The sequence below is a fragment of the Geotrypetes seraphini genome, chromosome 1 (genome assembly GCF_902459505.1).
Source record: "Geotrypetes seraphini chromosome 1, aGeoSer1.1, whole genome shotgun sequence".
In the NCBI taxonomy this organism is placed as follows: domain Eukaryota; kingdom Metazoa; phylum Chordata; class Amphibia; order Gymnophiona; family Dermophiidae; genus Geotrypetes; species Geotrypetes seraphini.
The window spans coordinates 509009589-509081677 of NC_047084.1; the positions used below are offsets into that span (position 1 = coordinate 509009589).

General features: G+C 44.3%; 1 protein-coding gene across 1 annotated transcript; it reads right to left on the bottom strand.

The window, feature by feature from the left end:
- Window positions 1-22183: 22183 nt before the first annotated feature.
- On the bottom strand, window positions 22184-36469 carry LOC117366529 (cryptic protein-like). The gene is made up of 6 exons (XM_033958017.1): window positions 36148-36469; window positions 35843-35892; window positions 35530-35700; window positions 27586-27700; window positions 27401-27510; window positions 22184-22949 (listed from the first exon to the last, which is right to left on the bottom strand). Exons 1-6 carry the CDS (start codon window positions 36159-36161, stop codon window positions 22828-22830), a joined length of 582 nt encoding a protein of 193 aa, XP_033813908.1. The 5' UTR covers window positions 36162-36469; the 3' UTR covers window positions 22184-22827.
- Between the last annotated feature and the right edge of the window lie 35620 nt (window positions 36470-72089).

The window sequence follows — 72089 nt, forward strand, 5'->3', positions numbered from 1 at the left end:
CCGATCATGTACCGATCGGTTTGCGACCCCTTTACTATCAAGTTTTCATCCAGACTGATTCACTTTCCTCTCCTGCGATCTGCTTCGAATCCGTGCATGCAAATGAGGTAAAATGCATGCAAATTGGACAGCGACCAGATTCACTACACCAAATTTCTGATCCGACTAGGCTGGCCGATCACCTGAAGAAATGATTGCTGGGGACCAGTCGAAAACATCTTCCTGACTGGAAGCCCTGCTCTCTGCCCTGCAATCTCTCCTGCCTGCTCGCCCCAAATGCTGCCCTGCTTCTTATCTCCTGCTGCTCATCTTTCTGATGCTCTTCTCCTGCCTACCCAAACTGCTGCCTGCCCCGAACTGCCAGAATTTCCTGCCTGCCTGGACTCTCCTACCCTTCAACGGGCTCCATTTATCTTTTTATTATTAATGAGAGCGGCAGCTGGCAAGCGCGGGACCAGCTTTCTGGGAGCCACACAGGTTGGGGTCAGTGGAGGTGGTGGCATTTGGTTCAGTCTCCCCAAAGTCCTGCTGCCCAAAGTACAAAAAAGTAAAAGGTCTGCATATGTGTGATCAATGCAGGCAGATGGGGGCGTTCCTCCGATCGCCCCCATCTGCATATTTTTGTTTTCTGAATTGGTCGGACCTGCCAGGATCGGGCCCGATCTGGCAGGTTAGTGAATCCTGGCCAATATTATTGGAAACAGAATAAATCATTTAACCAAGTATTTTGAAAAAAAGGTAATTTTTCAACAATGTCCTAAAATGTTTATAGGAATAAGCAGTAAGTAATAACGATCGAAATTCTTTATCATGGGAAGCTACCTGAAATGCCAAAGTATGTTCAATAAATTTTTTGCTTTTACAACCCTGTACAGAGGGAAAATTAAACAAAGCATGAGATTTTCGACTTTGTTTGTGCGATGGAATAGAAAACCTATCAACCAGGTAGGGGTTACCAATTATCTAGCATTTAAGCAAAAAAGACAAAACAATGCACGTGGTTAAATACTGCCTTGTCTTTAGAGCCAAAAGGTTTCTGCTGAGATGGGGCTAGATTCTCTAACCTCATGGATCCGATCCGTTAGTGATCTGATCCGTGAGATTGCCGGTCGCCCGATTCATCACGCCCCCAACCGACCGCACAGATTGCTGAACAGCGATCCCGATGCATGTGCAGACCATCTTCTTTGGCTATAGAACAGTGGCCTCAAACTCAAACCCTTTGCGGGGCCACATTTTGGATTTGTAGGTACTTGGAGGGCTGCAGAAAAAATTATTAATGTCTTATTAAAGAAATGACAATTTTGCATGAGGTAAAACTCTTTATAGTTTATAAAACTTTCCTTTAACAGTTAAAAGGAAAGATATATAAACTATAAAGAGTTTTACCTCATGCAAAATTGTCATTTCTTTAATAAGACATTAACTATTTTTTCTGCGGCCCTCCAAGTACTCTATTTTTTCTGCAGCACTCACATTTAAAGTTCAATATCTTTTCTTTCTCAAAATTGGCACATTTCAATCACTAAATTGAAAATAAAATCATTTTCTTACCTTTGTTTGGTAATTTCATCAGTCTCTGGTTGCACTTTATTCTTCTGACTGTGCATCCAATATTTCTTCCCTTCTTTCAACCTCCCATGCTTCCTCTCCTCCAGACCTCATTCCCTCCCCCAACTTTTTCTTTCTTTCTCTATCTGTCTTTCTCTGATTCCGTGCCCCATTTTTTGCTTTGTTTCTGGTTCCCTGTCCCCCCTCCTTCTTTCTTACTTCCTCCGTGCCCCATTTTTTGCTTTTTTTCTGGCTCCCTGTCCCCACCCCACCTTCTTTCTTTCTTCCATCCTTCCCTCCCCCATGCCACCGCCGCCGCAGAATAGGCTGCTGCCGCTATCGGGAACAGGCAGAGATCTCCCTGCTTCCCTTCTGAACGGGGCCGACCAACTCTCGCCGCCCGACGTCAATTCTAACTTTGGAAAGGACGTTCCGGGCAGCCAGGCAGCGATTGGCTAGCCAGAACGTCCTCTCGACATCAGAATTGACGTCGGGCCACGAGAGTTGGTCGGCCCCGCAGGGAAGAGAAGCAGGGAGATCAAAGAACACGGTGCCGGCCTGATCCCTGATGGCAGCAGTGAGAAGGGAAGGGAAGCAGGTTCGGCACTCTAGGGAGAACAGTGGACTGCCCCCCCCTTGGTACGCCACTGGAGCAGCAGCGTGTCTGGCCGGCTCGTTCGTTCAAAGCCGCGGGTGGTGGCTCCTTGCGAGATCCGTGCCTGCGTCTGAAGCCTCTCTGATGTTGTGACATCAGAGAGGCTTCCGATGCAGGAGTGGATAGCGCAAGGAGCCGCCAACCCGCGGCTTTGAATGAACGAGCCAGCTGCTGCTCCAAAAGGAAGAGAATGATGCCTCCAGACCGCGGGCCGCAAATAAAACCTGGAGAGTCACATGCGGCCCGCGTGTTTGAGACCACTGCTATAGAAGGTCTGTGCATGCTTACAGAGCTTTTGAATTATTATTTTTAAAAACTTTTTTACTTCGCGAGCCCGTGGTTTTAACCCGCTTTAAACCCGTGGGTTAAAACCACGGATTCGCACTGAGGGGAAGGGCAGGAGGGTCGGGACAGAGAACAGAGCGGCGGATCAGGGTAGAGAGCAGGGCAGCAAGAGGCGAGTCGGGGCAGACAGCATGGCAGTCAGAAAGGACCTGAGCGACTGGTCCTCAGCAGTTGCTTATTTTTTGATCGGTCAGCCCAATCCGTATTCTTGAAATTTTTTAACGAATCGCTGCCTTCCTACATTTGCATGCTATTCCCCCTCATTTGCATGCACGGATCGGATCAGTAGTAAGGTTAGTGAACTGGGTGGGGGTCGTTAAATGATTGCAAAGTGGTCGGGACACGATCGGTGTGCATAGTGAATCTACCCCATGGACTGCTATCTTTCTACAAAGTTCACCCTAGAATAACTTCACTTGATTATATCAGATTTTTTTAAAAAAGTGATTTAAATACAATCTGTATTATTTTCTGAGATCTCAGTATAAGGAAGAAACATTGGCATTTTGTCATTAAGAAGAAATTATTTATTCTATTAAGTATGAGTTCAAGAAGGTCATATGAAGGGCAGTTCTGTAACATTGGTGCAGAAATGTATAGGATATCAGCATTTTTGGGGGTCAGTGTACACTTATAAATATGAGTGGCAGCTAAGTGGTTAAGAGGCTCTTATATCAAACTATGGTAAAAAGTGACCTTAGTGTTTGCTTATATGGGCCATTCCTTTGCACAAAGACCATTTCTATCACATGGGTATAATGGTCAAGTTTTCTGTTTTTGGAATTAATGGCCACATGGTAATTTTCCCGTTAGTGCATGGCCATCAGCACATGAGCACTTACCAACACCTATTTTGTAGGCAGTACGGGCTCACAAGTTATCCATGCGCTAATCAATGTGCAGTGATATAGCTGTTAATCGATTAATGCTGTAAACACCTACTCTCCTCCCCTATCTGTCCCCAGCACTAAATCAATTCTATTGTTTAGTAGAGTGTATGCAAACCTTTTCAAGGCTTTGCACACTAAACGTGGGCACGCACGGATGTTGATGTGATGATGTTACACGCATGTATAATGTCATCACATTGATGTCCGTGCATGTGTAGAAGCCCTCCAGATGGGGCCCTGAACTTGCTAACCCTGAAATTGGCACATCCTGTAGGTAGTCAGTTGGCGCCAGCGTCTCACGGCACAGTTAGAATCTTGCCTCGCCACACAGCTTGCGATACACCAGTTTAGTACATGGGAATCATATGCAGATGCCAAAATTACCACAGTAAGGCATTTTAAGCTGCAGTAAGCACATGTGATTGCTTACCGCAGCTTAGGAATAGAATCACCTGAGGAATAGGATCCCCTAAGTTAGTGTTCTTCAACCACCGGTCTATGGACCAGTGCCGGTCCACAGAAATTTCCTGCCGGTCCACATGGCCAGCACGTGCATCAGGCCCAATAAATACAGTGTTCTTTAACCGCCAATCCACGGTGCGATCGATGTGGCGTTATCTTCGAGCCAGCTCCCTCTTCCTAACTGATTCAGTGCACAAAGCCACGGGCAGTGGCTTCTACGGCCATCCTGCGCCTGAACCGGAAGCCTTCTCTCTGAAGTTGCAACGTCAGAGGGAAGGCTTCCAGATGAGGCACGGGACGTGCAAGGTGCAATTAGTACTATTATGGGGGCAGGGTCTGGGGTGGAGATTGGGTAGAGATGGGCGGGGTCTGGCCCACGACTTAGCCCAGTGTTCCTCAACCGCCGATCCACGGACCAATGCCGGTCCACAGAATAATTATTTTATTTCTGCTGGTCCATAGGTGTAAAAAGGTTGAAAAGCACTGCCCTAAGTTATTATTTGAGGGTATGAGTAAATGCAAGGGGGGGCATTCACATGGGTGTAGCATAGAAGGGGCATGGGCAATGCTGCCATTTATGCACACAACGTATAGAATACTGCTCTCGCGTACCAAGGATGGGACAGATGGAGTGGTCCACCACAGGTGCAGGGAGTGGAGGAGTGAGTGAAGCAATCACGGGTCCATAGTCCACATGCGCATGGCCATCAGCTCCGCTGGCCCCTGTTCCCTCTGACATCGGTTTTCTGTTCTGGAGCAGGGTACTGTTGGAGCTAATGACCATACACTTGCCGAATGCAGCCGCATGACTCCTCTGTGCACTTCCCCCCTCCCCCCCCCCACTGCTGGAGAAGGGGTGGTGCTGTGCTCTAGGGTCACCAAGCCATGTACTGTAAGTTATGCACACCCGTGATCTGTTTAGATGCATATCAATACTGGATTATGCTAATATTCTATAATGGAAACCTGGCACTCAGATACCATTACTGAATAGGTTCTCACTATGTAGAACTGAGGTGCCTAAAAAGGGACACCCTCTTAAAGAATTGCCCCTACAGCATGCGATAAATTTGGAAATCCTGTGACCAAAAAAAAAAAATGGACAATTAAAAATGAATAAAACTAACACCTGTAACCCGTTCTGAGCTTTTTTTTTTTTTTTTTGTGTGTGTATATGTGTGTGTGTTTATGTCTTTCTCTCACACACACATACACAAAAAAAATGAGGGCAATTTCCAGAAGTCATTTGGGGTTGAGGGGGGCCTCTGGTAGCCGGAGTGAGTGAGCATCCCTCCTGCCTTTTTTTCAGCGGGGAGGGGATGATTGGTAAAGGGGGGCAATTGGCATGGGGGGACCTTTGTGCCAGAAGGGAGTGGGTATCCCTCCTGCAGTTTTGCCCCTTGGCTGTCATTGGGATGACAGGAGGGAGTGGGCATCCCTCCTGCCATTTATTTTGGGTTGGGGAGAACAGTGGCTCGAGGGTGCCTGGCTCAGCGGGATGGGGGGGGCATGTTTGTCGGAGGTCATCGGGAAGGGCCGTCCTCGGTGGTGGAGGTCTTTTTTCATTTAAAAAAAAAATGGGACAGATATTTTGCATGTGTAACACATGCAAAATATCTGTGCCATTGAAAAAAAAACAAACAAACCAACCCAAAAATTGGCAGACCTGCCAGTAACACAGTTACCGACAGGTGTAGACAAATCGATTTTTACAATTGCTAAAACCCCATTTAGAATAGCCAAGTGATGTTAGTGCATCAATCACGTGGCTAATTTGCATGGGGTTTTAGCTAATGTGCATGGCTGGATCAGAAAATGGGCGATCAAGGGGAAAAACACACAGTGGGCTGTATTGTGCATCGGGTTGGTAGCTGTGATCGCTGATAAAGCTGTGAAAACAAGTTTAGCGGTGATCGCTGACTTTAATGCATCTAGTCCTAAGTGTCAAAAAGGTAGGCTTTGGAGCATGGGTTTATGATTTTTGGATTTGAGACTTAGGGCTAGATTCACTTAGCCCACCGATCATGTCCCGACCACTTAGCGACCCCGACCTGATTCACTAACCTCATGGCCGATCAACCTCCGATCCGATTCCGATCCGCGCATGCAAATGAGGGGAATGGCATGCAAAGTGGGAAGGACCTCGATTCACTAAACTTGTTCAGGAACACCAACTGGGCTGGCCGATCAAAAAAGAAGCGACTGCTGGGGACCAGTCGCTCACGTCCTTTCCTGCTCTCTGCCAACTTCTCCTGCTATGTCACTCCTACTTCTCCTGCTTTTGCCGTCCTGACTTCTCCTGCTCTTGCCGCCCTTCCCTGCAGTGCGAGCCTGTGGTGTTAACCTGCAGTGCAGTCCCGCTTTAAACTCGTGAGTTAAAACCACGGGCTTGCGAGTAAAAAAGACAAAAAATAAAAGTGAAGTCAAAAAATAAAAAAGCAAAGTTTCATTTACGGACAGCAAGCACATGCGCAGACCATCTACAGGCAAAGAAAGCATCCAGTCAGTGGAGGGTGTGTCTCCGATCGCCCTCGTTTGCATGAGGACACGTTGTGTATCAGTCAGCTTGCCATTGGTAAGGGGGGGCAATTGGTATGTGGGGGCCATCGTGCCAGAAGGGAGTGTGCATCCCTCCTGCAGATCGGATAAGATCGGGAAGGTTAGTGAATCTAGGACTAAGCAAACCGATCGTGTACCGATCGGTTTGCGACCTCTTAATGAGCAAATTTCCCTCCGACCTGATTCACTTACCTCACCTGTGATCCGCTTCGAATCCATGCATGCAAATGAGGAGAAATGCATGCAAATTGGACAGCGACCTGATTCACTACACAAAATTTCACATCGTACAGGGCTGGCCGATCAACAGAAGAAGCGACTGCTGGAGAGCAGTTGAAAAAAAATCCTTCCGACTCTCCTGTTCTATCGAAGCCCTGCTCTCTGACCTGTCAGCGCTGATCTCCTGCAGCCCTGATCTGCCTGCCCTGGCTCTCGTGGTCCTGCACCCCTGGGATTGCCTGCCCTTAATGCCTGCCTGACATGTCCTCTCTGCTCCCCCTGGCTCTGCCACCTTCCCTCCAGTGCGAGCCCGTGGGTTTAAAGTGGAGCTGTATGGTGCAGTGCAGCCCTGCTCTAAACCCACGGGCTCGCACTGAAGGGAAGAGGCTGCCGCTTCCACTGCCCCAGTAGCAGCACTGCCCCGACTGCCTGTGCAAGCCCGTGGGTTTAACCCGAAGCGGGTTAAACCTATCGGCTGCAAAAGTTTAAAGTAAAAAAAAAAAAAAGGTCACGGCTAGGATGGGTCTGCGCGGTCTGCACATACGCACCAATCGCGCATGCGTGAGCCGTGTAGGCAGATGGGGGCATTCCTCGGATTGCCCCCATCTGCATATTTTTGTTTTCTGAATTGGTTGGACCTGTCCGGATCGGGCCCGATCTGGCAGGTTAGTGAATCTTGGCCCTAGCCCTTAAATACTTGAATCCGTCAGACAGGAATATTATTCATACCTGAGGCAATGGACAATGAAATGAATTGTTAAAGATCACAAGAAGAATCAGTGGGTGTAGCTGGTATTTGAATCCTGGCTTCCCTGGTTCTTATCCTGTTGATCTAACCACAAAGCTACCCCTCCCTTTGAACACTGATCACCATTATAAAACACTCATGCTCCAATGCTCAGAACCTAACACCTGCACTAGAGCCAATTAGCACTGGAGTAGTGCCAGTGTTAATCTGGGTAGAAAACAACATGTGCCAAAGATCAGCACAAATTGTATTTACAGGTAGTCAAACAGATGTAAATGAGATCATTTGCTACTCCTTTCCAATTTTAAGATATCAGCGCACATCCTGCCCTTACTGTAGAGATCTGGAATGAACTTCCTGACTCCATTATTTATTTACTAGTGTTTAAACCCGTTACATTAACGGGTGATAGTAAAGCCTCCTTCCCTCACATGTCCCCTATTTTCAGCCCCAGCTCCAGCTCCAAACCCAGTTTTACCCCCCACAGCCCCCTTCTCCCATCTTTTCCCTTTCAGCCCCAGCCCCCTTTTCTCACCAGCAGCATTTCCCTCCCCACTCCACTTCCCAGTGCAGTAGCAGCAGAAGCATACCCTCATCCTCCATTTTCCTGTGCAGCAGCAGCATTTCCCTCCTCCTCCAACCCACTTCTCTGTGCAGCAGCACCTCTTCCGTGCTCCCCCTGTCCTGCAACACCTCTTCCGTACTCCCCCTGCCCCTCTTTCCTGCTCCCCTGGCCCAGCAGCACCTCTTCCCTGCTCCCCCAGCCCAGCAGCACCTCTTCCCTGCTCCCCCTCACTGCCTTCTAGACTTTGTCCCACCCCAGCCTCCGAAGCCAGCTTGCCTGCCTGCCTGCCATCCCCCTGTGCAGTAGAACTCTCCCCTCCCCATCAGCAGCACCTCTTCCCTACTCCCCCTATCCAGCAGCACCTCTTCCCTGCTCCCCTTGTCCCTTGTCCCTCTTCCCTGCTCCCCCGGTCCAGTAGCACCTCTTCACTGCTCCCCCTCACTGCCTTCCATACTTTGTCCCTCCTGCACCCTCCAAAGCCAACCTGCCTGCCAGCCATCCCCCTGTGCAGTAAAACCCTCCCTCCCGCCACTATCGCCGCCGTACAGCCAACCCCACTGACCCTCCCACCGCGAGACGACTGTCAAACCTCCCGGCTCCAGCAGTGGCTGCATCACAGTAAAGACGCTGCTTCGCGGCCTTTCCATGCTCTGATTTCTTGTGCCGCGTCTCTGATGATGTCATCAGAGACGCCGGCAGTGGAAATCAGAGCATGGGAAGGCTGCGAAGCAGCATTTTTAGTGTGATGCGGCTGCTTCTGGAGCTGGGAGGTTTGTGCATCTCGCAGTGGGAGGGTCAATGGGGGTTCGTGTGCACCGGGAAAGGGTGCACGGAGGGGAGGGGGGAGGGGGTGACAACGGCAGCGAACTTACAGTGAGGGAGGGAGGGAGGGAGGGAGGGAGGGAGTAGAAGCGTGCATGTGCACTCTTGCCGGCGGGGCCCTACAGCTCACAGAAAACGGAACCACGCAGGTAGCAGTGCGCATGCGCGTTTAGGGTTTTATTATATTAGATTCAATTTTCTATACCGTTCTCCCAGGGGAGCTCAGAATGGTTTACATGAATTTATTCAGGTACTCAAGCATTTTTCCCTGTCTGTCCTGGCAGGCTCACAATCTATCTAATGTACATGGGGCAATGAGAGGGATTAAGTGACTTGCCCAGGGTCACAAGGAGCAGCGTGGGTTTGAACCCACAACCTCAGGGTGCTGAGGCTGTAGCTTTAACCACTGTGCCACACTCTCCCCAGCTGCAATTATTTCATAAATTCCTGAAAACTTTGTTCTCGCAATTTTTAAATAGTTTATCTACAGTCTCAACAAAATGATAATATTATAGTTATTTTTCTTATGCTTTTCTTATGTACTTTAGTTTTTAAATAGTTCTTCATTCTCCTATGCACTCTAGTCTTAATTACATGTGAACCGAGTCGAGCTCTACTGGGAGATGACCTGGTATATGTACCAAAGATTACATTAGAAACCTAATGCCAGCTCAGAGTGGCATTGGTGTTTTTGAAGAGGGGATTTCTAATTTTCTTTGTTCAGCTTAAAATTTGCCAGTTTTATTTCTGAAGCAGAAGGAAGCCCGTGCAACCCTCCTAAGCACTGGGAGTGAAAATCAAATGTGTGAGAGTCTGAGCAAACCCAAGAGTGAGAGAAAACACTGGCGTCTGTTTTCTGCGCTTAAATATAAGCCTTTCTAAAGAAAACTCCCCCAAAACATTCGAAAAGCTTATATTTAAAGACACAAAATAGTGCCGATGTGTGCTTTACTTCAAGGTTTGCCTAGGAATGCGCTCAAGACCTGTGCTTACTGCAAAACTCTTCTGCGCAAGCACCAGGCATGCTCCTCCCCCTTACTTTCGGTCATACAGCATGTATACATTTTCATACCATTAGCACTGAGCACTGGGGAGCTAAGTTATGACGCTATTTCCCTCGGTTTGGCTCGGGCGCTATTCCCTACAGCACGGGAGTTCCGAGCATCGGCCTATCGGCATGCCCAATAGTGCTACATAATGATATTATTGCAGGTTGCAGGGAGGAAGACTCAGGAGCAATGTTAGGAAATTATTTTTCACGGAGGGGGTGGTAGATGCCTGGAATGCCCTCCCGAAAGAAATGGTGGAGAGGAAAACGGTGATGGAATTCAAAAAAGCGTGGGATAAACATAGAGGATCTCTAATTAGAAAATAAAGAATGTAAATTAAAGAGCTAAAGCCGGTACTGGACAGACTTGCACTGTGTCCTATATGTGATGATTTGGTATAGGATGGGCTGGGGAGGAACACAAGGATGTTACTGGCCAGACTTATGGTAGATAACCTGCAAGGATGGTTGGATAAGCTGGAGAGACCCTGGACGGCAATTTCAGCATTTGGAACCTAGGACAATACCAGGTGGACTTTACAGTCTATGTCTGAGAAATATCAAAGAAGAGACAAGTTAATTTAATCATGAATTTTTAATGGCGTATAACTAATGGGCAGACTGGATGGACCGTTCAGGTCTTTATCTGCTGTCATTTGCTATGTTACCATTATTATTGTTTCATATCAGTGTATTTCAAACTGTGTGCCTCCTGAGATCTGAGGTGTGCCACAAGACACTGGAGAGGAGGAGAGGAGCCAGCGCCAGCTGACTGCCTTTCGTAGCGAGAGGCACATCCTGTAGGCAATCAACTAGCACCTCTCCCCTCTGCATGTGTTCCCTGCCTGCACCCCCCCCCCCACTAGCAACTCAAGGCCCATCCTGAGGGCCTTTGCGCATGCGCCATCGACATGATGCCTCGAGCCGCGGCTACTACGTTTAGTGTTCTGCGGCTCGACAAACTTTGCGGGACACTGTTTTATATAATTGAATGGTTCCGACGATATTGCACATGAATAAGTTCAGAACAAGAATTCAATGTGCTGTTTTTGAAAGCTTGTTCCATAGAAGGATCACGGCAGAATCTGCAAGCCACTGCCAACATAAATTTATTTATGATAAATAAATATTCTAGAAATGTGCTCTTGAATTTAAACGGCCTAATAATGCTATAATTCAGGGGTGACATGAGTAGCATTTCTGTGCCAGATTGCTGTCGTGCATTTCCATATGTGGTATTTATTCTAGGTTTCAGGGATCAGGATTGTTTATTGTTATGAATGTTTATTTAACCATTTTTCAAGGTAAATTATTATACGGACATTTTAGAAGCCTGATGATGTGTTTGCATGTGTAATATATTTCATCTGCGTATGTGCAGTGACTTAACCTTATGTAACTTTCCTTGAACCCCCCCCCCCCCAAACAACTGTTTAAACAGCGATGGACAAGATCAGATGGCACTGGAGAAAGATTGTGCTACTTTTGAAAGTGTAATGCAGTATCGGAGACTGCATGATTTTATTAGAGGTAGGTCTTGGACAAATCTGATCAGTTTCTTTGACAGTGTGACCAGAGAGTTGGATTAGGGCAGAGTGCTGAAATCTTAAGAAGTTTTGATAGCTCAATGTAATTTTTATTTTATGGGACTTGTGTTATTTCCAGGATTGTGTTTTTATTTATATCCTTTTGTAATGTGCTCTAGTCTAGACCTGTATTGTATTGTACTTACAGTAGATTTCAGCTAAGCCCTTGACATGATTCTGCATAAGAGACAAACCCCATGCACCCTTGATTTGGGACCTACTGTGACTGAATTGGAAGCAACAAAGGGCTGTGGTAAGTATTCTGAAGATAAGGATGTTCCAGTGGTGTGGTTCTTTTCAACATTTGTATACACAATACTAAGAAGATGTTTTGTCGCTTTATGGAAGATGCCATAATCAGTAACAGGGCAGAAACCCCAATAAGACAGTGGAGGACATGAAGAGCATAACACCACCAACAATATAAGTTTGATGGGAGAAAAATGTAAAATGTACTATATTGCAACTCCATCTATGGACCGAGTTTAGACTGAGTTTTGGGTTCATAGTCAGTGGCGCGCGAGACACCAGGGTGCCGACAATCCAGTGCTGACAATTCAGCACAAGAAAGAAGAGCCCCGTGGGAAAACTTATTTTTAAAGAGCTCACCCCCCACTTTACTGCATAGTGTTCGTGCTGCTGTTGGGGGGGGTTGGGGGTTGGGGTTGGAACCCTCCATTATAGAGAAAACAGAATTTTCCAATTTTTTTTCGGGAAAAGTTCCGTTTTCTCTATAATGTGGGGGTTGCACCCCCCACTTCCCCCAACGGCAGCGCAAACACTATGCAGTAAAGTGAGGGTTTTTCCCCCCCCCACCCCGTCGGAGCTCTTTAAAAATAAATTTTCCCACAGCGTGCTTCTTTCTTGCGCCGAATTGTCAGCGCTGGATTGTCGGCGTGCTGGTGTCTGCGCGCGATTATCCCGTCACCAAGTTTTGATAAGAGTATAATTTGTGTGTTTTTAAGCAGCCTGGCAATTTGGTCTGTATTTGATGAAGTCATGTCAGTAAGTGTATCAATTTGTCTTCTGTGTGGCAGTGGCGTACCTAGGGTATGTGGCACCCGGAGCCCATCATTTTTTGACACCCCCCCATCTATATGAAAAATATGATTTTTAGTAACAATCCACATATCGCACAACAAGAGTGTACCTAGGAAAAGGCAGCATCTTAAACACTGCAGTGAACATTAGAACACCAACACATACATTGTAAAACTAAACAAGCCAGATCCCGCACAGTCAATTGATCCTGTAGTGAATGCCAACTGACTACAGGATCTTTTCATACACCCAGAACAGAGATACACCCTCGCCCAATATGGAATAATCACAAACTAAAAATAGAAATATGTAGACAAAAGTTAAACTGAACCGCCAAGAAACCAGACCCTGGATACAATGCAACACCACAAAAACAGTAACACATGTCCTCTAATACAGTGCAAAATATAAAGACAGTAGAAGTAAATTTGAAAAAACTGATACATAACAATCACCATTTTACAAATTAACAAATAAAAATAAAACAAATAATGAGAAATAAAAAAATACCATTTTATTGGACTAATCCCCGTAAGCTCGGTTCCCATCCCCGCAAACCACCTGATTCCATCCACACAAGCCTTGAATTGTTTATATTAAAGTATAAAAAGAAACAATATTCTGTACAATTGTCAATTTATAAATCAGCGTCTTTTCCCCACTCTCTCTTCCCCATTTCCCTCCAGGCGCAGGAGATAGAACACCCCATAGGCAAACATCGGTCATAATAGAAGGCTCCCTCAAACCTAAAACCCAATAATGGATACGAGGCCGGGTGAACTGGCAACAACCGAAACGCTGATTCAATGTCCACCTTTGCTAGCAAGGCCGCTGGGCCCACTCGACGAATGAGACAAAGTGCGCTGTCAAAGGACGCGTACCGTACCGAACAGAGGTCACGTGGAATGCCTTCGTTTACGGAACGCCCCGTCGGCCTGGATAAGTTGTGTATCAATCGATATTTGCCCGGCTCTTTCTTAGGTATGATCGCTAGGGGAGACACCACCATCACTGGAAACGGTCGATCATGAAAAGGCCCCGCTACCCGCCCCCGTTCAAGTTCTTCGGTCAACTTCCGTCGAACCTCCCCCCGCAGGTGAGAAACGGAGGAAGCGTTGGCCGTCTGCGCATTAGCTAATGGCAACGCATACGGTATCACAAAACCTTCGCTGAACCCCTTCAACAGAACATCCGCCGCCCGTATATCACGATACTGATCGAGCCACGGACGCATGGCACCCACCTCCACCGGGGTGGGCAGCCCGCGGGACCCCAGCTCACTTAGCCGGGGCTGGAGGCAACCCGGCTCCCTTCTTGGGGCACTTGAGAGCTGAGTGACCCTGTCCGCACAGGGAACATGCGTGTCGGAAACGACAATCGGTGAAGGAGCAGACTGATTTATTAAATTGTCAGCAAAGGCCCGGACCGCCCCCAGCACCTGAACCTCCGGGCGGACGAAAGGAACGCATTCCCCCTGTCGCCTGCGAGACCGGCTTGCCCAAAGGTCCCGTGCTCGAACCTCCCGGCTTCGCCATATGGGTGAGCCAGAGATTGATGTCCTGCGTGCCCCAGGACATGTGCCGATTCTCCTCCATCTTGTCTCGGAACGCCTCGTCATAATTCAGCCACGCCCAACCTCCGAACCGCTGACAAGAATCGAGGATAGTATCGGCATATGCCAGCAACAGCCCGTAATCCTGAGGACGCTCCTGTCCCCAGACGCTGGCAAGCTGTAGGAAGGCACGAGTCCAGTTAAGTACATTACGAGAAATCGCGCCTACTTTAGGTTTCCCTCCCTCTTTCTTGCTCTTCTTTTTGCGACCCCGCACCCTGCCCTCTAGTAGTTTAAAAATGTCCAGACACGAACGTCTCCGAATCTTACGACGCAGGGACCGAGGGACTTTCTCCCATAGCTCTGACAACGCTACGAGCGCAGGGGCACCCCGATCAGCACCCTCCCGTGCCTGATTCTCCCCATCTACCCGCCGGCGTGACCCCAAGGAGGAATACGAGGAAGAGGAAGAAGAGGTTGAAGAAGAGGAAGAGGACGAAGAAGAATCTCTGCCCCTCCGTCTCTTTTTATCCTTGCCCTTTTTCCTCCCCCGTTTTCCCCGCAGACTAACCCCAGCCCCTAGGGCCATGTTACCCGTGATCTGGTCATCTCCGTGTCCGCGTCCTCCTCCAGCCGCTCCCGAAGTGGCGCCTTCCGCAGCAACCACCATAGCTGGACGCTGCAGGTCCCGAGCATGCTCTCCGCCACCGATCCGTGGAGTTGCAGCCGTTCCTCCGCTAGACGGTCCTGTTGCAGGAGACCCAACCGTGTCGACAGGTCCAGCAGCGACGTCCTGTGGGAAAAAATCCAAACAGGGGCCAGCAACCGGCACAGTAGGAGGGTAAGTTAGCCCCATAGAACCGGCCCCAATTTGAGGTCCCCCGCTACCCCCTGACCCCCCAACCGCGCCCGGGCCCCAAGGGTAAGAAGGAAACGGAGGAGGGACGGACACCCAGGGATTACCACTCCATGGAGCGCACCAGGGACCTATAGACCAAGGAGACCACCAGCCCGCTGGGCCCGCGGGCGCATTACCACCCATCCCTGATGTCGAGGGAAAAATGGGAACCGCGGCAGACTCGGGTGCACTCCCACCCCTGCCCGATATCATGGGGAACCCGGGTACAGCAGCAGCCTCTCCCCCCGGCGCTCCACCCCCGCTGGGAGTAGGTGGCCGTACCTCAGTATGGGCCCGCTCGGGATGATCCGGAGTCACCACCCCCGGATCCCCGCCTCCCGGAACCCTCCCGGATGGCCAGGAACCCGTACTCTGCACCCCCACCACTGCAGCGACACTCCTTCCCCTTCCAGCAGCAGGAATCCAGTTCCTGCCCCTGCGAGACGACCCCGTACCGCGACCTGCTACCGGCACCACCCCCGCTACCTCCAGCACTATAGCCGCCCGTGCGGATGCACGGGAGCGCCTCGGAGGTAACTGCCTGCCCCCTTTATCCGCCGCACTCACCGAGAGATGATCTTCTTCGTCAAGGGAGTCGCCCGCTAAAAAAGAAATTTTAGCCGGGTCCGAAGCGGCATCCTGAGCCGAGTGCGCCATGGCGACCGACACGTGGCAGTAAAAAAGGTAGGCCGCGACCACGAACGCGCACCCGGCCGGCAAGCTGCTTCGGAGGACCAAGACTGTTCGGGTCCTCCAAGAGCCTTGCCTTTCCACCCTTCCCACCCACAATCCACTTCGGCTGCGACGCCTTCTAGCGGACCGCCCCCCCTCTGACACGCTGCCCCGAACCCCTCCTCTAGCCTGGCTAGTCCCACGGGCAACACAGCGGGCCACCCAGCCCTGCATTAATGTCGCCCATCGAGACTAGCTCTCGGGCTTTTTATTGAAGAGATCTACCCTATTTATCATATTATAACGCTATTATATCACTTCTCACACTTTTCTAAGCTGAAAAGCCCTAACTTTTTTACCTCCACCCCCCCCAAAAAAAAGAAAGCTTCATTTCTACCACCATCATTCTCTGAACGGTTCCAAATTCCACAATATGCCTGTTTGAGATAAAGTAACCAAAACTGTAGCCAGTAACGAAAATCTAGTCCATCAAGAATCTATCTATAGGAATAACGCTATTTGATTTTTTTTTTCTCCATTCATCCTCAAATAAACTCCAAATTTTACTTTACTTTTTGGCAGCCATAGCACCCTGGGTTGAAAATGTCAACATATGTCCTATTGCTCCAAAATGTTTTTCCTTATAGCAGCTGCAAATTTGTCACCTCATAAGAACATAAGAATTGCCATACTGGGACAGACTGAAAGTCCATCAAGTCCAGTACCCTGCTTCCAACAGTGGCCAACTCAGGTCACAAGTCGTAAAACAAATTTTATGCTGCTTAGTCCTAGGACTAAGCACTGGATTTCCCCAAGCCATCTCTTTTAGGAAATTATCCAAACACTTTTTAAACCCTTCTAAGCTAACTGCTTTCACCACATTATCTGGTAATGTTGAATGAAGAAATAATGTCTCCAGTTTGTTTTAAATCTGCTACTTAGTATCTTCATCACATATCCCCTAGTCCTACTAGTTTTGGAAAGATTAAATAAGTTCTTCACAGCTACCCCTTACACTCCACTCAGAGCTAGATGCACTAAAGTCTCCAATCGTTGCTACACCAATCAAACTTGCTGACCTGCTGCACAAAACTATGCAGTCGTACATTCTCCAATTTGGGCATGCAGATGAGGTTATTAATATTAAAAACAGCCATCTGATCACTGGCCTAACATTGCATACTAGAATCGGACTGGTACTACCGACCTGAAAAAAACATCGGGTCTGCCTGTTTTTTTTCCCCATTTTTTTCTGGGCACAGATGTTGTGTTTGTAACCCCTTCCCCATGCCATCCAAAATTGGTAGGACGGATGCCCACTCCCTCCTGTCGCCGTGAACTGCCCCACTTAACTGACACACATTTCCCCTCAGGAAGCTCCCGAACTAAATCCTCTCTTTCCCCACTCCCCTTCCAAAAAATAAAAAGACCTGGCAGGATAGATGCCCACTCCGAGTCTCCTGCCACCAGATGCCCTCCCCCTGAACCTCCCCCTTACCTGTTCATGAAGTAAACAGGAGGGATCTCCAGTCCTTCCTGCTCAGAGGCTCACCACTCCAAAACAGCAGGCCTTTCTCTTCCCGGTTGCACATGGAGGGGCCTAAGGCCCTGATTGGCTTATATGCCTAAGGCCCCACCCAAGCTACAGAGTGAGGAGCCTGAGCCAATCAGGGCCTTAGGCTCCTCCCTAGATGGCTGCAATCAACACAAAGATTGCTGTACAAGAAAAGAAAAGTCTGCAAATTTATCCTTCAGTTAGCGTTGGAACTTTGACAGAACATAACTCCAAGAAAGCATATGCCAGAGGCACCCGTCAACCAAAAATAGCCTGGAGGAAAGCCAAAAATGATGTAAGTACCAGCTTGAAATGTGCAACGGAAACAAAACTGTGGGAAGCTATGGAGACTTCAAGAAGCCTGCCTGTTTAGAAGTGTATCTTTTCTGTGGCAGGCATTCCAAAATTGCTGATTTTTTTTGTATGTCATTCTAGAAACACCTTTGATTTTTATTTCCCGTTGTATTTTTAATTTTTCCCTAATTCCCAAAAATGTATTTATTATGCTTATTGATAACTGTTTTTCATTTTTGAAATTGTGCAATTTTTTTTTTCAATAGCTGTACATTACATCACTTATTTTCAGTTACTTTGTAACTGGAAAAGCGGCATGGCCATTCCAAAAAGTTGTGCATGGTTTTATAGAATTGAGTGAAATACAAGGAGTTCCATGGCGGCATTTACACCAGGCTTCAATAAAGCTTGTTCATCTTGCAGTACCCTTAGAGAATAGCACCGATGTTTGAGCTCCATTTACCAAATCCAGTCCTTAGAGATTAAAGATTATATACCTTCAAAAAGGTATAAACTGAGGCACGAGTCCAAAACCTATTCTCGAGGAATATATTGTTAAAAACAAATTACAGTGGTGCCTCACACAACGAACTTAATTGGTTCCAGGAGCAAGTTTGTTATGCGAAAAGTTCGTTATGTGAAACGCGTTTTCCCATAACAATACATGTTAAAAAAAATAATTCGTTCTGCAGCATAAAATATGCTAAGATGACATAAAAAAAGATAAATTTGTCAAAATGGTGAAAATGGTGGTCTTGCTGAGGCCAAACTCTTTGACGAGGTCACACTGTTTTACCCCACATTCACTCCTTCTAATTATTTCCCGTTTCATTTCAACAGAAATCACCTTCCTGCTTTTTTTAGAAGCCATGATATATAAAAAATATTGAGTTCATCTTAAAAGGACGACTGTATACAGTGAGAGAGGGCAGTTAAGCGCAGTGACTAATGACTGCCTGCAGTGCCTGCGCGGAAGGATGCAATACATCGGCAGCTCGGGCGACTTCGTTGTGTGAAACGAAGTTCGTTGTGTGAAACGAAGTTCGTTGTGTGAATCAAGACATGAAGTTCGTTGTGTGCAGCGTTCGTTGTGCGAGGCATTCGTTATGCGAGGCACCACTGTATGATACAAGTCCCTATAGGGTTAAACATAAAAACTGTTGCTATACAATAAGGTAAAACCAGACGACTATTATAAGGCCAAGCGATACTAAAAGAGGTAATGAAGGGGAGAAATATTTTTACCCCTCCCCACTATTAAACCAGCGACATTTAGTGTTTTAAATGCCGACAGTTGAAGGCTAAATTAGTCCCCAGTATTCACTGCTGGGTCATGTCCAATCATCAGCACTATTGGGGGCTAAATTAGGGCGGGCACAGCATCAGAACTTATGCAGGTCTGGCTGATATTCAGCCAGTGTCTGCCTAAAAGAGTTATGCGGCCCAGATTGAATATAGGGTTGGCACCTGCATAATTATTTTGTTAAATAAGAGCCCCGGAGCTCCCTCATTCCTCCCCCCCCTCGCTGCAGCCAAGGCCCTAGAACAGGGCTGCCTAAGTCCGATCCTCGAGATCTACTGGCAGACCAGGTTTTCAGAATATCCACAATGAACATGCCAGAGAGAGATTTGCATACCAAGAGATTTGTGGATATCCTGAAAACCTGCCCTGCCAGTAGATCTCAAGGACCGGATTGGGGCAGCTCTGCCCTAGAACAAAACCTCCCCTCGCCCCTGCCACTCCAACTGTCCAGGTAGGTACTCCCAGGCCTACCTGTAGGCCAGGTAGTCCAGCAGTGGTTGTTAGGGGCAGCTCCTTTGCTCTTTGAAGCACCTTTCCAAAATGGCTGCTGTAATGTCTCACAGCTTCTTCCGCAAGTTGTTGCCAAAGACTAGGAGCGGGGGTAGTAGAAGAGGGTTAAAGAGATCTTATTTAACAAAAACAAAAAAAAGTTAAAGCCAATGTTGACGTACTGTTTAGCTCCAGGACCTGCATAGCTAAATGACCTAATTTATGACAGCTTTTGATCTGTTCTAAAATTTGGCCACTTAGCTAGGTGGGTGGCAGGAGGGATGGAGCAAGCTCCGTTGGGACAGCGAGGATGCACAAGTGCAAGTGAGGCAGGGACTCCAAACTTGTGTCCAGTGCAATTGCTTTCTCCTCTTGGTTGCGATGTTGTAGGCAGGACAAAAGCTCAAAGGGGTATGTGACAAAGGGCACGTTTTTGTCTGGGACAGTCCTGAGTGTCCACTCTGGCATGACTGTGGGCTCCTCCTTAGTGGCACCCCTAACTTGTCGACTAAACAAGGAAAATTAAGTAATATCCAATGAATAAATATCAAATGCAAAATCGCGAGAACAAAACTTGTATCAAGTGAATTTTTTGCTAAACCTCAAACACCCAAGGCACTACTTATTGTCTTTCTTCGTGCCCTTGCTGGGGTGGTGTTTTCATCATTGGTCTTAGCAAGGTGACATATGCAAAAATATTTTTTTTATATATTGATTGTAAACAGGCTCTATATAGACTTGATACAAGTTTTGTTCTCACAATTTTGCACCCCTAACTTGTCCACATTTTGGTTGGAGTCTCTAGGGAAATTTACTAGCATTCTCCATTTAAGAGCTGCTTCACATTGTTTATGTCAGGCTGGGAGACTTAAACAGTGGGGCCAAAACATAAGCTTTTCCATTGTCAGTATGTTTTTCTCTGAGAATTTCAGCTTATAAACTTTAATATTGTGATTCTATTGTAGCCAATTTAAAATAACCTTTTACAGACAGTTCCACAATTCACCTCTCTCATTTAACCCTATTTCTACCCTTACTCAACTGTTTCAGAGATCCATCCCCTTCCTTGCATACCCATTGCCTTCAATTCTGCTCTTCTAAAAAAAGAACAAAAAAAACATATAGAAGTAGAAAAGGTTCAAAGAACATAAGAATAGCCTTACTGGGTCAGACTAATGGTCCATCAAGCCCAGTAGCCCATTCTCACCGTGGCCAATCCAGGTCACTAGTACCTGGCCAAAACCCAAGGAGTAGCAATATTCCAAGCTACCGATACAGGGCAAGTAGTGGCTTCCCCCACGTGTCTCAATAACAGACTATGGACTTTTCCTCCAGGAACTTGTCCAAACCTTTCTTAAAACCAGCTACACTAGCCGATCTTACCACATCCTCTGGCAAAGCGCTCCAGAGCTTAACTATTCTCCGAGTGAAAAATAATTTCCTCCTATTGGTTTTAAAATTATTTCCCTGTAACTTCATCAAATGTCCCCTAGTCTTTGTAATTTTTCACAGATGGGGATGGAGCACCTCTCGTAGGTGGATTAACTAAAGAGGTTAGGACTCTTCGGTTTGGACAAAGAGACAGCTGAGGGGAGATATGATTGAAGTCTATAAAATCCTTGAGTAGTGTAGAATGGGTACAAGAGGATCAATTTTTTACTTCATGAAAAACTAAAGTCTGGGGTGGTGGAAATATTTTATGATTTCTTTTGTTTATGATTAATTGTTGGATATAAGGGACGGGGGATATTTGATGAAAGTTATAATTTGATGATATAATAAGTAATGTTAAAGTATAAAATGATTGTATTTGTGTTATACTTATTGTGAGTTTAAAAAATATGAATAAAGATTTATGAATAAAGACTAGGGGACACGAAGTTAGAGAGAGATAAGTTTTTTAAAAGTAATAGAAGGAAATATTTTCTCATTCGGAGAATAGTTAAGCTTTGGAACACATTGCCAGAGGATATGAGTAGTCAATGTAGCTGGTTTTAAAAAGTGATTGGACAAGTCCCTGGATGAAAAATTCCATATAGTCTATTATTAAGACAGACATGGCGGAAGCCACTGCTTGCCCTGGATCAGTAGCATGGAATGTTGCTAATTATTTGGGTTTTGTGTCAGGTACTGGTGACCTGGACTGGCCACTGTGAAGACAAGATGCTGAACAATTAGTCTGACCCAGTAAAGCTGTTCTTATGAACATATGCATGCTGGCTCTACAGGCTACCTTTTATCAGAGCCTGCTCGTTATTCAAAAAGGCCTAGTGAACCAATAAAAAATACAATGGGGAATTCAACCACCGAGAGGCAGCCTGAAAAATACCCATGGTCAGTGCCCTCTATGAATATTCAATTGTCATTCCCTGTGACCAGAATTTAATGTTTTGAGAATTCTTTGGCCAGCAATGACTTAGGAAGCCTATCTTTGGCTACTATTAACTTGACCAACTCTTTATGTGGTGCAATTTGGTCACTGAGCTTAGCTGGTTAATGATTATCACATAAAACTAGCTAACTTAACTGGATTATCTTTCACTGAATATTTATGGTTTGCTGGTTAAATGCTATTTTAGTGATCAGTGACTTTCTGGCTGGTTAAATAACTTTGAATAGCAGGGGAGGGGCAAAATTACTTGTCCTTAGACCTAATCTTAAGATTTTTACAGGCTCTAGCCCTCATCCAGTTCTTCGGAAATGACATACCTAGAGCTTTACAAAAGCAGCACAAAATGCTTTTTTTTCCTGTTTTAAATGGAACCCTGAACCAGTCTTAAAGTAAGAGGACTTATAAAATTTATCATTTATATGGGATGGGAGGGGTAGAAAGCCTGAACAGCTAGTTGAAGATACATAGCATAGATGCTACTAGTGCTTACCCAGAGAATACATAGATCAGAATCACATTAAAGTTACCACATGTAGGTAGTATTCCAGATTTTAATACTAAAGGCACATAAAATAAAAGCATGTTTATTTAAAATAAATATGACCATATTTATCATGAAATATGTGGGGGAAAAGACTAACCTGAAACCTGGTTCTTTGACAAACCTATATTTTCTGCTAGAACAAAGTCTCAGTATCAGCTGTATCTTTCTTCATTTCTGCAGTTGGACTGCAGATGATACAACAGTACCTAGACATCCAGAGAGGCTATTTTGTTCAAATTATATACATCTAGTAACATAACAGCGCAGTCTGGTTTTGTTTTTCAGATGGCAGTGCCTGTAAATGCCTGGATTTAATGATGAAAGCCACAGGAACCCATGCTGGCCTGAACCAATTTTCAAGGGTGAGGTCACGTCCATCTGCTTTCGTAAGAATCCCCTACCAAATACTGTCTTTATCTTTCCACTATCCCAACAAGGGACTATCAAAATATACATGCAAATTAGAAAGCTAAAATTTAAGTTTTTTGGAAGTTACAGACTAGACTTCAACCCTTAGAAGGCTCCCTGAAGCCCTTATTGCACCGATAAAACTTCTGCTCCCAGTATGCCATTCCATAAACGAACAAGTTCTAACATGGGTACAGATGTCCTGCACATGTGAGCCATTTGACTGTGTTCAGTTTACTGTAAGCCAGCAGTAAACAAGCAGCAGCAATGCCAGGATCCAGTAGCCTCTCACCGGCTGTAGTTTAGAGCTTGACTCTGCTGTGAAGGTCATCGCGTCGGTTGCTTTATGATCTGAAAAATTAAAAAAAAAAAAAAAGCCAAAAACATTTTAAGTTATTTTCTGAACTAAGCTTTCCTTGGTTCTCTAGTAGTAAAACGCCTGGCTCAGGTAATCTTGGAAGACAGGAAAGGGGGATTAATCCAGACTGGCAAAGAAGTAAATGAGTACAGAGCTCAGCCCAGCCCTCAGGAAGCAAGTGATTATGTTCTGAAAGAGCAGGATAACAGCCGTTTGCAATTTTACCTAGCAGTCTGAAGCCAGAGCAGCAGAGGTAGGTGACAGATTCTTTAAAAATGTAAATTGAGCAAATAGACTGTATGCAGCATTTCCTGAATCAAGAAATTCAAGAACGCACGCACAAAATTGCAGTGGTGGATTGTTCCTTTCAGAAACATCATTACACTTATTTCAGGAGCAACAGATTTTTCACCTGCAAATCATGTAAAGAATGGAGCTCTTATCTGCATTATGAACAGCTGCTCTGTTTAATGTTTCCAAAGTCAAAAGAAATCAGTATATGCAGTTTTCACTTTAAAAAGTGTTTCCCATATATTAGTGCTACTTGACCCTCTTCTGAAGGCACACCTAGAGCTTTTGAGTATGAATGAGATTTGCATACATTTGATGTCCAGTATAAGCAATTCTCCATGGACAAGCAGTATAAGTCAGCCCCATTTTTGGTGACGTCATCTACGCTCCCAATTCGGAATTGCTCTCCCAGAGCTCAGGTGAGGCTTTTGGAAGCCTCATCTGAGCATGTGCAGGTAGCCCTATATATACCTGTGCTGTCCCTCACTAATCCAGTTTAGATCACAGCTCTCCATTAAAAAAACAACAACAAAAAAACCCAAGAAAAAAACCCCCAGAAAGAAAGAAAAGAAGAAGAATGGCAGAAAAAAACCCCAAAAAGCCTGCAGGAAAACCGGGTTTCAAGAAGTGCCCGGACTGCAAACGAAAAAAAAGTCTTCCCCGATGTCAGCGTTGATGTCTGAGGGAGGGAGGGCTTTGCTTAAGCCCTCCCTCTGACGTCAACGCTGACATCGGGGAAAACTTCCAGTCGGCTGTGTGCTACAGCAGGGCAGGTAGGAAAAAGAAGAGCCTCGTGGCTCGAGTTGCATCGAACCCTGCAGGATCCCCGTGACCCTAGGGGGCATCCCCACGGGATCCCCATGACCCAAAGGGAGAACCCACGGGATTCCCATTGTCCCCGTTCAGCTCTAACACAAACACACAAAAAAACTGCAGCATTTCCAAAATTTTTGAGCAGATTTCCACTAGGAATATTATAAGATCTTGTCCTATAGACCCGTTTAGTAACTTCGAGTTTACGCCCAGCAGTGTCTACGGTGAACTGTCAAAGCTCAAGGTTAACAAGGCAATGGGGCCTGACAACTTACACCCCAGGGTGCTTAGGGAGTTGAGTGAGGTCTTGACGGAGCCACTGTCCGCGCTCTTCAACTTCTCCCTTAGTACAGGCAGCGTCCCGTTGGACTGGAGGACAGCTAACGTCATTCCACTCCATAAGAAAGGCTCAAAGATGGAGGCTGCAAACTACAGACCAGTGAGTCTTAACATCGATAGTGAGCAAACTAATGGAAACTCTAATCAAACGCCAATTGGATAAGATCCTGGATGAGGAGAATCTACGGGATCCCCGTCAACATGGATTTACTAAGGGGAGATCATGCCAATCCAACCTGATCAGCTTCTTTGACTGGGTGACGGGGAAGCTGGTTGTTGGGGAGTCCCTGGACATCGTGTACCTGGACTTTAGCAAAGCATTCAATAGCGTACCACACCACAGGTTGCTGAGCAAGATGAGTTCTATAGGATTAGGTGACACATTGACGAAATGGGTTGGGAACTGGCTTGGAGGTAGGCTTTAAAGGGTAGTGGTGAACAGTACCCCCTCCGAAATGACGGAGGTGATCAGTGGAGTGCCACAGGGCTCGGTCTTGGGTCCGATCCTATTTAACTTCTTTATAAAAGAGACTTGGCAGAAGGGCTTTGAGGTAAAATAACATTATTCGCCGATGACGCCAAACTAAGTAATGTAGTGGGCAAATGCACAACGGACGAAGATTCAACGCCCGACAATATGATGCACGACCTTCTCCTACTGGAGCGCTGGTCTAGGAACTGGCAACTCAGCTTCAATGCCAAAAAATGCAAAGTTATGCACCTGGGCAGCCATAATCCATGCAAGACTTATTCCCTTAATGGCGAGATCCTAACAAGAACGGTAGCAGAACGAGACTTAGGGGTGATCATCAGTGAGGACATGAAGGCTGCCAATCAAGTGGAGCAAGCTTCATCCAAGGCAAGACAAATCTTAGGTTGCATGCGCAGAGGTTTTGTCAGCCGTCAGCCGGAAGTCATTATGCCATTGTATAGATCCATGGTAAGGCCCCACCTGGAATACTGTGTGCAATTTTGGAGGTCGCATTATCGCAAGGATGTGCCGAGACTGGAGTCAGTTCAGAGAATGGCCACCCGGATGGTCTCGAGACTCAAGGATCTCCCGTACGAAGAACGGCTAGACAAATTACTGCTATACTCGCTTGAGGAGCGCAGAGAGAGGGGGGACATGATTGAGACGTTCAAGTATCTCATGGGCCGCATCAAGGCGGAGGAAGATATCTTCTTTTTCAAGGGTCCCAAGGCAACAAGAGGACATTCGTGGAAAATCAGGGGTGGGAAACTATGAGGTGACACCAGGAAATTCTTTTTCACTGAAAGGGTGGTTGATCGCTGGAATAGTCTTCCACTGCAGGTGATTGAGGCCAGCAGCGTGCCTGATTTTAAGGTCAAATGGGATCTATTCACAGGACAAAGGTAGGGGAGGGTCATTAGGGTGGGCAGACTAGATGGGCCGTGGCCCTTATCTGCTGTCTATTTCTATGTTTCTATTGCATTATGCAAATTAGCACAAACACCACCCCTCCCCCAATTTTTGTAGCATAGCTCTTAAGCTGTCAGCCAAAGTTAAGGATTTGTCCAAAACATCTTTTGTAATTAAAAACTATCCCATCAACTGGAGCACACCTTTCTTCCTCCCCACTTCCACCCTCCCACATCACTCTAGTTTTATATCAGGTGCATTGGCTACCAATCTCTAAATATATTGGCTATGCTATTATGCCTTGTCTTCAAGGCAATGTATCTGTATCAACTTGAGTATCTAAAAAATCCTAAGTGTTGCCTCTACAAACCATTGTATGCCTCAGAAAACTACCCAGCTTAAATTGAGGCTTTTGTCATCCAGAAAGAGCCTTTTCATATGGAATTCTTGGCTGGACAATTTCAAACTGCTCTGTTAATTAAGGTGTTAAGGTGCGGATGCACTAAAAAATGGTCACTCTAGCCCAGTGATTCCCAACCCTGTCCTGGAGGAACACCAGGCCAATCGGGTTTTCAGGCTAGCCCTAATGAATATGCATGAGAGAGATTTGCATATGATGGAAGTGATAGGCATGCAAATTTGCTTCATGCATATTCATTAGGGCTAGCCTGAAAACCCAATTGGCCTGGTGTTCCTCCAGGACAGGGTTGGGAACCACTGCTCTAGCCGAGTAGGATGCCGTGGGCTGATTCACTGAACAATTTTAAAACAGTGACTGATGTTCGATGGACTTCGCATGCAAATTAGTTGCTGGAAAAGCAATTTTCACACATGCGCAGAGCTGGCAGATGAAGCCTCAACAGCTGAGTGGCAGGAGAAGCCCCAAAGCAGCCTCTTGCCACTCAGCCATTTGGGAAAGAACACTTTTTTAAAATGGGTACATATGTGTGTGCGTGTTACGCATGCACAGTATTTGTCCCCATTTTTTAAAATAAATTTTGATTGCCTCCTTCCCCCCCTTAAGCCATCACTAGCTTTAAGGCATGCTCTAGTGATGTTATGGGCATCTGATTGGAGGGCTTGTTTTAATATTAATGACCTCATTTTAATACTAATGAGGTCATTTGCATGGCAGAGTCACAGAATGTAGGAATGCATGGAAAAGCAAGCGGTGAGTCATTCTGTACATCGGGTCAGCAAATTAGGTCATTGCTAAACCAGCTCAACTGGTTTAGCAACAATTGTTAAGCCAATCGGAGAGTTTAGGGCACCTGGGCGCAAGACAATATTATATTTCAGTAATATTATGCTTAATAGCTGAAGGAGCACCTGAAAGTAAGATATGATAGCAAGGTTCAGTTATTTTAGTTGTCTTTACTCTGTTATTTCTGGCAGACTCATTTGATTTAAAGATTTTTATGAATTATGGTTTTGTAGTACACCTCTTAATACTTAATGATGGTATAACAAACCCAATAAATTTAGTCTAATCCAAACAGAGGCCAGAACCTTGCAACATAATGGAGCTTAGATTTTTAATGCAAAACATGTTAAATTCGTGCATTACATTTCTGCAAAGTGAACAGTTGCCGTATTCCTGAAGACAAGAGCAATGCTTACCACATTCTGCACGAAACGTTAAGCGGAAACAGTGCATTACCCCATAGACACATCGGCACAGTGAACAATAACTCTCCAACCAGTCTCCGTGGGCAACTGTATCACAATCACTGCAAGACAAGACATTCCCGTCAATTATAAGCACAAGATGTTACAGCAGAAAGGCTCATTATGCTCTTACGTACCTGGCCCGCATGTCATATTCACAATATCTTCCAGTGAAGAACGTTGGGCATGCACAGAAGCTACCTAAGATACAAGTGCCTCCATTTCTACAGCAACGTCTATTCAACATTTTACCTGAAAAGATTAAACAATAAAATAAATCACAAATCGGCAATTTTAAAATAAAGTGAACAAAGGCTGATCTGAAGGAAAAATAGAATAAAGCAATTTAGATAACTTGAGCTCCGCTTTTATTGTTCTTATTCTGTAGTTTTATGTCTGTCTTGGTTTTTTTTTTTTCTCGATTATATTGCCATGTTTACTGTAAACAATGCCCAGAAGAGAAAGGTGCATTCTTCTTGAGAAGGCTATATTTACAGTTTGTGTAGCTATGCAAGAGGTTTGTATAGGATGTGGCTTGTGACTTTTTAGTCCTGGCGATGTTGGATTATGGACAGCATTGACGCTAAGAGCTCCTTCAGCAGACTGTCTTCCCTGACCTTGAAAAAGTAATCGAAATGCGTCAGAGAGAAAGAGGGGAGATAAGTCAATGCTAGAGCAGTATGATTAAGTTAAGTTCATACTTCAAACTAAAGATTTATAAAAAAGTTTCAAAATAGATTAAAATAAAGATTGAGATATAGTTTGAAACACTGATGTTGGATACTAATGAGGATTGCAGCCATTAGGTGTTATGCTACATCCACGGCAATCTGAAGATCCCTATACAGAACAGTGATTTTTTTGTACAATTGACATGAATTAATATATTATAGTTGTATTGTGTATAAGTCTTTTTCCACAATATAACAACTCCCACAAATTTTATCAGTTAACATTTCAACAATTAGATGTTAGGGGCAGCTAAACAGGCATTGGTCAAGACTAAAAACTTTTGTCGATACTCCAAATAGCCAAACAAAAGTTCTAAATTCCTTACCGTTTGAGTTTGATTATTTAAAAAAAAACTACCACATTTAAACAAAGTGGTTTCCATAAAAATAAACGTACAAAAATACAAGACAAAATTACAATTCTAAGCTAAATTACAGTACCATAAAATACATTTTCTTTAAAAAAACAACAAAACATTTGCACCCAAACAAACAGTACCCATGCAATTAACAAAGGCACTTATTGACTCAAAAACAGAGTCAAGACAGAATATATTAATATGAAGGCTGAACAGCTCTTCAAATAGGCATCCAAGTTCTTAATCTTAGATGTCGACAGCTTATTCCAAAGTGACATTCCAGCTACTGAAAACATCTCACATTTTCTTCAGTAGTTGCCAATAGTCTCATGGCACCATTTGAACGCAATGCTCTATTTGGTCTATAGAACTTCTAGAAGGATTGAAACTGAAAAGGGACCGATTTGATTTTGTACCAAAGATAACACTTTATGATGAACCCGTTGTTCAATAGATAACCAGTGGAGTCATTTCAAAATCTGGGTAATGTGTGGTGTTCAAGAAATGTCACTAACCAATCTGGCTGCAGAGTTCATCTTGACCTTAGCTAAACCCAAAAAAAAACACTGCTTGCCCTGTATCAGTCTAAGTCAAAAAAGATATACAGGGGTAACTCTTTCAAGTCAAGGTTACTGTCGAGTGACTAAAGAGATTAATAGAACAAAATAAAGTCACCGCACTCATCAATACATTCAGTAAACTTATTTTTTGTTTAGAACTCTGCTCAGAGACATGAAGGCTGATTACTCGGCCTCACCTACCAATCATTGCAGTGTTCAGAAAAATTTTTTGATTTGAAGTTCCTATTAACAATGCGCTAGCCAGAAGGCTATGCTGAAAATATAAATGTTCTCATGAATTCTATAAATTATACAAAATAACTTAACTTTAAATAGTGACTGGTTCCGACGTGGTTCCGATGTTTTGAGACATCTAAGAAGAAACATTTTCTTGAGAGACCTAGTTTTGTAATCTCATGTGACTTCACTACCAGCTTTAAACCTAGCTGTATTGTCGGTTCCCTGACGCAGCAACGAAACGTGCACGTCGGAACCGGTCACTATTTAAAGTTAAGTTATTTTGTATAATTTATAGAATTCATGAGAACATTTATATTTTCAGCATAGCCTTCTGGCTAGCGCATTGTTAATAGGAACTTCAAATCAAAAAATTTTTCTGAACACTGCAATGATTGGTAGGTGAGGTCGAGTAATCAGCCTTCATGTCTCTGAGCAGAGTTCTAAACAAAAAATAAGTTTACTGAATGTATTGATGAGTGCGGTGACTTTATTCTGCCCTGTATCAGTAGCATGGATTATTGATACACCTTGGGTTTTGGCCAGGTACTAGTGACCTGGATTGGCTACTGTGAGAACAGGCTATTGGGCTTGATGGACCATTGGTCTGACCCAGTAAGGCTATTCTTATGTTCTAGCAATCTAATCTTGATTAAAAAAACAACAACAATAAACAACCCACAAGCTTTGAACTACTGTTCTAAAGTCATATAGATTCAAAAGGGGTTAAAGCCTGTATAACATATGTAATTGAGCATAACCTTTCTGACTCACATTAGCGATGTGTTTTCCCATAGTTAATGCAGAGTCTACACAGATCCCCAAGACGGTCATCTCCTTTTTCACCTCAATTTGTGTCCCCAACACATCCATGCATTCAATCTTCTTCACCTCTGCATAATCTCCCACCATCAATAGTTTGGTCTTGTTAACATTCAATTTTAAACCATGCATCGACATCCATCCAATGGTTATAATATATGCGTCTTATTTGTACAGGTGTATTTTGTATTTAAAACTATGAATTTAGAGTTGTGAGCCACCTACGTGTTATGCAGGCAAGAAATTAAAAAAAAAAAAAAAATATATATATATATTTTTTTATTTCTTGCCTGCATAACACGTAGGTGGCTCACAACTCTAAATTCATATATACACATTCAAAATTTATAAATGCCTTTCTGGTGTAAACAGCCACACTCATACAAAATGTTTCAGTAAACAGGTAGTAACAAATTCATGCACCAGCTCCTTTACTAGGTATTATCTTCATTTTTCGTAACCATGATTTTCCTATATGCATGAATTTGTTACTACCTGTTTACTGAAACATTTTGTATGAGTGTGGCTGTTTACACCAGAAAGGCATTTATAAATTTTGAATAAGCCTCAATTAAAAACAAACAAACAACAAACACACCCAACAAAAAACCCCAACCACCATTGTGTTCTACAAATAAGAAAGTAACCTTGCTGGCTTTACAGCAAGTAGTGTCAGCTTAATTCAGTAGTTCTTAAACCAGTCCTGGGGACCTCAGCCAGTTGGGTTTTCAAGATATCGGTAATGAATATGCTCGAGGCAGATTTGCATGCCTGTCATTACCAATATCTTGACAATTCAACTGGCTGAGGGGTCCCCCAGGGCAGGTTTTATTCTTACTAGACCACCTCTCCATTTTGATTAATCTTCTCACCTCCTTCCTCATATATACTGTAGACTATGGTTCCTATTCATATTAACAGTTTAGGCATTACCGAATGTCTAGTTATAAACCTATGTGTCGCCTCTGAGTGATCCCAACTATTTCTCCATTGTCTTCTTGATGTGTAATCCAATAATTCACGAGTCTCAGTTGGATTGTCAAAGGACAATGGTACTTTTCCAACAAATGGGTCCCATACCTCTTCAATTAGACCACAGTAGAATCTCAGTTATCCGCAGAGATTGGTGGATATCAGATAACTGTTTTTATGGTTAATTGGGAGTGTGTTAGAAACACTGCCTAACTTCCCACACCCCTCCCTGAAGCACCAGTACAGCAGTGGTCCTGATCTGCAGAGCCCTCCTCCCTCAAGCCCTGAAGTGACAAAAGCAGGCAGCCGTCCTGAGCCGCGAACCCTTTTACTCCTACTTGAAGCGCAGCAGTCAGCAGAAGGCAGCCTCAAAACAGACTGCATGTGGCCAGCCCTGGCAGGGCCTTTCCTCCGATGCAGGACCTCAGCCTTGCTGGTGCTTTGGGCAGGAGGGAGGGGGCTTCGTAACTGTATGGGGGCTGGTTGGAGGATTTGTGGCTCAGAATGTTGCCACGCTGGTGCTTTGGGTCAGGAGAGAAGTGGGGGTTCACGTCTCAGGACTGCCGCTGCTTGAAGAAGCTTAAAATCTAAGCAGACAAGACAAACGGATGCCGTGGATACAGTTAGGGGGGAATGGTTAATCTGCTGGCTAAGGTAGTGGGGTGTAGGGTTATGGATTGAAGGTTACAGCAAACAGTGGGTTTTCAGTTTGCTTTTAAACAAGGCAGGGAAGGGGTGTAGTGGACAAACTCAGGTAGTTTACTCTAGGCATATGGGAATGTTTTGTTTTGTCTGTTTTATCTCTCTGAGAAATTATCCAACCCTTACTTGTCCTATTATGTCTTCCATGTTAATGGCCAGCACTACTTACGTCTAGCAATGCTATATTGTAGAATAAGTATTAGCAGCTGATGCCGTTTGTCCTTGGACCTGAACCTATATGACTTTAGGAGGGGGAGGAGGCAGCAAGCATGATGCAGCAACAGCTGTTCATGCCGTCTCTTGTCCTATACAGAGTGATGACAACAGCTACCGACAAATGGTTTCAGTCTTCAGAAACATCTGAAAAATATTCTACCCTAAACCACCTGAGGTCTGAGCATGCGCCTCATTTGCCTATGCCTTAATGAAAAAAAGGCAAATAAGGAGCTTCAAAGACCTCAAAGCTGCATCAGAGGGAAGGCTCGGTCACTGCAAACAAGGGGGATGATTTGCTGTGGTGAAGACCTAAAGGATTTCAAAGAACTGAGGGGAAGGTTGATGGGAGTATTTGTGATTCCCTCCCCCTCAATACACAGACATGTATAACTATGTATAGCATAACTGTATCTTGAGCTAGTCCTACGCTATGGGTCCTAATGTGGAGAAGCCCAGCCTCTGTTGAAAACCTATGAAGGGTTTGGTGGCATCTCTGGACAGAAAAGTTTGTCATGGCAACAGTGGATAAGCCAAAGTGATATTTCTGTAAATCATGTCCACATCACACCACACACTCTTGCCCTGATAATTTTAGAGGGGAGGGGGGGAATCAGAGCCTCTTGTGCATAAAGAAACCCAACGAGAGGGCACTCTCTAAAGTTGAAAGGGGATAGATTCCGTACAAACGTAAGGAAGTTCTTCTTCACCCAGAGTGGTAGAAAACTGGAACGCTCTTCCGGAGTCCGTTATGGGGGAAAAAATACCCTCCAGGGATTCAAGACAAAGTTGGATAAGTTCCTGCTAAACTGGAACGTATGCAGGTGAGGCTGGACTCATTTAGAGCACTGGGCTTTGACCTAAGGGCCGCCGCGTGAGCGGACTGCTGGGCATGATGGACCACTGCTCTGACCCAGCATGACAATTCTTATGTTCCAGTCAGGTTCAGCTGCCTGGTAAAACCACTATAATTGATGTGTTCCAAACAAGTTTTTTTTCTGTATGAAAAGTGGTCTGGATTCTCTACAGCAAGATTGGAGAAATTTCAATATTAAACCTTGAACATCCAGTTCTTTATTGTACCACAACGCCATACTCCCAACAATGGAGTTATTCCTAGGGGGCGTATCCAGACACTCAATTTTGAGCAGACAAGACAACCCAACCTCCCTCTCCCCCAGGCAATTTCGCATGTCTGTGTATTGAGGGGGAGGGAATCACAAATACTCCCATCAACCTTCCCCTCAGTTCTTTGAAATCCTTTAGGTCTTCACCGCAGCAAATCATTCCCCTTGTTTGCAGTGACCGAGCCTTCCCTCTGATGCAGCTTCGAGGTCTTACTAATAAGGGGAATGAGTTGCTGCTTGCTGCCAACAGAGATCTAAAAGATCAGTGGCATAGTAAAGGGGGGGGGGGGGAGACTGCCCCGGGCGCCGTCTCAGTGGGTGCGCCGACACCTCTCCGCTCCTCTATGCCACATTCATGCCTTCCTAACCTCTAAAATATAACTTGTTGCTCACACTCCCTTTGAAATTACTTCCCGGTCATAGGGTCAGGAAGTGACATCAGAGGGAAAGCAGGCAGAGAAGCTGCTCACGTTGGAGAAAATTTAGAGGGATGGAGTGGGAAGGGATGGTGCGAGTGCAGTGTGGGGGCACCTGACCCTGGGCACCTCCCACCCTCGCTACACCACTGCAAAAGATTTAAAATATGGGTGTTGGGGGGGGGGACAGGAGAGTGGACTTAAGTGACCCCCCCTACCCCTGATGTCCTGATCACTTCAGAGACTTTCAAATAGGGCCAAAAAATGAAATAAAGCCCTGGAAGAAGACACTCGGCCTATGTGATCTTAACTTTTGGAGCAACACTAATAGGCTACCTCCTACATCCTTTTGCATCTATTCCTTTCCTTCCCCTAGTTTCAGCGTCTGCCCCCAAAGCATCCTGATCCAGCCCCTATATTTATCTTGCCCTGTGCTGCATTTTCCTCTTTGTTCCCAACCCCTCCTGTAGTCAGCATTGCTTCTCTGCGTCCCTATTTCACCACCCTCCCCAGTGTTGACACATTGTGTCCCTAAGCCTTCTTCCTCCATAACTAGCATCTTTTCACTAGAAAATGACATGGTGACAAAATTCATCACCGTCCTCGTCCCCGTCCCCGCAGATAACCGCGGGAAATAATCCCATGTCATTTTCTAGTGTCTATTTCAACCTCAGTCCTTCTACACCAGCATTCTTCAAAGCAAAGCTTGTGGGTCAGTGGTTGTGGCCATGCATACTCTGGTTCTTCCCTCTCTCCTTAAAGAATGACATGAAGATGGTTTCCCGCAGTTATCCGCGGGGACGGGAACGGTGATGAATTTTGTCACCGTGTCATTCTCTACTTTTCACTCTCCCTGTCCCTTCCCCTCTTTCCACCCCCAACCTGAGGACAGGATATCTCACTCTTATCCCTCCCCCCCCTCCCAGTTCAGTATGTCTCCTTTATAGGCCTCCAGGGTATCTCTCCCCTCTTCCATCCAGCATCTTTTCACCATTTTTTCCCTAGTCAGCCAGTCACTCTAACTCCTCCCCCTCCCAGTTAGTTCAGCATCTATCCCTTTTCCTGTCTGTCCTTCCCTTCTGGTCCAGCAGAGCAATACTTAGTTGTACCTCTATTTCACTTACAAATTCAGCGTTTCCCTTCCTCCTGCTCCCGGTGGTTCAATGGTGCTCACTAACCTACCTCAATTGTTGAAGGGAGCTGCCTCAGGCCTCAGTCTCCCTGTGATGTGCCCTGTCCCTTCAGATACAACTTCCTGTTTTGCAAAGGCAGGACGTATCACCGGGAAGACTGAGGCCCCGGGGCAGCTCCTTTCAGTTGGGGTGTGTCTGCTGTCAGCAATTGAGGTATCAAAGGGCCCTTTTTGGGTTTCACCCTTGTAGTTATTTTCTGATGTGGAAAGCTAACCTGTTTAGATCCACTGTGCTTGCAAACTGCCTTTAACCCTTTCAGGACCAAGGGACATATTTGTCCCATAACTTTAAAATCCTATAAATTTTGATTGGGATAGTCTACAGTTCTAAATTTGATATGTACGGATTCCATATGATACTACCTTTATGTAAACAAACTGGTTCCGACATTCATTCATTAGCGTCGTTGCTAGATTGACGAGCAGATTCACTTGCCACACTGTCCATAAGCCAGAAGTGTGATTTTTTTTTAAATAAAAATAATGATATTTCACAAAAAAAATCATTTTTTTGGCATCTGCAAGCCCTTTTTACCATAAAAATGTCAAAACCACAAAAATTGGCCTACGATCCTTATGGTCCTGAAAGGGTTAAAAGGCACATACAGTAATCAAAATGGGGGACGGGACAATCCCTCCTTGGTTTCTAAAAATGAATTAGTAATTTTTCACCCGAAGAGAACTGTTCAGAAGCCCAGCTGAAGGAAGGAAAAGAGAAGAACTATGGGCTATCCAAAGCTTTTTACTTACTCTCCGTGAGCCCTACGAAAGGGAGGTACTCTGCAGCATCTCTGTGCCACCTGGCTTGGCTGGCCTGGGTTGGATCCCCAGCCATAGCCGTCCCGTTGAGGTGCTTCTCGCTCTGCTCATCAAAGGCAACGGCCAGATCCATTTTGCTCACATATTGCAGCGACTTAGATGCTAAAAAAAAAAAAAAGTACACAAGCAAAGCCAACGTAAAGCGCGGAAGAACGCGGTAAACGCAAAAAGTTGCAAATTAAATAGATGCACGAAGGGGGAGGGGGGGGGGGAAATGTGCAATAATGGAAAAGTTGTTTCTTACCAGCTTTCGCCTGAATTAGTGCAATTATCAGAGGCACAATGCAAACTAAGCTACGGAGAGAAAAAGAACAATTCCAATTAAAAAGGAGGTGGAGGGTGGTGTTTAATAAAAAACTAGAAGAACCACAAAAAAAGGGCAGTAGATAAAGAAGCTGAAATCTCTTAACTTTTAATCTTCCGGGTAGTTAATTTTAAAAAGGTTATTTAAAACAAGCCGTCTGGACAGGCCCAATAACTTATCCAACTATATCTATGAGAACAGAACCTTTTAAATAGAAACCTCGCTAGCCAAAGAACTTCACTCACCTTCTGATCATCATCCTCTTGACTTCAGGGCAAAATAATAACTTTAAAAAACAAAAACTCCACAGATAATAAAAGGTTGTATATTAAACCAACAACGCAGGAAACTGCAGAAACCCAGGAAAAAAAGATTCCACCTCGAACATCTTAATACTGGGCATTTTATTCAGTAGGTCAATCACCAAACAATTGAAAGTCAATTATCACCTCCTTGTTCTGCCTTGAAGCCACCTCCTTCACACCCCCTACTTTCTTTGTCAAGTTCAGCCTCAAGTACAGTAGACCGAAACTAAGGACCCTGCTTGCTAGACATTTTTTCTTGGGAGCCGCCCATACAAATAGTTTTGCAACAAGGCAATGTAGCAGGGGTAGGGAACTCCTGAGAGCCGTATTCCAGTCAGGTTTTCAGGATTTCCCCAATGAATATGCATTGAAAGCAGTGCATGCAAATAGATCTCATGCATATTCATTGGGGAAATCCTGAAAACCCGACTGGAATACGGCTCTCAAGGACCGGAGTTCCCTACCCCTGCAATGTAGTAAACTCAGAAGTAAAGAGCCTCTTTGCTCCCCGTCTGGCTATCACTTTAGTGCAGGGGTAGGCAATTCCAGTCCTCGAGAGCCGGGTCAGGTTTTCAGGATATCCACTATAAATATGCATAAGATAGATTTGCATCTCAAGGAGGCAGTGAATGCAAATCCATCTCATACATATTCATTGTGGATATCCTGAAAACCTGACCTGGCTCCAGCTCTCGAGGACTGGAATTGCCTACCCCTGCTTTAGTATAATGTACCTTTCCGAGAGTAAGACTTATCTCCATGCAAAGCCCATGTTAATGACTGCAATAGGTATGCAAGTTGAAAGTTAACTTCAGAGTCTGAGGGAAAAGAAAAATTTAACTTTCTGTTCCTTCTATTGGAAATAAATGGTTAAAATTTATTTACCAGTGGGCCAATGCTCAAAACTTAACCCAGTGCTAGAGAAGGGAAGGGGAGAGATCTCATGCATATTCATTGGGGAAATCCCGAAAACCTGACTGGATTCGGCCCTCAAGGAGGGACTTTGGAGACCCCTGTCCCAGGGCATAGGGAAGGGAAGTAGATGCCAGACAAAGGGGTAAGTTGGGGTGGGAAGGAGGAAAGGAAAGGAAAGGAGAAGAGAGAGATGCCAGAGCATGGGGAAGGGAGTGGAGACAGAAAGATAAAAATGAAAAGGACAGAGAAAGAGGGGGGACGCTGGATGGAATGAAGAGTGAAGAGAAGATGAGAAAAGCAGAAACCAGAGATGACAAAAGGTAGAAAAAAGATTTGTTTTGTTTTTGTTTAAAGTAGCTGTATTGATAAACATTTATAAAAAGAAAATGGAAATAAGGTAAATTTTTATTGGACTAATTTTAATACATTTTTTTTTTTACTAACTTTTAGAGACCAAAATCCCCTTCCTCGGGCAATGGCGTACCAAGGGATGAGAGGGGGGGGGGGGGTCCACCTTGGGTGCAACTCCTAGGGGGTGCTCCTCCAATCTCTTTTTATATGTGTGTGTTAAAAAATGACCAGCCCCAGGTGTCTCACCCCCCCCCCCCCGCAACAGCAGCACAAACACTAACCAATAAAGTGGGGGGTTGCCACCCCAAACACCCAGTCGGAGCTCTTTAAAAATTATTTTTTCCCCGCGCGCTTCTGTCTTGCGCCGAATTGTCGGTGCGCTGGCATCTGGCGCGCGATTATCCCGTCACCCGTATTTTAGGTACGCCACTTCTAGAGGCAATTAGCGCCAGACTAGCGCTAGTGTTAATCTGTGCAGAATATTCAGAGGGACCTAGCGGGAAACAACATGTACACCAAAGATCAGTGTAAACAGTATTTAAATATAGTCAAACGGATGTTAATGAGGGCATTTTCTCACAGTTGCCCTTACCGCTGGAAACCTAATGCCAGCTCCGAGCTGGCTTTGGGGCGTCTGAAGAGAGGAAATCCTCATGATTTGCTCCTGAAAATCTGCTGGTTTTGATTGAATTTGGAAGCAACGTAAGCCCCTGCAAGCCTCTACGTACTGGAAGTGAGAAACCCATTTGTGCGAGTCCGAAAATGAAGCTCATGTTAGCGTCTGGTTTCTGTGCTTAAATAAAAGCCTTTCAAGTGAAAAAAAAAATTTATTGCTCAGAGGAATGGTGCCAAGGTATGCTTCACTACCAGTTTTGACTGGGCATGCGCTCAAGAGTTATGCTTACCGTAAAACTCTTGTGCACATAGACTGGGCATCTTCCTCCCCTTTACTTTTGGTCTCACCGCACACATATTATTTGCATGCAGTGTTGCGCTTTGGAGTGCCTTTATTCAGCAATATTCCTGTGCTATTCTCCAGCACTGTTCCTCTTCTCCCTTGAAAAGAGGAGACTGAGAGGGAACATGATCAAAACATTCAAGGTACTGAATAGACATAGTAGATAAAGACAGGTTGTTCACACTCTCCAAGGTGGAGAGAACGAGAGGGCACTCTCTAAAGTTAAAAGGGGATAGATTCCGTACAAACATAAGGAAGTTCTTCTTTACCCAGAGAGTGGTGGAAAGCTGGAACGCTCTTCCGGAGTCTGTCATAGGGGAAAACACCCTTCAGGGATTCAAGACAAAGTTAGACAAGTTCCTGCTGAACCAGAACGTACGCAGGTAAGGCTGGTCTCAGGGCACTGGTCTTTGACCTAAGGGCCGCTGTGTGAGCGGACTGCTGGGCACGATTGACCACTGGTCTGACCCAGCAGCGGCAATTCTTACGTTCTTATTTTGAAGCTTCTGCCTTCAAAATTTTAGTGCAGTTATTGCTGCTGAGTCTTCTGGATTATTGTAACATTGTTTACTTGACTAAGAAAAATATGACCAGACTGAAATTTCAGTACACGAGGGTTAGACTGATCTACTGCCTGAAGAAATATGATCACGTGATACCTTATTACCGTGAGTTACATTGGTTTCCCGTTGAGGCCTGGGTGATCTTTAAGTTGGGCTGCTTATGCTGTAAAGTAGAGAATGACACGGTGACAAAATTCATCACCATTCCCTTCCCCGCGGATAACCGCGGGAAATAATCTCATATAATTTTCTAGTGTCTATTTCAACCTCAGTCCTTCTACACCAGCATTCTTCAAAGCAAAGCTTGTGGGTCAGTGGTTGTGGCCATTCGTATTCTGATTTTTCCCTCTCTCCTTAAAGAATGACATGAAGATGGTTTCCCACGGTTATCCGCGGGGACGGGAACGGTGATGAATTTTGTCACCGTGTCATTCTCTACTGTAAAGTTGCCTTTGGTTCAGCTCTGTTGTACCTAGCCGATAGTTTCCTTATAGTGTTGCATAAGAACAGCAGAAAAACATGTGCCCTTTTTTACTTTTACATCAGTTAAGGGATGTAAAAGTAGGAACTATCTTGATCATACTCTTTCATATCAAGCAGTTCTCTATGATAAAGATTTTCGATTATTGCTGCTTATGAACATTTCAGAAAACTGTTGAAAACCTTCCTTTTCTCAAAATTTCTGACAATAGATCTCATTGTATTTTCTTATATTGTAATCTTTTGTTAACCGCATTGAACTTGTGGTTATGCGGTCTAGAAATCTGATGTTATGTTATGTTATAGTGCCAGAGTTCTGAGGATTGGCTCACAAAGTAAGTAACTCCTGGCCTCAGAGCCCCTGAATTCCATGGCACCCAAGATCTCACAGTCAGGGATTTCTAAAATCCTAAGATAGGGACCCCAGGGCCATGCGATGCTGCAGAGCAGCCTAATTAACCATTTCATGAGGGAGACCTTTTTGGCCAGTCCTGGATTATCTCCCAACCTCTTCCTGATGCATTATGGGACCTGCAGCACTGATTTCAATGGATAGAATCATGGACTACAAATACCACACTGCTTTGGGATGTAAGTTTAAAACCAGAACTGGCCCAAAAGTCTCCCTCCTGGAATGGGTGACTTGGCAGCTCTGAATGTTAGTACCAGAGCTCTCAGGCAAGGGCATCCAGGTATAAAAGTTCCAAAACCTGGCTGCTCTCAAGCTCTCAATCCTAGTCCTAGGTACTATGAAACCCTGACTCAAGAATGGGAGGCTGGTCCCAAAGCTTCCAGGCCTGGGTGTCCAGATTACAGAGTTCACAGGACCACCCTAGGAATCTTGTATCCAGGTTATCCAGCCCCAGAATCTGTAGAAGCAACAGCCCTTGGGCTAGCGTTTTTGTTTCAAGGCCTCTTGGCCTAGGTTTACTGGTTCTAGGGTTTCCAACTCTGGGGTTGTCAGAATAAATACTCTGGATCAGAGGGTCTTTAATTTTAGATCCCCAAGCCAGTGATCCTGCGACCTGAGATACCTGAACCATAAAGCCTCATGCAACACCCCCAGCCCTTCCACAATCGGAACCGTCCAACGCACCTCAAATCAGCCTTCACTCACTCGCTCACTCATTCTTAGAGCCACAAATCACTGAAGTTACACACCCTAGTAACGTTAGAATGCTTGTTAATGTTATTATTACCTGCATATCATATGTTTACTGAAATGGTAGTAAAGGTAATTTTTAGAATGGTAATAAAGTAAGTTACATCTGTCACCTTTTTTAATTACAGTGTGTGACACAGTGGTTAGAGCTACAGCCTCAGCACCCTAGGGTTGTGGGTTTAAATCCTGCACTGCTGTTTGTGACCCTGGGCAAGTCACTTACCCTCCCCCCCCCATTTACAAAACCGCAATAGCGGTTTGTAGCGCAGGCTTGTTTGCTGAATGCTCTGTGCTGCTCCCAACAATCATAGGAACACTATGAGTGTCGGGAACAGCGCAGAACATTCAGAGCGCCAGCCTGCACTAAAAACTGCTATCGTGGTTTTCTTTAGGGGGGAGGAAAATCTCCCATTGCCCCAGATACATTAGATAGAATGTGAGCCCACTAGGACAGATAAGGAAAAATGCTTGAATGTAAACCACTTAGAGAGGCATAATAAAAAAATACATCTAAGTCCATTTTGGGCCTAAGTCGCTAGTTGCCCAAAGTCGGACACATCCAAAGTCCATTCTCGAAAAATATGTCCTTCAATTTATTTATTTTTTTTTTTTAGAATCTTCTACTTGTACTTCCAGTCATTTGATCATCCAGACCGCTAAGTCTTATATCTCATTCTCATCCAAAAAATCGTCCAAGTCAAAAACGCCTCGAACAAGAACTTTTGGACATGGGAGGGGTCAGCAAAGTGATGGACTGGATACCCAGACATAGCAACAGAGTATTGGGGCACTTTATAGGGCACTACTGCAAACTTCACAAAAAGAGTGCCACATAAACAACTCTTCACAAATCCCTTACAGGTCATGGTGAGCCCCCGAAACCTACTAGACCTACCTTCTACCAACCCAATAGCTTCATCTCTCCTGCCGCTTTAGCGATCCCAAGTGCCGCGTTTGGTGGCACTTGGTGGTATCGCTAGTGCAGCAGGGGAGATGAGGCATCTCTCCTGCCCTGATGGTTACTGGGCCGCTGAGCTGATCACGCCAGCCGCCATCAGCTCAGCGACCCCTTTTTCGGCACTTATACCTGTTTTGACTTGGTCTACGTCAAAACGTATAAGTGCTGACTAGGCAACCTGTCAAAACGTTTGGTTAGACCTGCTGTACGCCCAGGTCTAGGTTGGCCCACCTCCCGCCAACCACCCGCTCTTTCCCCTCCTCTAAAAACGCCTCTTTTCGCTCTATGCATTTAGAAGCAGGGAAAAGGCCTAAGCTGGTTTTAGATACGTCTAAAACCAGCTTTGATTATGGGTACTTAGACGATCAGTCTTTTTGATCATCCAAGTACTCATTTAGGCCACTTTTTAGATTTTTTATTTTTTTATTTTTTTTTATTATGAGCCCCAAATGCTTTCCCCCTATTTAGCACACAATGCACCTAAGGTGTCCTAACTTTTAGGACCCACAATGTCTGGGTGGCACAACATTTTAATGGCTGTGGAAGTCAAATAAATCAACCTGCAACCTGCTTCTTCCTACCCCCCACATCATAGGCACCAGCTCTGTGAGTGCTCGAGCACTCCCCATATTTTTTTGCAACGCTGCTCAACTATCAGAATTGAAATCCTCCCCATGCAGGCAGTTGCCAAAAAAAATGGTCCGTGTTGCTACATATGTGTTGCCAATAAAGCCTTGCCAGCTTGGTTACTTTGGTCACCTCTGCTCATTTGTTATTGTCTTGATCTTGTGTGTAGTTTTTTTCCTCTTTGATTTTTTTGAGCAAACTTATGATACCATAACACGCCCAACTCCCAGGACATAAACTGCAACAGTCCTACCTATGAAAAGACAGCACTGTTTTATGCCAGGCCTTCGAGCACCAGTACACAAACGGTTGGGAAACTAACACAAGCGGGACTGCTACAGATCTTTATACGGACGCCACACACTAGCTGAATCTTTCACATTGGTCGCACATGCAGAACATGACAAGAACCTCAGCTAATACAGAATAAGGGACCACAGATTTGAGACAGACATAGACCAAAACTCAAATGGAAACACACCAAAAAGCTAGACTCAAGGAATCATACAATACTGACCAAATAGAACAAGAAATACATTTTCTCTTGTATTATGCAAAAAATGAAAACAGAAGATGCATTTCTCCCAAAACTGACACATTTGAATGAGTAAATATTTTAAATAAATTAGTTTTTTTTTTTAGTTTTGTTGTCTGGACATTTTAATTTCCCAATGGGCTGGTTCGTTTCTTTTCCTTATATTGATCATTCTTTTTCAGGTTTTCATTTATCTCCGTCCTTCTTCACTGGGTTGAGAGGCAGGGAATCCAGGATCCAAATCCTTTTCTGTCACTCAAGAAGTGACTTGCCCACAGTCACAAGATACATCGTCCATTGTCTCAGGTCCCCACTTATCCCTCCTTTTGCGAAGCGGAGTTAGGCTTTTTTACCACCGGTCGTAGCAATATTAGCTCCGACACTCATAGAATTCCTAGCAGCATCGGAGCTAATACTGCTGCAGCCGGCAATAAAAGAGCCTAATGCAGCTTCATTTAAAAAAAAAAAAAAAAGGGGTGTGTATGTGTTAGATTGTAAGCTCTTTGGGATAGGGACATGCTATACTGGAATACTTAGCACCACTATACAGTGCTATGTACATCCAGTAGCATTATAAAAATGACGCATATTATACACAATAAGTATTCCCTTCTTTTTCTGTATCTGGCTAACAATGATCTTCCCTTTTAACCTTTCCTCCCATTTCTCACTTCCCTGCTCCTCTACATATCTATGTTGTACTCCTCATCCTTTCCCTTAGTTTCTAGTCCTTAGACTCCCGCTTTTATCATCTCGCTATCCTGTCTCTCTTTTCTAGCTTCCTGCTCCCCCTATATTTTTTACCCACTCAATAGTCTCTCATTTTTATCCATTGTGCTCACCCTTCTATTTTTTCTGACTCAGCCTCAGCTCTTGTCACTCACTGTAGTTCTTCTGTCTCTTACCCCCTATCCAGTTTCCTGCTCTCCATTTTTAAAGACCTCCTCAGTTCCATTTCTACATTGTCTCACTCATATCACTTTATACTTCCTTTCAAACCCTAGTCATAAGAACACAAGAATAGCCTTACTGGGACAGACCAATGGTCCAGCTAGCCCACTATCCTGTCTGTGCAGAGGCCAATACAAGTCACAAGTACCAGGCAAAAATCCAAATAGTAGCAGCGTTCCATGCTATCATCTCATGTCTGTCTCAACAGCAGACTATGGACTTTTTCTCCAGGAACTGGTCAAAATCTTTTTTAAAACCAGCTACATTAACTGCTCTTACCACATTCTCTGGCAACGCGTTCAAGAGCTTAACTATTCTCTGCGTGAAAAAAACATTTCCTCCTATTAGTTTTAAAAGTATTACTCTATAACTTCATTGAGTCTAATGTTTATAAATCTTGATGCAGTAAAAAATTGATCCACCTGTACCCATTCTACACCACTCAGGATTTTGTAGACTTCAATCATATCTCCCCTCAGCTATCTCTTTTCCAAGCTGAAGAGCCCTAACCTCTCTAGTCTTTCCTCATACGAGAGGAGTTTCATCCCCTTTATCATAGGCAGTGGAATGCTTTTTTGTTGGGGAGGGAGCGCAAGCTCCGCCCCAGACCCTGCCCAATCTCCACCCCAGACCCCACCCCTATAATAGTACTAATTGTAATACCATTTTTCCATTCATTTTTCATATATGCACACAATATAATCTTATTAACAATACATAATGGTTAACCACAAAATTAAACTACGCAAAGCACACTGTATGCTTCTTAACATTCATTCCTACCAGAACATCTGGCCTTGGTCACACATGCAGAACACAGATAACCCCTTTGCAAATACAGGACCACAAACTAAAAGTACTAATATATGCAAACAAAACCTAAAGATGCAAGACTCTGAATGCAGTACAACCCCCAGAGAAATAGAAACAATGTAATTTCTCAAAACTGATACAATTCAATCACTAAATTGAAAATAAAATCATTTCCCCTACCTTTGTTGCCTAGTGATTTTGGTTTTCAAACCATTTTTTCCAGTCTCTGGCTGCTCATCCTTCTGTCTGTGCTCTTAACTGTGTATCCAGGGCCACTTTATCCACTTGCTGTTTTTCTCTCCTTCATATTCTGCCATACATCCAGCTTTGTTAGAAAGGTATACAGGGACTCAATGTAAATACCAGTCAGAAAAGGAATTATATTAATAAATGAGAGACTGACTGTAATAGTATTAAATACCAGTGGGGAGAGAGCAAATGACTCCTAAAAATGCTCAGAAAAAGTGAAACTCTGAAAGGGAGGTGGATACCTCCCCTTGAGGCAAGAGTTTACCGTCCAATCATTGCATTTGCTTCGTAGAACATCACTTTCTGACCACTGGTAAAAACTAATATCGTTTGAATAAACTCTGTTAACTTGACAAAAAATTGTTCAAAGTACTTATGCACAACTCTTGCTCATTGGAGTCATTTGCTCTCTCCCCACTGGTATTTAATACTATTACAGTCAGTCTCTCATTTATTAACATATTTATATACATCCAGCTTTAGCATTAACTTTTAACATTCAACTGCATCTTTCTCCTTTCCTTCCCATAGCCTGGAATCTCTCTCCTCTCCCATGGTCTGTCACCTCTCTCTCCTTCCCTCCCTATTCCCGAGGTCTAACATCTCTCTCCTCTCCTTTCTGCGGTCTGACATCTCTCTTTCCCCTCCTTCCCTTCCATTCTGTGGTCTGGCATCTCTCTCCTTCCCATTCCAGTGGCCTGACATCTCTCCCTTCTTTGGATCATCTCTCCTCCCGCCCAGTGTAACATTTCTCCCTCCCTCCTCTCCACCACTATCATGTCCAACAATTCTCCCTCTTTCTTCCTTTCCCCATATACATCATCTCTCTTTCCCTCTCACGCCTCACACCTATGTCCAACAATTCTCTGTTCCTTTTCCCTCCCCCCAGCAGCATTTCTCTCCCTTCCCACTACTCTACCTATGCAGCATCTCTCTTTTCCACCTTTCCTAACCCCTGCAGCCCGTGCATTTGCCCTTCCCAACCCTCTACCAGTACATGCAGTATCTGTCTTTCCCATCCCCCTGAGCATCTGTCCTCCCTGCCTTCCCAATTCTTTACCTCCTGCACCCAGCTTCACCCTGCCAGGCTTTTCACCCAGCCCTCCTCCCCTGTCAGGCCCTGCACCCAGCCCCCTCCCTCTCTCCCTTGTCAGGCACTGCACCCAGCCCTCTTCCCTCCCTCCCCTGTCAGGCTATTCACCCAGACCTCTCCCCTCCCTCCCCTGCCAGGCTCTTCAGCCAGCTCCCTTCCTTCCTTCCCTCCCTACCTTCCCTGTCAGACTGTTCACCCAGCCCCCCTCCCTCTCTCCCTTGTCAGGCACTGCACCCAGCCCTCTTCCCTCCCTCCCCTGTCAGGCTCTTCACATAGCCCCCTTCCTTCTCTCCCCTGTTAGACTCTGCATCCAGCTCCCTTCCCTCACAACCCCTGTCAGGCTCTTTACCCAGCCCCCTCCCTTCCTTCCCTCCCTCCCCTGCCAGACTCTGCACCCAGCTTCCTTCCCTCCCAATCCCTGTCAGGCTCTTCACCCAGCCCCCTTCCTTCCTTACCTCCCTCTGTTCCTCCCCTGTCAGACTCTGCGCCCAGCTCCCTTCCCTTCCAACACCTGTCAGACTCTGCACCCAGCCCCCCTCCCTCCCAGGTTCTGCAGTGCACCCTGCCCCATCCTCCTACCTCCTACCTCCTCCTGGTCGGTGGCAGCTGATTTCTTCTGCCACTGAGTGGCAACCAGCAGGAGTGCGCTTTGGTGCTGCCTGCTCATCGCTCAGCAGCTTCTTTGACTAGCTTGCATGAATTCTCACAATTCACAAGAATTCACGAGAGCCAGTCAAAGAAGCCGCTGAGCGAAGAGCAGGCAGCGCCAAAGTGTGCTCCTACTGGTTGCCTCTCAGTGGCAGAAGAAATCAGGAAAGCTCGCTCCTAGACCACCAGGGATCAAATTTTTAGAGAGGTCACGGCCCCTGTGGGCTCCCCACACCCATTCCGGTGCCTATGCCCTTTCTCATCTTGGTCGCTCTTCTTTCAACTTTTTCCAGTGCCGCTATATCTTTTTTGAGATAAGGAGACCAGAACTGAATGCAGTACTCAAGATGAGGTCGTACCACTGAGCAATATAGAGGCATTATAACATTCTTAGTCATATTAACCATCCCTTTTGTAATAATTCCTAGGATCTTGTTTGCCTTCTTGGCTGCCACCACACATTGGGCAGAAGGCTTCAGCGTATTGTCTATGATGACACCCAGATGCTTTTCTTGAGTGCTGACCCCTAATGTGGTCCCTAGCATCCTTTAACTATGATTTGGCGTATTCTTCCCAATATGCATCACTTTGCATTTGCCCACATTATATTTCATCTGCCATTCACACTATCTACCCACTCTTCTGTTCCCCTCCTTCCACTCTCTACTCCTTCCCCCTTTGTACCTGTTTTCTTCTGGGAGTATCAGAGCTTCTAAGTTACCCAATTCCAGGAGGGAGATTTTAAGCTAGTTCTGGATTTCTGCCAACCTCATTCTGATGCATTATGGGATCTGCAGCACTGATTTAAATCAGTAGAATACCACACTGCTTTGGGATATAAGTTTTAAAACCAGAACTTGTAAAAAGTCTGTCTCTTGGAACTGGGGACTAGATGCACAAAACTCTCAGATCGTGTACTGATAGTCGCTAAACCAGTTTGACTGGTTTAATGACCGACAGAATTTGCCAACCTGATTTTTAAAATGGCTCACCATGTGGTTTTCCATGCAGTCGTACATTCCCCAATTCTGGCTGCAGATTACCTCATTACTATTAAAATGAGGTCATTAATATTAAAACCAGACATCTGATCAATGGCCTAACATTGCATGCCAGAATTGAATCGATAATACCGATCCCAAAAAACTTACAGGTCTGTCTGTTTTTTCATCTTTTTTCTATGGGCACAGATGTGTGTATATAACACACACACACAACACAATTTCTGGCCCATAAAAAAAATAAAAGTAGAGATCCCCCCAGTGACCCCCCTGGAACCAAAATAGAGGCAGGAGGCTCTAAATAGAGGCTCCCTCCCTCCTGCTTCTGTACCTCTCTGTGCCAGCCAAGCTGCCCCCCCCCCACAGGATCCCCCCGAACTTCAATAAAACTCACCCTAGTGGGGACAAAAGACAGACTCCTATTCAGAATTTTCTCCTCTATCTCTGTCAACTGATAATCTGATAAGTTCACTACAATTGATCCTTCCGATTCTGAGACCGAGTTTGTGGTCTTACTCCCCATCATCTTCCTTATTCCATTGATCCCCCTCAGTGTCCTCATCTGTGGCCTGCTGTGAGGTGAGGTATCTTCATTGCCAGTAGACCCCCCTAATGACAAGCAGAACCTAGTATGTTTTTTCTTATTTTTCACATCTACTACACCATCTTCCTTTTTTTATCCAAACACACACATAACCTGTTGAATAATCACGTACATTCCACTGAGATTTCTTGATCTTCTGCTGTCGCAACCCATTTCTAAACTTCCCTTCTCTTTAAACTCCTTAGATTTCAAATTGAAAGTTTCTTCTATATGTAATGTCTCCGATTGTATTTTCAATTGTGCAGTCTTGATCAGCAATAACATCAGATCAAGGGAACATCGATTTAAAATCTTGTTCCATTGATCCACAAAACTTGGATCAACCTCAAAAAGTTTCAGTGATCTTGTCATCCGCAGGCCACGTGGAATGATTTTGTGCCTACAATAATCCACTAGAGAGGCACTATTCAGTTCCTTTTTTTTTTTTTTAAATCAAATTTTAATTTTACCAATCAAGTATCCACTTGTACAGAAAATTGAAGAAAAGCAAACAAATAAAACAACCATTCAGATACATTACTATCAAGAAAAATAAGATATGTAGCGTAACTTCAGCTCAAGTCCTCAAATTAGATCCAAGATTAAATATAACGAGTCATATTAACAAATGTTGAATCAAATATAAGGAAAATAAGGTCCCTTAACTGAGAGAGGATATCGTTTAATATTCAAACTGCACTTATGTTTTCCCTTTGTCCATTTGAGCTCCTGACAGGAAAGCTGTCAACTGGAAAGGCTCAAAGAAAACATATTTTTTCATACGATATTGTATTACACATTTACATGGATGATGAAGAAAAAAGGTCCCTCCAAGAGAGATAACCCCGGGCTTCAGCATAAGAAATTCATGCCTTCTTTTTTGAGTGTCCCGTGCCAAATCTGGAAACATTAATATTTTATGTCCAAGAAATTCTTTCAGTTTGTTCTTAAAGTAACCAGTTTTTATCTGGTGCAAGGGCTACAGTAAGAAGTAATGTTGCCGCAGATGCTGTCTCTCTATCAGAAAGTTCCAACATTGCTGAGACATTGAGTGGTTATCTCCTTGTAATTGTGGTGGTGGTTCATTACTTTTCATGGGCAAGTAATAAACTTGAGTAAATGGTGGTAACATATCCTCTAAACTCCTAGAATCTCCATCATATAACGTTTCAACATATCCCTAAGAGTCACAGCCGCAATCCTAGGAAAGTTGATCAATCGAAGATTATTATTATGAGAAAAGTTCTCTAGAGACTCCAGTTTTCTACGTAAATTTGAATTGTCTTTTACTAACGTTTCACTAAGCTGTTTAGAAACTTTTAATTCTTGTTGTATATTCACAATAGAATTCTTTGATTCATCCATTTCAACCCTCAAATTCTTAATATCTTAGTTTCTTGAGCTGTAAATTTGCCTTCCAGCTGTAAAAACTGAGGCTTTATAGACTTAGCCAGATCAGCCACGAGATCCCAGATAGAATCCAAGGTTACCTCCCTGGGTTTTTCTATAATATAGGAAACATTATCAACTTGAGTATTCTCACCAGTTGAAAGCTGTTCCTGGCAGTCTCTCTCCTGGATTTGGTTTGCCCCAGAAGTTGTCAATTCCTCAGTTTCTCCCGGGCTCTCCTGGAAAAGCAGGAAGTCTGTCTCCATGCTCCCCTCCATGTTCTTCCTAGCCTCCGAGGGGAGGTGCATATCTTCCACCGGTAGCTCCTCTACTCGTGGAGAGCTAGTAATCTGAGGAGGTGGGGGAGGTGCTCTTGCGTCGGGGCTCAATGTTGTCTCTAAGAACAAGGAAATCATCTCAGTCTCACTCATCCGAGGCATCTTCAGTCGGGATACCGACGCTGCCAGGATATCCTGCATACGGCGCAGGAGGTCTTCGATGTTGCCAAAAGAGGGCACGCCAGAGCGCCGCGAGGCTCCAGCGGCACTGCGGCCTCTCATCTTCGGCATAATTCAGGTAAATAGTTTCCCCTGGAAGGGTTTTACAATATTTTAAAGCAGGCTCCCACGTCGTGTAACTCAGCTCAATGGACCATCAGTCATCTTGGATCTATGCAATTCTAATCTAATTAGATCTTTCTGTTTGTTAAGTAAATTAAGTCACTTATCTGAAAGGTAAGAGGAATCAGTGTCCATTCCCAAAGAGGGACTTTTAATAACTTAACTCATTGACTAATTGAAAAGCCTAAGCCACTGCTCCACTGTTGAGCCATAATTCTTCCAGTGAAATACTACTACTACAATAAATAGGAAGTCGATGTGCTAACTCAATCACAATAGTCAATAGGTATTACACACCCCTATATTCAACACTTTGGGCCAGATTCACTAACCTGCCTGATCGGGCCCGATCCGGGCAGGTCTGACAAATTCTTGAAGCCCCAATATGCAGATGGGGGCAATCAGAGGAACGCTCCCATATACCTGCACGGATCGCTGTTGTGCGATCCGTGCGCATGCGCAGACCATATGTTTTATCCCTTTCTCATCCCCCGGACCATGTACAGCATCTTTTGCCCCTGCCCACCAGCCCCATGCCCCACATTTCTCCTTCTATCACCCCTCTCCAGCACCATTCCACATCTCTCTCTCCATTCCCTTCACCACTATGTCCAACATTCCTCCCTCTTGCATCCCTTTCAATCTGTCCCACTGTTCCCTTTCCACCACCACATTTCTCCCTCTCATCTTTCTCTTCCCTATCATAATAATAATAATTTATTTTTATATACCGCCATACCAGAAAGTTCTAGGCGGTTCACAACAATTAAGCATAATACAAACAATGCAATTCATTTGAGATTCAGCAAGTTATATGCATACAATATAGGGAGAAATACATACAATATAAAAAAAGATACAAGCAATTTTAAAATGGAAGAAAAAATGTTAAAATAATAAAATCCATTAAGAACCCAATCTGTTGAATAATTGAGTTTTTATCTGTTTTCTAATCAAGATAAGAGGAGGCTTCTAACACAATATTGGCAAGCCATAAATTCAGTTTGGCCGCCTGTTAGTTTGGCTGGGTTTAAAAAATAGTTTGGCCAATTTCTTAAAAGAGAAGTCGGTTGGCCATTATCGAGATCCACAACTTAAGCAGCTACTCGGGACCTGGGGAAACAAGATACATATTGTCCATGGCCGTGGTATGTTGGGTCAGGTCAGAGTTGGCACCCAAGAGCACTTCTCAGAAGGAGGGAAGAAGCGCTCATTCTCGTCGGTCGGTTGGTTGTTTCTTCACATACCATGTTTTCTAAGTGTGTCTGGAGCGCGCGTGGCCATCATCTGCACCTCACTCCCTTCCTATGACCAAAAATTATCCTCTTTCTTCCATTCCCCATGTACACCATCTCTTTCCCTCTCACTAACACACTCACACCAAATTCTCCCTTTCTATTCCCTCCCCCAGCCCAGCATCTCTTTCCCTCCCTTCCTCCATTCTCTCTCCCAAATTCATGCCTTCTGTGTCCAAAAACGTACTCCCTCCCTCCCTTCTATGTCCTCTGTTTGGGCCCCTCCCATGTCCCAACACACTTCCTCCTTGGGTGCATGCCTGCGTGCCCGCTCGCTCCCTCCCTCCTTTTCTGCCCCCCCTCTCCTGCAAGACTGTACCTTTCAGCCGCACTCCTTCGCATGGGGGTGGGAGACACAGAGGGATGATGCTAGACATGTGACGGAGGAGAAAACACAGAAAGGTGATACTGGACAGGCAAAAATATGGACACACAGAAGGGAAATGCTTAACATGGTGGGATGATAGGAACAGGGACACAGGGGAAATACAGAGTGGACAGTTACACAGAGAGAAGATGGATTTTAGACACAGAGAAAATACATGCCAAATGGACAAAAAGATCCTGGCAAGAGAGTTAACAGAAGACAGAGGAAAGCAGAAACCTGGACCATAATATTTAGCAAAAAAAAAAAAAAAATGACAAATGCCACAGAGAGAAAAAAATGATTTTCTATTTATTGATTAGAATGCCAGTTTTTGGAAAGATCTGCCCGAACTGGTGTTGGACATGAATGGGGCCTCATGAGAAAAACTTCCAGCCTTCTCTAGCATAGTGGTGGTAAAGCTCCAGTTTTGGGATGGTCTACTCTTGACATCTTTGCAATATCCTATTTGCAACCCATTTAGCTTACAACAGGACAGTGTTTTTGCTGTTCTAGGTTGACTGGATATCGGAGGTGCCCAGGTTACCTCCCTCCCCCCCCCACTCCCCAGTGTCCCTGGACTGCTTTGACGGATAGTTTGACAGTAGCCTGCCTGGGTATTCAGAGGCACAATTTGGGTATGTGCTGCTGAATATTTGGATTTGACCTGTTCAGCTTAATTTAACTACTGCCTAGTCAAAACATTTTGAATATTGACCCCCTATATCATTTCCGTATGAGGCAGTTTCCGCTTGGTGCTCACTTCCTATACAGCTGAGATCTAATGCTTCTTATTATTTTGTAGACATGTAAAATCTTATTTGTTTAAAATTCTTACTGTAGAGCTTGGTTTATCTGCATTAATATTTTTTAAAGCCTGTTTGTTATTCGTTTTGAACCTATTTATGGGAGTTGGCAGAATACAAGTACTGAATGGAGAAGTGGCCTAGTGGTTAGTGCTGCAGGTTCAAGCCCAACACTACTCCTTGTGATCCTCCATTGCTCCAGGTACATGAGTCAGATTGTGAGCCCACCAGGACAGACAGAGGGAAATACTTAAGTACCAAAATGTAAACCATGTGAGGCTATAAGTGGCCTATAAATAGTAAAAATAAATTATCATTCTTTTAGCTGTCAAGTAGAAAACCTTTACCTGATATCAAATTCTGTGACATTTCTGGAGCTCTGTGCCTTGCTTTTCTCTTCTTTTACTCTTGCCACTCAGAAAGGAAAGGATGCATGATGGGAGAGGGAAGTTATAACCGCTCCCCCTCCCTTATATGAAGCCATGTTAGCCTTTTTTATCGTTGGCTGCAGCAGTAAAAGTTCAGACGCTCATTAGCATTTTTTATCGCTGGCCACGGTAGTAAAAGTTCCACCGCTCTTAGGAATTCTATGAGCATTGGGGCTTTTACCGCCACAGCTGACGATAAAAAACGCTAACGTGACTTCATAAAAGGGGGATATGGGGAATTTATCATCCGACTTCTGTGGTTTCAAATATTCAGTAAGGCCCTTCTCTTACAATGTATGGAGATACAGTGTTCCCCCGCACATTCGAGGTTCGCGAATCGCGGCCTCGCTCATTCGCGGTCTGCTCCGACCGCCTCTTCCTGTAGTAAAGTCAGACTACTCCAATCAGGAACTGCGTGTCAAAGCAGCTCCTGGTTGGTGTAGCCCGACTTTACTACAGCAAGAGGCAGTCGGAGCAGACTGTGAGTGATTTTCTTCACCCGCTGGCACTCCAGCTGCCCTCTCCTGCCTCCCCTGCCTTTTGACAGGCGAAAGACCGCATTTGTGTCTTTTTGAAATTCGCGGGGGTTCCTGGAACAGAACGCCCGCAAATTTCGGGGGAGTACTGTAGATGGTCTCTGGGATAGAGTTAAAATAAGTGTCACTGTGAGGCTTTGATCTTGGCCTAGGAGAAGAAACATAGCCACATTTATATATTTATTTTTTATTTATAGTGCACAGTACAAAAGTGAGTGCAACAAACCATTGTATGTCAGCCTTATGAGCTGAAGACAAAAATGCTATTTTGAAACTCAGTCCTCTTCTGACTATGAAGAATATCCCTTTTGAGACATTAGTACGGTCCAACCATATTTCCCGTTATTATGGGCATATTCTAATTCCTGTTAGCACAAGTCTTTGTTTCGTCTAATCCTTTTTTGAATTGCTAAGCATGTGATTATCATACTTATCAGAACCAGGCAGACACAATTTGCCATTTCATGCATCATTCCACTGGTTTCAGACCAAAGAGGAATGGATTTAGGTGTTTCTGAGCAATTGACCTAGAAATTTCTGAAAGGAAAGTGCATTATCTTCTAATTTTACATAATGTTGAGCTGACTATAGAGGCATAATATTTCATTAAATGTAGAGCATGGGCTTTACAGTCTCTGCCCCAGAGAATGCCCTTTATAGCCTCTGTGTTGCCATGTGCTTTTTGATTGTTTTTTTTTCCCATTTCATAGCATTTATTTTCTATGCTTTACTGTCTGAACTTTCTTTTATCTATTTTTAAGCATACTATATTTTTCCAGATTTCCTTCTTTAGTATTCTTCTCTTAAAATAATTTGAATCTAATCCTGTATATTTCCTCGTTTTATTTCTTCTTTATTGGTTCTTTGGATGGTGATGTTTTTGTACAAAGGCCACTGTCTCTGCTTCCTAAAAAGGCCAGTTTTACATTTTCTGAAACATTTTTATATGGCTTTACGTAATCCAACATACAAACGGGGAAACTAAAGATTGCAGTGACTGCCTGAAATTATAATGTCAATACAACACCCAATATAAACAGACAGAAATAATTATTCAAAAGCCACTTGCAAAGGGATTATTTATAAACTCAATAAATATGATTTTATGTGCTCATGGATCAACGCTTTTGCAGAAAAATAACCAGACTAGTGGTTCTCTATGATATTCCAATCATGGCACAAATAAATCCAACATAGTCCAAAGTTTTGTATATAAAATGTGATTACAAAATACACTTATCTTGTGACAAAAGTAAAGGTGACGCAGGTGCTGACGTCAAGCAGTAATATTCAACCAAGCTAATTTTCATGAATGAAGTACAAATACAGTTCGTAAATAGGTGGAATAATATTGAGATTTAAACAAATTCAAATAAAACTTAAGCGCACTGCAAAACTGGTGGTTATAAACAGTATTAAATAACTTATAAGGCAGATGCCCTGCTAAATCATGCCGCAAAAACGAGGCTGTGATAATGTGGGAAGTAATGTCATGACTTTGGCTATCGAGTGTATCTCCACAGCGCAGAGGTGTTACGTTCATTATTTAATCCACATGCCTATATTTAGGGTAGCAGGTCAAAAGCGCGCCAGGACAAAGAAACGCGCAGTCAACTGAGCGCAACGCGGAGCCGTGCGCCAAAGAAAATGACTGTTTTAAAGGGGTCCGACAGGGGGTGTGGGGGGGGGAACCCCCCCACTTTACTTTATACAGATCGCGCCGCATTTTGGGGGCGTTGTGGGGGTTTGGGGGGTTGTAACCCTCCACATTTTACTGAAAACTTCACTTTTTCCCTAAAAAACAGGGAAACAGTTAAGTTTCCAGTATAATGAGGGGGGTTACAACCCCTCAAACCCCCCACAATGCCGCCGCGATCTGTATTAAGTGGGGGGTTCCTCAACAAAACCCCCCGTCGGAGCCCCTAAAAACACTCTTTTTCTTTGGCGCGCGCTTCCGTCTTGCGCTCAGTTATCGGCGTGCGCCTTTATATTCGGCGGTTTTGTCTATGAACCGTATTTAGGACCAAATAGAGACCCCTGAAGAAGACTATAGCGTCAAAACACGGTTCAGGCCCTAGACATTTTTATGTGGATTATTTATTTGTTTTAATAAAGCCTTCATCTTGGATATCGACTCTCCACAATTTCTTTATTTTCTGGATGTTACTTTTTGTGGAGGGACCAGGGTCAATTTTCTTGTTGTAATGTCATGCAATGACATTGCTTTAAAAATCCAACCAACTTACTATGAATGAAATGCAAAACACACAGCTGCTGTTGAAAGGTGTGACTTCTTTAAAAATATGTGCTGGAATAGTTGCATGTTAAAGTGAAGTATATGTATAACTGATAAAAAAAAATACCTGTTTGAAAAAGTCCTTCTTTATATTACAGAGATTGAGACACGAAATACATAAGATTAGAACCACAGATGTTCTACAGTCTCACTATATAGCTGATACTAATGGAGCAGCCACTTATACAATTATGACAGTTATAAGAAATCCCACTATTATAATACCTTGTACGGAGTTACTGCTAGGGCGACTAGTTTTACTTTTTTACACAGGCTTAAGTTTATTCTAGTTGCAGTTTTACTCGCTACCTTTCAAAACACGGACTGTGTCGTGTCCCCTGGTTTGTCCAAAGGTGGTGCCACTAACTGCAACATATATCTGTTTAAATCAGTGGTTCCCAACCCTGTCCTGGAGGACCACCAGCCAGTCAGGTTTTCAGTATAGCCCTAATGAATATGCACGGAGCAGATTTGCAGGCCTGTCACTTCCATTATATGCAAATCTTTCTCATGTATATCCATTAGAACTAGCCTGAAAACTCAATTGGCCTGGGGGTCCTCCAGGACAGGGTTGTGAACCACTAGTTAAAACTATTAGGATGCACAATATCTGCCACATTAAAAAAAAGAACTTAGAGGGGAGCTCTTGTTTAGAGCTCTTAAACGTATTCCTGTTTTTGTATGTAATGCTGAGCTCTGGGAAAGCCACTATAGAACCTTACTGAGAGCGTATGTTTCCCAAAGTCAGGCGTATCATATGGGCTGTGTTGATACACCATTGTGTACAAAGTGCATTACTGAAGTGAACTCATATGTTCATGACCTTTGGCTTTGTGAGGGTATACAAGGTTTTTTTGGGGGGCCTTAGCTTCTTACCTGCAAGGGCTATTGCATGTCCCTGTTCCTATCTCTGTGCTCCACGTGCTGTTTGTTCAGTTTTCCATGCTTTCTGAGTATACCTCGGCTGAATAACTGTTTTTGAGTAAATGTTATATTTTGGGGAAAAAACGTATTTTGAATTATTGCCTGGCTGATGAACCCCCCCTCCTTTTGGTATTGGAGAAACAAATTATATGAACTGATGGGTTGGGAGACCAGGATGGCTCGTTCCTCTCGCCGGAGAAGTAGAGACTTTGTCAATATTTGGACTCCTTATTTGAACATTTTGCCTCCAACGAGCTGTAGTCGAATTTTAAATATACTTCAGTTGTTTGCCATCTCACCTGTCTAATCTTGGTTATGTAACCCCCTCCTTCTCAGACTGAGGTGAAAGGTATCCCTCTTGAAATAAGATTTGTTTTGTAGTCGTCACACCAAGGGCTAAATTGATACCTTTCCCCAGGAGAAGGAGTGATTTACATAAACAAAATAATAATATTTAATATAATGGTATAACCTTGGAATAAAAATATTTACTAAACATATAATAAAATAAATATAAAGAAGCACTAAGGATTCAAAATTGAATATAGAAATAAAATTTAATAAACAAATGCTGTAAATCAAATCTAAACAAAGAAATTCTACTTCCCCTCTGTAAAGTTCTTCTTTTTCCCCAAATTTGGGTATTTGAGGCTTTATGTTCTTTCTATGTAGGGGTACCACGTAGGTGCACTGTTGCTAGCAGAATCTCTTGCTAGCAGACTCTTTCTTCCTGGAACCAACCTACTACTCTGACTTAAACAAACCAATAAGGGAAAACCCTATCCTAATCTAATAACCCCATGGAAACCTAACATACTTTCTAAGCTAGAAAAAAACCAGATAATTGATGTTCCCTATACTTTTTTCCTCTCCAGAATTTTCTATACAACAACCACAATAATCATACCCCCCCCCCCTGCAGGGGGGGGGGTATGATTATTGTGGTTGTTGTATAGAAAATGGCAGGAGGAAGACCCACTTCCTCCTGCCATGCTGACCCCACCTCCCCCAGTGAATGAAAATTGGCAGGAGGGAAGCCCACTCCATCCTGCCAACAGAGGCCCCCCGAACCATCCCCTACCCTCCACCTTCCCCACCCCAAAAAGGCAGGAGGGATGCACACTCCCTCCTACCACTGGATGCTCCCCTGAACCCCTCCCCCCAGTACCTTTATCCATTGGAAGGAGGAAGGAAGCACGGTCCCTCCTACTTCAAGGTTTGCCGATCCTAAATGGTGGGCCTTCCTACATCAGTGCATCATGTGATACATGGGGAGGGGCCCAAGGCCCTGATTGGCTCAGAGGCTTAAGGCCCCTCCCTTGGCCTTAGGCGTTTGAGCCAATCTGGACCTTGGGCTCCTCCCTCTGTATCCCTGATTGGCTTAGACACCTAAGGCCCCTCCACTTGGAAGGGAAGGCCCACCATTTAGGATCAGCAGGCCTTGAAGAAGGAAGGACTGTGCTTCCCTCCCCCTTCCAATGGACAAAGTTATAAGTGAGGGTTCAGAGGGTTCAGGGAGAATCCAGTAGCAGGAGGGAGTGGGCATTCCTCCTGCCTTTTTGTTTTGAGGGGGGGGAAGGGGGAGATAGGAGATGATTCAGGGAGGTCTCCATTGGCAGGAGGGAGTGGGGATAGGGGATGGGGTTGGCATAGCAGGAGGAAGTGGACATTCTTCCTACCATTTTCGTTGCCGGGGTGGGGGTGGGGTTCATGTGCCGGTGCTGGTTCATTGGGGAAGGCTGTCATAGGTGGGGGTGGGGTATAGTGCTTTTTTTCTTTTTTTTTCCTAATGGGGCAGATATTGTTCATGTGTAACATGTACAACATCTGTGCCCATTAAAAAAAGTTTAGACAGGTAAGATACTGGTCTTGATCAGTCGCTTTTTTTGGATCGCTGTAAGCGATCACTTTTTTTTAGTGTATCGGGAACCCATGTTAGAGCATCAGTCGCTTTACTAGTTTACATGGCATTTTAATATTAATAAACTTATCTGCATGGTCGGATTGGGGAATGAGCGATCGTGCAGAAAACCATGCGGTGAGCCGTTTCCTGTATCAGGTCGGTAAATGCTCATCTTCGCTAAAGCTGTCAAAATAGGTTTAGTGACGATCACTGGCTTTTGTACATCTGGGCCTCAGAGTTTTGTTCTGTCTCTTGATGATATTGTAACTAGAGAATGACATGGTGACAAAATTCATCACCGTTCCCGTCCCCGCGGATAACCGCGAGGAATAAGCCCATGTTATTTTTTAGTGTCTATTTCAGCCTCAATCCTTCTACACCAGCATTCTTCAAAGCAAAGCTTGAGGGTCAGTGGTTGTGGCCATTCATACTCTGATTCTTCCCTCTCTCCTTAAAGAATTACATGAAGATGGTTTACCGCGGTTATCCGCGGGGTCGGTAACGGTGATGAATTTTGTCACCGTGTCATTCTCTAATTGTAACCCACTTTGAACTTTAAGGCATTACTGGGGTATAAACCCAGATGTTATATTGTTACTAGTGGGAATAACCCATCAAAGATGATGAGGGAAATTAGCATTTTTGTGCTATTCTCACTTCCCCAAAAGCGGACACAGAACTGCCCAACACAGCATGATGCACTTCTACACAATTTCTACACTAGGAAAAGAGAGCGTGCATACCTATGGGAGCAGCACTGTTTATTCTTTCACCCACCAAGAGGCTGGTCGGTATAGCTATCTGCAGTTTACACATGTAAACACCTTAAAACTGTGGGGAGTACCTAGAATGTCAAAATAATTTCAATTTAATGTTTTCCTGAATCAATATTCTTGAGCCATAGCTTTTTATGGGATGCTGAGAACAAAGGAGCCAAAATCAATCAGCACTTATCCCATGCAGTCAAGGCAAATATACTTTTCTCAGCTTGACACACAGAGGGCTATTTACCTGGGTAAAGGGGCTTTATGAACATTTCCCATTCTATATGAAGTAAAAATAAGCTTGTTGTGCGGATACCATTACCTGCACTTTCACAGAGGCATTCTGGAGGCAGGGGCAGGTCAGAGGAGGCAACAACATATGTAGTTTTGAATTTTCAAAATGACATAGATTGTTTACAGTAAACCATAAAGGAGCACACAGGAAAAAGCTGGTGACTACTTTTTCTTTTGGTTTCTTCACTGACATGTCTTCAAGAACTTGGGCAACATGCACATAGCAATGTGTTCATTGTCTTTGTACCACTATGGGTGGTTTTGAAAATCATCCTCATTGTTCCCCAATATAAGGGAGCTGGGACTAATTGGAGAATTGGGGTCTTGGGTTGATTCCATATACATTGAGTAGCAGATCTAGACTCAGGCATGGCAGTATAGAGATTAGAGAATGATTTGTCCCCGTCCCCGCAGGAACTCAATTTCCCCGTCCCTTCCCCACGAGTTTTGTTGCTGTCCCTGTCCCTGCCACATTCCTGTAAGCCTCGAACACTTGTGATTTTTAAGTGTTTGAGGCTTGTGCAGATGAGGACAGAGCTTGCAGGAATGGGGCAGGGACAGGAAAAGAATTTGCGGGGAAGGGACGGGAAAATGAGTTCCCGCGGGGATAGGGAAAAATTTGTCACCCATGTCATTCTCTAATAGGGATCAGGAACTGGGAGAGCAAGTTTGGGTCCTAAACAGGGCTTTAATCGGATAAGCACATAGCAAGCATGACTGGATCCTGGGTTAATTTATTCAGGGAAAACAGTAAAAAATAAAGATTGCTTTCTAGAGAGGTAAATGAGGCTTTAGGTTCACAACAGCTGAAGAAGCCCCCTGTTTTGGGGTCTTCGCGAACTGACCACACGGCACTCGATATGCTGGTATAAGTGATATAATTTTTTATTAATAAATCAATAACAGTTTGCAAGAATAAACCTTACAGCATATAGAGCAGGGGTGTCCAATGTCGGTCCTCGAGGGCCACAATCCAGTCGGGTTTTCAGGATTTCCCCAATGAATATGCATTGAAAGCAGTGCATGCAAATAGATCTCATGCATATTCATTGGGGAAATCCTGAAAACCCGACTGGATTGCGGCCCTCGACATTGGACACCCCTGATATAGAGTAAGAGCATATACTGATACACCAGGCCTGGGAACAGCGGATCTGTTCTAAAAATCTTAACCCAAAGAGCCATCTTTTATATGTTTCTGATAGCTCATGGCCACGTTGGTGCATATTACATTTTACATTTTCATTGGTTAATCACATTCGTCATTACACTTATTAATCTATTGATTGGTTAGTATAATGAGTGATACTGTGAGTCACGCCTTTTTCACTAGAACTACTCTGCTTTCCCATAAATGTCCTGTTAATATACCAAGATCCTCAACTCTGAACACCTGGGCCCAACTGCGGTTAGTCTTCTAAATTTCATATCCCTATTCTTATGAAACTTGTAACAGCTGGCCGTGTTGACTTGGGTGGAGGGCTGTTTTAACAAGAATTGTTATTTTCAACATTACTTTCTGCATGACTTGCTCTTTTCTGAAAAGCAGAAGTATGCTTTTCTCAGGAACACAGGAATAGATTGTGTAAAAAGCTGACAGCTTTAGTCAAACTGTATCTTCAGACATTTCAGGCTTTTCAGTAGCCATTTTAGGCCTTTAACTGTGATGGCCTGTTTCTGCTCTGTTGGGGATTCCAGGGGGGTCTGCCTTCACCTCTAGTGCCATAGAGGACTTCTCTTCACCTGCACATACTTGCACAGGTCTTCTTCTTCTCCCCTTCCTTCCTCATTGCTCAAGAAAAGTTCAAGTTAGCAATCACAATCCTGAGCAGGCGATCAAACAAAAATCAAGAGAGGGTCTAAGTCACAAGGCTGAACACAAGAATGGGGCTCAAGCAGGAGTCAAGAAATCAGAATCTGAAGTTCATCTCATTAATCCCTTGCTTTAGTTCATTCATTGAAGTCCATCACACTGTTACACTATTTGCCAGTGGATTTGCCGCAACTGGATTCATCCCCGATCATTACAACTGGCACAAACTTGGGATTAGCTACTGATCACAATGGCACATGCTTAGGACTCTTTGCTGTCTTCTCAGAGCCAGTGCCATTTATTACTGTGAACTCTTCCACATAAAACATACATAACACATGATCAACATTACAAAAAGCTGACTCTTCATGACATTTCTTGCCCACTTCCATCTATTACCTATATAAACAGAAATCTTTCCTTACATGAAAGCAGAAACAAATAGCTGCATTTTCAATAGTTGTTTTTTTAATTTCAATCTGTCTGAACATAGGCGGAATTGCCCCATCAATGCGTTCCACATTTTAACACCTGCCGCACAAAAAGCAGCTGCTCTAGTCTCAGCATATTGTACTTTAGTTGATGTTTCATGTAATATGGCATTTTCGGAACGCACTGATCTACCGGGACAGTATAACATCAGCAATTGCTTAAAATATAAAGGTATTGGATGGTAAAGCGTTTGATCGACAATTGAGATTACTTTATATTGGACTCTCTGTGCTACTGGTAACCAGTGGAACTTCTGAAGGACTGGGGTTATGAGCTCATTTCTTGCAATGCCCATAATTAACATGTGGCCAGTAATAGAAAAATGCTGAAGTTTGACCATTTTACCTGTGCAGTAATAAAGGCCTTAGTGCAATGTCCCGCAAACTTTGCTGAGCCGCAGCACACTAAACGTAGTGGCAGCGGCTCAAGGCATCCGGAAAAGTGCAGGCGTCACCATGATGATGTCACACGCATGCGTGACATCATCACATTGACGTCTGTCAGTGGGGGTGCCAGCAGGGAAGAGGGCCGGAGAGATGCTGGCGCCAGCTGATTGTCTACAGGACGTCCCACAAGAGGCATGTCCTGTACTCAGTCAGATGGCACAGGCGCCTCTCCTCCCCGGTGTATTGTGGCACACCTGAAATCTCAGGAGGCACACTAGTATGCCGCGACACACAGTTTGCGATACACTGCTTTAGTGTATGGCAATGACTGTAAGCCCTGGATTGGTACCATGGAATGTTGCTACTCTTTGGGTTTTTGCCAGGCACTAGTGTCCTGGATTGGTCACTGTAAGAAAGGGCTACCGGGCTTGATGGATCATTGGTCTGTCCCACTTTTGGTAAAATTTATTTATTCAATTTTCTATACCATTCTCCCAGGGGAGCTCAGAACGGTTTATATAAATTTATTCAGGTGCTCAAGCATTTTTCTCTGTATGTCCCGGTGGGCTCACAATGTATCTAATGTACCAGGGGCAATGAGGGGATTAAGTGACTTGCCCAGGGTCAAAAGGAGCAGCATGGATTTGAACACACAGCCTCAGGATGCTGAGGCTGAAGCTTTAACCACTGCATCACACTCTCTAAAAGGGCCCCTATAAAATTTAGACACCCATGTTATAGAATAGCATGCAGGTCAGATGCGTGCCCAAATTACATAGAATCTAGGGGTAAGCCCTCTTGCCTACTTACCTTGTGCTTGCTTTGGAGATCCCTGGACTGGTGGTGATGTTAGGTTCCAGGAAGAGAAGCATTAGGGCAGGGGGTGCCCTAATTATATAAAGTTATTTTGTGGCATATGTAATCTGTTATCAAATTTTGAACAGTGTAAAAGTATGCAGACCGGCATGATAGTGCATTCCCGTAAACTGCTGACAGACATTTATGAATAGTTTTAGAAGACAAAGGAAGAGTTTGCAGGTTCATATATAGATGATGAAAAATGCTAGCTTATGCGCATACTTAAATGACGTAGGAGTGGAATGTGAGGAAACATATTGAAAATAAGGCCGCCTGCATCCTTATCTGCATTATGGTATTATGAGTATATACAATACTAGTGTTTAAACGGTTGCTAGAGTAGATGTCTGTTTGTCTGGTTTTTTTTTTCTTTGTCTCTCTCTCCTTGGACGCTGTCTGTCTGTCTTTCTTTCTGTCTGTCTCCCTGGCCCCCCTGCCTGCCTGTATTTCTCTGTCGTGCCATGCCTGCCTGCCTGTCTCCCCATGGCCCCCTTTTGTTCCCTCCCCTCCCAGAGCAAAGCATGATTGCTGTCTGCCCCCAACACACCCCTTCCCCCAAAGCAGCCCCCTTTCCGCCTCCCCCCTGTTATGCCATGCCTACCTGCTTTGTGGCCCCCCTTCTGTTACCCCCCAGAACAAAGCAAGATTGCTGTCTGCCCCCCCAGCACACTCCTCCCCCCAAAGCAGCCCCCTTTCTCTCTCCCCCGGCCCCCTGTTGTGCCATGCCTGCCTGCTCCGTGGCCCCCTTCTGTTCCCCCCCAGAGCAAAGCATGATTGCTGTCTGCCTCCCAGCACACCCCTCCCCCCAAAGCAGCCCCCTTTCTCTCTCCCCCTGCACAATGCAACTCCATATTTGAAACAGAATGTGGATCTGGAGTATGACCCCCAGACGAAAGAGAAGCCTCTAAGGAAGAAACAGTACTCACATTTGCACCTGTTGAGAATTTCAACACTTTCATAGCCTGTAGGTAAATGTCCATTAGTTCCTTAACTTCTATTGGTGCCAAAATCTTTTTCCCTGCCTTGCATTTCCCCATTACAGTGGAGCAGAATGCCATTTCTGTAACTTTTGTGGCCCACCGGCACGAACTGCTGCCGCTCCTCTTCAAATCAGCCTGCTGAGGTTCGCCGGCCAGCTGTAGCAAAACCTCGCAGGCCACTCTCCACCTTGGTAACACATTCCCTCTGACTCGATCGTGTCAGAGGGAATGTGCTACCAAGGTGGAGAGCGGCCTGCAAGGATCGCTACAGCCGGCCGGCAAACCTCAGCAGGCTGCTTTGAAAAGGGGCGGCAGCGGTTGGTGGGAGGGGGGAGTTGCTGGCGTGTTCCCTGCCTCCTTGTTCGAAGATGGAATTCAGCATGGACCTAGAGAACATGCCATCCTAAGTGCGCATGCGCGCTTAGGGTTTTATTATAGAGGATTAAACAATGGGGGAACACAACTCTCTTAAATATCTCCAAGAATCCCCACTTAATTCAACCCTTTCAAGGTTATAATTCAACTGATTGGGATATAAAAGAGTTTCACTAGTGGAGGGAAAAGCTTCAGAACCTAAGATAGGTTTTGATCAAGTTACAGCTATTGGTTACAATCATTGGCTAGGTCTGCTAGGCATTTGATCAAAAGCAATATGATAAAGAGCTCCATTTTCTCATTGCAAATGAGGAATCCTTACTGGGCACTAGGTGACAGTCTTAGCTCTCTTTTGAGCCTGCACACACCGAGACTGGAGTGGGGGAGGTGCAACTGCTCTGAGAGTTTATGCACCCAATTCTTTGATAAAACATTGTTTTTATGATACTGTGGTCAGCAATGTGCAACTGTCAGAGGAATATGTGTGGAAAAAGAGGGACAAGGCTGAAGAAATGGCTTCTTTTCTCCTTCTGCTTTAAACATTTTTGAAGTTTATAATCCTCTGTTAATTTACTTCATTTACTATGAAGGTTGTTGAAAACATAGGTCTCCACACAAAGCACTGGGAAGGGTTTATCAGCCACAGCATCAAAAAAAAAACAACTACACAAAACTGCAGAGTCAGACAGAAGAGGGATCACTAAACTCACTAATATAGTTTCTCTTCAAAGTACGAAGGCATCTGGTTCTGAAATGCAGGGACTTGATTTATTCAAAATCACACTGCAGGGATGAGGAGACAAAAGTCCTGTATATCCTGCACAGCCCTCAGGCAGGGTCCAGGAATGGTTCCAACTTCTTTCTCAGTAAATGCTCAAAACGAATCAAACAGTTCACTGTCACCATGTAAGGTGCCAGCAGTTCAAGATTAAGATGTAGGTGCATGCCTAGGGCCCAAACAATTAGGTGGCAGATAAGATAATTCGGCATTTGGCAACTGGTGTGCTCAGGTGTGCTGGTGGACTTTTGCCCTGGTAAGGCAGTTGCTGCCTTGCAGATAGAAGAGCAGGGGCGGCGGGCCACAGCTGTCACCGCCTGTGGAAGTCTTATCTTTGCCAACCCTTATGCATTATTCTCCAGAGCTGTGCTTTTTACCTGCGGCCATCGCCCCTTCTTCTGGATTTCCTCTGAAACTGAAACAATATGGGGGTTCTGTAGTTACCAGATTTTATGTCAGTAAAATACGGACACCTAGACCCGTCCAGTTCCACCCATCCCTGCCCCGCCCCCACTGCCTGCTGGACATTACGCACAGGTCCACGTGCATCCACGCATGCGCGGATGCCCCCTCCCAACGCAATTTCTCTTCAAAACCCGGGGAAATCCAGACGACTGGCAACCCTATCTGTAGTCGGGCTAATGTGTATGATGCACATAACCCCCAAATGTCTAGGCCAGGGTTTCTCAACCCAGTTCTCAGGGACCCTCAAGTCAGTCAGGTTTTCAGGATATCCAGAATGAATATAAATGAGAAAGATTTCTATGCACTCAGCCCAGTCCTCATGTTCTCCCAAGCCAGTCAGATTTTCAGGAGATCCAGAATGAGTACGCATGAGAGAGATTTGTATGCACTGCCTCCAATTCTCGCAATATATCATGCATATTTATTGTGGATATCCTGAAAATGTGACTGGCTTAGGGGTCCCTGAGGACTGAATTGAGAAACTCTAGTCTAGGCGACCCTTCTCATTATCAGGGATGGTTTTGCATGGCGCCTACCTGTACAGTCCAGTGGTTTTGTTTTTAAGGATCATAATAAATCTACTTATAAACTCCGTTGAAACGCTGACATTTTCCATTTATAATTAATGGTAGTTGGGGGAGGGGCCCTATGTGCTAGTCAGCCCAGGGGCCAACAAAGTTATGATCCGTCCCTGCTAAATGGAAGTTCTGAGTTACGTAATTGTCTCGCTAGCGACCCAGCCCCTCTGAGGGCTGTTATCCATTGGAAATTATTCATCTAGCCAGGCTCATTTTCTTTTTTTTTTTTTATAAATTCATCTTTCTGTGACAAACCCAGGCCCATGGCACAGATCTGAACTAGGCCCAAGGAATTCCCTCCCTCCTAAAACAATGGAGAAAAAATGTCAAGAACTGAGCTTTTAGGATGTTGTATAACTGGATACGGCCATTGGCGGCGTGCCTGGGAGGTGAGCACTTGTCGTGCAGAATTTTGAATGGTTGCCTCCAGCTTCTTCAGTGATGTTTATTTTTATTTTAAGTCTAGAGCTTTGACAGCTGATGAGCCCTGGGATGACTGTACATCAGTGTGAGGCACATATGAATCTCTTATGGATGCGCTGCACGCAGTTTGTTGAGATGGGTCAGAAAAGGCTAATCTGAGGCTGACCTTCATTAAAGACTATAGTTTAGGACAGAAAACAGTGTTTTGGAAGCAGCTGCAGAACCTTCTGGTAAAACGCCTCGCTACACTGTATTGACCTTCTCTTGCTTTGCACAGGTTTGCTTTTTCGTCCCTGAAGAAATTGCTAATGCTCTTTAATACATCAATAAGTAAAAAGAAACAGCAGCAACTGTGTAAATATGAAAACAAGGATCAAAAAATGATTTAATTAAAAAGTTGAATCTTTTTTATTTTCTTCAGCTTATATGATAAGTGCCAGGGAATGAAAAATGCTACATGAAGAAAAGATCTTTTTTGTGAATTCCTCTAATTAGGAGAAAAACTTGTATCGTAAACTTGTACTGAACTTATGTCAAATCCAGTGCAAATCGTAATCTGTTAACTGTAGATTATGTATGTTTAGCCTGTAACCCGTTCTGAGCTATTTGGGGGAAACAGGATATAAAACCAAAATAAATAAATGAACACCTCAGTATAGGAACCACATAGAATTCCTGCCAGTCAGAGTGATCCAGAGTTGAAAGAAATGAGATAAAATCCAGCTTGATATCCACATCCTATTCCAAAGTTCATCCTCCAATTTGGGCGAAGAAGGCAGATCTGTAAATCTGGATCTAAAATATCAAAACATTCCAGGTTTAGGTAGAAATTTCATGAGGACTTGGGTTTATTTGATTTGAGGGTTTAAAAAAATATATATTTTTGATCATATGACTTACGGTATTTGCTCACCTCTTTCAGTCTATGCTAATATAGGGCTCCTTTTACAAAGCCACGGTAGAGATTTCTACTGTAGACCAGTGAGGTAAATGCTCCGAAGCTCATAGGAATTCTGTGAGTATCGTAACATTTACCTCACTGGCTCTTGGTAAAAACCTCTGCCACAGCTTTGTAAAAGCCATCGATAGAATGAGAGGTCAGGAAAAAGCCAAAAGGGAGAAAAAAGAAAGAGGCAAAAGTAGACAAAAGACAATGGGGATCCCTTTACTAACAAAAGTGTCAAAAGTGGCTTTCGGGCTCCCCTTATGCAGGTCTTTCCTGCAAACTAAGGCCACTTGTGCTGTGCCCTGAAATTGGCCAGTTTTCCTATCTCTGAAATGAAAGACCACATGCTAATTGTGCAATTAGCATGCAAACATTAAAATTTATTACCATGTGAGTCCTTTCTGCCACCATTTTATAGGTGGTAGGGGCCCATACACTAACCCTGTGCTAATCAGTGCATGGCAGTACGCCACTCATTGAGTAGCACTGTCACGCCTACTCTCGATCTCCAAACACCCCCCTCCACAATAATATTTATATAGCGCATGATGCGCTTGTGCAAATCAGCAAATTTACCTTAGTGCGCCATGTGGTAGGCGTCATGTGGCATACCAAGGTGGGGTGGGGGGCGGTCCGCCCAGGGTGTACGCCCCAAGGGGGTGCATAGCCGGACACCCTCCCTATTCTGCCGCTGCTGACTTTCCTTAACCAGCAGCAGCGGCAGTAAACAGGGGTGTCCGCGGCTGCTCACCAGCGTTGCTCAGCTTCTGGCTGGCTCCCCTGCTGAAAGCTTTGGCCGTCCGCTCCTCGCGCGATCTGCGGCTGCATCGAAAGCATTCTCTCTGACGTCACAACATTAGAGAGAAGGTTTCAGATGCAGCCGCAGATCGGTGAGGTGTAGAGGCTCACGGCTTTCAGTAGGGGAACCGGCCAGACATGCTGGGCAGGGAAGGGGGGAGTGTAGAAATGTTGGGCAGGGAAGGGGGGAGGGTAGAAATGTTGGGCAGGGAAGGGGGGAGGGTAGAAATGCTGCACAGAGAAGGGGAAGGGTAGAAATGCTGCACAGGGAAGGGGAGAGGGTAGAAATACTGCACAGGCAAGGGGGGAGAAGTGTTGCAAAGGCAAGGGGGAGACATGCTGCTGCTGCTGCTGCACAGGGAAGGGGGAGGGTAGAAATACTGCACAGGGATGAGGGGAGGGTAGAAATACTGCAAAGGCAAGGGGGGAAACATGCTGCTGCTGCACAGGGGAGGGGGGGGGGAGAAATGCTACTGCTGCACAGGCAAGGGAGGAAGAAATGCTGTACAGGCAAGGGGGGGAGAGAAATGCTGCTGCAGCACCAATTGGGAAGAGAGAGGGAAGGAGGGAGAAGGAAGACAAGGGAGAGGAACCAGAGATGCCACATCCATGGGAGGGAGGGAAAGGAAAAAAGGAAAGGAGATACCAGACCATGGAGGGGGAGGAAGAAATGCCATGGCATGAGGGAAGGGAAGGAGATAGAAATACCACACCATGGTGTGGAATGGGAAGGAAGGAAGGAAAGGAGAAGAGAAAGAGAGAGATGCCAAAGAATAGGGGAGGAGGTGGAGACAGAAAAATGGAGAGGGGGTGAAGCTGAAATGAATCATGTGTAAAGGAGAGAAGGGACCCCAGATATACAGTTTATTGAAGGGACATAGAAAGAGGGAAGATGCCATATGGAAGAGAGAGGGGGTGGACAGTAGATGGAAGGGGCAGAGAGAGGGTGGGCAGTAGATGGAAGGGGTAGAGAGAGAGGGCAGAAGCTGGGTGGAAGGGGCAAAGAGAGGGCAGATGTTGCATGGAAGGGTGAGAGGACAAACGCTGTATAGAAAGAAGAGCAAAGAGAAGATGATTAAAGCAGAAACGACAAAAGATAGAAATATTTTTTTGTTGCTTTACTTAGAATCAAGTAGTATTGCAACTGTATTGATAAAAGTTTATAAAAAGGAAATGGAAATAAGGCAATTTTTTGGACAACCCCTTTCCTCAGGGCAGGATACCATGACAGCAGTATACTGTGCTGTTCTGAAGAAAGATTTGGCCTCTGAAAGCTAATTGAAAAATGGATTAGTCCAATAAAATGGTATTTTCTTATTTCTCATTATTTGTTTTATTTTTAGAATAAACACACATGCAGACTGTTTGCATATCCAAAGAGATATCCCACTTTATTCAGTAAACAACCACATATTTATAGTCCCCCCTTTGTACATGCGCAGTCACAAGCTAGTTATGGGTATAGCTTCTGAGGAAATCTAAGTTTCGTTTTACAGGAAAGCAGGGAGGGGGGAGGGAAATTCCACAGCCAGTACAAATAGTCATAGTTACAGATAATAAAAAGAAAAAATGTTTTGTGATTTCTTGTGTAGCAAAATAAGCTTACAAAGAATATACCCCTACAATCCCCCCTTACGTCATAAAGATGACATCATAAGCGAACAGCAGTAGCGTGGAGGGAAAGGTACTCCGTGAAGGTTTCAGAGATCTTATATATATAAAACATTGGAAAAGAAATATAAATAATTCTTTCACATATCATGCAAACCACATTTCACATACAGTCGGTCGGGGCCCCATTCACACACAACATGGTATAGTGCAGGTATGCGAGACATATAACTATCTACATTCAACAATGTGAAACTCTATATCTGCCACAAGCCAGGCGGAGAGGTATGAATGAGAACCACGAGGCTCAAGGCGGGAACACTTAGAGAGAACAAAGAATGGAAAGAGACAGAAAGTCATAGACACATAAGGGAGGTACTAACTCAAGATGGAGTTCTTAATAGAAGTATGTTACGCATAACCTGATTGCCTCTATGATCAGGCTTAAGAGCAAAGTACATACAGAGAATATGATGATGCGTGTCCTTAATATTAATCTGTAGTGTGGTTTTCTGGCCTGGGCTACATCCATATTCAGATTTTTTTGTTCACCAACTTTTCATACGCTTTTATTGGGTATGGCCTTAACTAACACATATGCTTTTATCTAACTAGAGTTACCCAGAACCATACAAAAAGCAGGCGGTTTATAGAACAAACTCCACAAAATTACTGCACCATCAGGTCCTGCACACTATCCATGCTTTTTCCCCTCCCTACAGCTCACGAGTGCCATTACTGCTCAACCTCTTTGTGAAAATCACGTAAGTTCACGCACGTGATAGGCACACCTAGGGCGCTCATGGTCTTACCTCTGGCTCTTGGGAGGGGGGGGGGGGTTACTTTGGGCACATTGCAGCTTATGGATCAGTGTATGGTTGGGCAAGTATATTCTCTTAATGCCAATTAGAAAGGACTAAGTGCACAAAAGCCAGAAAAATACACTACCGAGGCCTGCAAAGGCAGGTGCCTAGAAGATCTGTCTCAAAGCATACTTGAATTCTCAAGTGAAAATACAAGCAAATAATAATAATAATAACTTTATTCTTCTATACCGCCACAATCTTGCGACTTCTAGGCGGTTTACAATCAAGAGTGCTGGACATTCAGCGAAATACAATAAGTAGATATTCAGAGGAAATACAGAGATCAGAGACCTCAGGAGGCAATAGTATAGAAATCCCATCCACTGTCCTAGATTAAACCCATCTGTAAGTAATTGATGTAAGTTGCTGGCTAAGCCAAACCATACAGGAAACTTACCATTCAAGGGATAGGTACATATACAGTGTCTGTTCTAGTCCAGGTACAATAGCCATAGAACAGAACAAAGACTAAGCTCACATCTGTGCTTTTATATATAGAGGTATCAAGGAAACTTTAGTACTTGGGAGGTATACAGAGCAGAGAATGTAAAGAAAATATATAAAGAAAGAATACTAAAGTGTAAAGAGAAAGATAGAACCCTAGATATATATCCCTAAAGTAACCTAAATGAAGAGATTACCAGCATAGAATTGGTCCCTATGCTCAGAAGTGTTGGGCATAGTAACTTAGAATTAATGCAATAAGATGTAAAATAATGCAAAGTGCTAAGAAACCCAAATATATACCTAATATGGAAAATTAACCCATGTGCACATGAGGCACACAAGGAGTACATATAAGATATAATTTTTCTTTGTCTGTGTGAGGTACAAGAACTCATTTCTCAAAGTTGAATGAGAAGCATGAAAAGAACTGGTGAGGGCAACATGGAAAGCCAATAGAAGGCACTTTCACACTATGTGTCACAGTACAGAGAATACAACAAGAACATTTAAATTACAGGATAAACAAAAAGTCTGTGCTGAGAACAATGCAAAGAAAATAC

Coding starts and splice junctions, on each gene's coding strand:
- LOC117366529 (XM_033958017.1), bottom strand. Junction 27,511..27,585: donor GAATATGACATGCGGGCCAG/GTACGTAAGAGC, acceptor CTTGTCTTGCAG/TGATTGTGATACAGTTGCCC. Junction 22,950..27,400: donor AACGTTTCGTGCAGAATGTG/GTAAGCATTGCT, acceptor TTAATTTTTCAG/ATCATAAAGCAACCGACGCG.